General features: G+C 40.4%; 1 protein-coding gene across 1 annotated transcript; it reads left to right on the top strand.

Moving 5' to 3' along the window:
- Window positions 1-26,294: 26,294 nt before the first annotated feature.
- ADA2 (adenosine deaminase 2) lies at window positions 26,295-65,358 on the top strand. The gene is made up of 10 exons (XM_070946952.1): window positions 26,295-26,367; window positions 38,327-38,644; window positions 41,749-41,968; window positions 52,579-52,789; window positions 53,418-53,545; window positions 55,622-55,712; window positions 58,252-58,360; window positions 59,638-59,795; window positions 61,717-61,919; window positions 64,049-65,358. Exons 2-10 carry the CDS (start codon window positions 38,335-38,337, stop codon window positions 64,158-64,160), a joined length of 1,542 nt encoding a protein of 513 aa, XP_070803053.1. The 5' UTR covers window positions 26,295-26,367; window positions 38,327-38,334; the 3' UTR covers window positions 64,161-65,358.
- Window positions 65,359-72,089: the final 6,731 nt, after the last annotated feature.

The following is a 72,089-nucleotide window of genomic DNA, read 5'->3' as shown; positions in this document are numbered from 1 at the left end:
TTATACTGCTGTGTTGTGATCTGGTGCTCAACTCTGCAAATGTGAGAATTAAAAGTTCCATCACTATGTTAAAATATAACATTTTTACCTATATTCAGAGATCTGAATTTCCTCTAAAGCTTGTTTGTTCCTACTGGAGTAAACACTTTACTCCAGGAACTATTTTCTCGAAAGCAATTTACTTGTTTATAGTACCTTCAATGCAGAAAAGTTTGATTCTTTTAAAAAAAATAATTTTGAATTTTTTTTCCTGTTATTGTAGTGTACATCTGAATTTTAAATATGTTTAAGGGGTGTTTTTTTTTAATTGATTGAAAATAATGCTCCAGGGTTTCAATTTGTGCCTTAGTTCTCCAGATAATCAGTGTAAAATTGTGTTAAGTCTTTTGAAAAATCAACATTCCTCTAAATCCAGAAAGGTCAATATTTGACACTGCTGAGAAGACTTTGAACTAGAAAAATGAGTACATGTTTTCTGAAGTAAATCTATGAGATTAATTCAGATTAAAAATTAAAAACACACACAAACAATCCAGAAGAAAGCAGTAAGAAAGTACTTGTCTTTATGTGAAGAAAACTAAATAGATATGTCCATTTAAGTTACCAGGAGCCAAGCTCAACTTGATGAAAACTACTATATTACTGTACAGATCAGAGCTGTGGAGTCGGGAGATAAATGTTCCGACTCCGACTCCGACTCCGACTCCTCAGTTTTTTGTACTTCCGACTCCGACTCCGACTCCGACTCCCCGACTCCGACTCCTCTGTATTAATATGCGAATGTATTTTATACATTCCTTGAAGGAAAGAAAGGCAACATACATGTCATTACCACAGGACTACTGGCTGGGAAGCCAACAGTCTACTGTATTGAACAGTTTAAGCAAAAGACAAACACAATGAAAACAACAGAGTTTTATTAATTTTTTTTATTAATTTAATTAATCAAGTTGCTGGATAGTAGCAGCAGGCATAAACATCAGGAACAGGAACTTTACCAGTTCAAAAATACAAACCACATTATTTGGTTGTTTTAGAACAAAAACAAAGCTTATCTATATGAACCAAAAACAAAATCTGTAAAACCTAGAAATGGTTTATATTAATCTTGAAATGTAGTTATAGGCTTAGCAAATGCAAATCAATTCAATGTAGAGTTCTAAGGAAGAGAATTGCCTCTGCCAGATCCTCTTTCATAGAGGCTTTTAAGTCAGACTTTATTATTTTTAGGGCTGAAAATAATCTTTCGACACTGACTTGGGTGGGTGGCATTGCAGTAACTATTCTGGCCACATCACTAACGATCTCTGGATAAACAAGGATGGCTTCTTCAACAGTAAGTTTTGATGAGCGATCATACTTTTCAACTTCTTTTAGTGCTTTATAAAACTCCTGTTGGAATTTTTTTATTTGGACATTTACTGGTTCTGTAACGCTTATGCGACGTCGCTTTCCTTTAGCAACTTCCATTTTGTCTAAGAAGGAATCAAAGTCTAATTCTTCGTTTGAAGAAGATGATTCTGAGTTACCACTATTGCTTAAAAGAACTCCATCCTCCTGTGGAGGTATTTCAGGTCGTAATCCCTTCATGCGAACTGCTACATCATAGAGGGCCTTTTTCCCAGTAGCAATCTGTTTACTGTTCAATAAAAGTCGGCTCATTGGGTCGACATAAATAGCCGCTAACAAGATTTCATTTTCCAGCAAAAGACTCTCTCTTTTCATCATTGAAGATGCAATGCCCTCAGCTATTAACCCTCCATTTTTGTTCAGGCGATATAACAGGCTCTTCCATTCCAAGAGGAATTTACCCGGGGTTAGATCATCACATTGCAACCTCTTGGTGACAGTGAAGGGGTGAGAAAGAAGGTTCTCCAGCTCTTTTGTTTGTGTCCACTGGCTTGCAGTTAATGCAAGATTTTCATTGTCCATTTCTTCTATGAAGTCTTTAAGTTCAAGCAAACGCTTCACCATTAAATAAGTGCTTCCCCAGCGAGTTGTTTGATCCAAAATGGCTCCTTTTCCTGCACGTCTTTTCAAAATTGCATCTGTTTTTGGGGCCCTGGCTGCAACAGTTACTTGCCGTAATTTGCCAATTAATGTAGCTGCATGGCGATCTTTTAATCCATCTCTTATGGCAAGTTGCAGTGTATGAACAGCACATCGCATATGATGAATAGTAGCAAGCTTCAATGCTTCTTCAACAAAGTTGTCTAAAAAAATGTCAGCATTCTCTTCAGTTTCTAAACTTTCTCTAATACTTGCAGAGCTGTCTTCCTCTAAGTCTAATATCTGTTTGATACCTTCTTCATCTGCCTTCATCTTCTCAATTGTGCTCAACATGTTAGAAGTGTTATCTGTCACAACACATAAAATCTGTTCCTTTTTAATTTCAAAATCTTCTAGAACACCCTCCACTAACTTCTGAAGGTAATCACTGGTGTGATGTGCCTGAGTGTCCTTTACTCCGAGGGTCCGTGTTATTGTTTTGTTATTTTCATCCACAAATCTAACATTAATAGCGAAATAATTGACTCTGTGACGTGTGCATGCATCCATTTTAAGGAAGACAAAACGTCCTTTCATAACTTTCTGTAGTTCTTCCTTTTTACATTTGGCCTCCTCAATTATAAGTTTCCTTATACTTTCTCTTTCCAGAGAAACACCAAGTTTTTTTGCCATTTCTCCATTTAGGCCTAAAAAGGCTGTCTGTGAAAAGAAGGATAGTGGTACACTATTCTTTACTACCATTTCAATAATGTGGTGTTTGAATTTTTCTGGTGTCATCCTTATGGTAACTTTGTCAGATATAAAGAATTTTCTTATTTGTGATTGTTCTCCAGTAGATTTCTGAACGTTTTTTGTCACAGAAGTAGATGCAATGTTTTCATTGCTATCTTTCTCATTCACGGCTTCTAACACTTTGGGATGAAAACGCTGTAAGTGTCTTTTCAAATTTGATGCTCTTGTAGGTGCATTTTTATCAGGCCCACTGAAACTGCTAATTTTTGCATCACATTGTTTTTCACCATCATCATCTTTTCTAATACATTGGCACACGTAATGTTTTCCATCACTTGATAATGCAAAGTGCTCATAAACAGTAGACTTTGTTGTGTTTGTTGTTAGCAGTCTTTTTGCCATTGTTTAGGATGCCTCTTTCCCTAAAATATAAAATATGTTATACTAACTGGCATATAATTAGATTTTTAATATCAACATACACAGTCTTGTAAGTTGTACGTACATGGCTTTATACAAACAAATAAGCTATATATCCCAGCACTAAACCTAGACATGATTTGTCCTATACAATATAAACACTTACAGTTGAATCCAAAAAGCTGTTCCACCAAGTTCTTCTAAGCCAGTGGTTCTCAACCTTCCTAATGCCGCGACCCTTTAATACAGTTCCTCATGTTGTGGTGACCCCCAACCAGGGGTGGGTTCTAAATTTTTTTACTACCGGTTCTGTGGGCGTGGCTTATTTTGTGGGCATGGCTTGGAGGTTATGTGACTGGGTGGGTGTGGCTAGCTGGTCATGTGACCGGGTGGCCATGGCTATGTGTATAGAGGGCTGAAAAAAGTCATTTCTGACAGGTCCTCGCACTTTTGACTGGTCCTCACACTTATGACCATCCTCACATTTATGCCCGTGCAGCATTTTTAACAACCATGTCACTCATTTCACAACTGCTTCTCTTCACCATGGTGACAAGATAGGGCAAAAACGTAAAATGTGAGGACAGTCGTAAGTTCGAGGACTGGTCAAAAGGGAGAGGACCAGTCAGAAATAACTTTTTCAGCCCTCTGAGTAGTCCATATACATAAAAGGATACAGCAATAGAGAGGGATGAAGGAAGGGAAGGGAAATTAGAGTAGGAGTGAGGGTAAGAGAGGGAGGAAGAGAGGAGGAGAAGGAGAAAGGAAGAGGAAGTAGGGAGGAGAAGAAGAGGGTGAGGAAGAGAAAGTAAGAAGGAAAGAAAAGAGAGAGGTGGTAGGTTTGAGGAGAAAGATTGCTGTACAATAAAAAAGATGAAAGGGAAGAAAGCCAACCCCAAACAAATATAAAGATATTAAGATAAAGAATGAATTGTTAAACTTTAAAGAATAAAAGAGAACAAATATGAATAAATAACAATAATTAGAAACACATACAAACATACAATGTATTTTCTTTGAACAGAGTATTTGGCCGGTTCATAAATTTAAACAGTGTTTAGTCATTTCAATTAAATTTACAATTTCTATATTTCCTTTTTGCCATATTTATTCCTCATCTATTTTTGTAAAAAACCAATATTACCCTTCATCCTCATCTCTAATCTTAATCAAATTCAATTTTTCCCTTCTATTCTATATTATACCCCTTCCCATTGTCATCTATTTTTATATCCATCCTCACATTGGTTAATTATGTAATATTACAGTTGTTTAATATGAATTCAACATTTTAATATAAATCAATTAGTTATATAACTACCTTTTTTGTATATTAATCAATATGAACATGAATATTCCAATTATTTCCATGCAATCCAATTTCTTACAAATCAATTAATTATATTTACCAATAATAATAAACCAAATAATTTCCCCCATATATTCCTCCAAACCACAACTTAACCATTTCTGCTTTCAACACAATATACAATTAATAGTATCTCAATTATTACAATTCCCTAGTTAAATAGAGCTTTTTTTCTTTTGTGTTTTAAAATCTCCTTTTTTCCCTAAATTTCCCGTTGTTTGCACCTACCTTTTTTGGTGAGGAAAAAGAAAAGAAATCTGCCTGCCTAATTTTCTAACATGCAAAACCAACAGCCTGCTTTACTTTCTCTTTCGTTTTTCAGTATAGCTAGGGGGGGAAAAATCTGCAGTCTTTCCAAGCAAGCAAAAGAGCACTGAGCAAAACAGGTAGTTGGGCAGAAGCTGCTGCCTTCTCCTTTTTGTGTGCTGATCTGCTGCTGAAGATAGGGCAGTGGGAGGATCCAGGAAGGGGCATTTATTATAAAACATGATTTCCCTAGTAGAATCCCATAGTCATGTTTAAAGTTTAAGCTAACAATCAGAGTTTACAAGTTTTTATAGCCTTAGCTGAATGACAGCAGTTTTTCCAATGGTTTACAGCTTCAGTCTTGAACTATTGACCCTCCATTCCCTTCACTTATGCAAGTGTCTCTAGTCCTGCAAAAAACATATTTACTTAATCCCTTATCAGTGAGAGGCTAGGTTACCCATGGGCGCTGCGTTCCCTGTAACAGCAGAACACAACACTATGGAAAGTATAAGTATTGCCACTCCTAATTGTGCGTTGCGTGCCTTATAGTGAAGCACATGAAAAGCATGCTTCTTCACGGTCACTTAACGTGTTCATTTTGCGGTTACATGAGGCACTGCATGCATTGGTCTTTATTCTTACAGTAGAGAAGTCATTAATTATAACTTTTTGTGAATTGGGACATTTAAACTTGCTTTTTTTAAAATTCCAATCTAAATTTAGTAGGAGTCGGAGTCGGTGCATTGTTTGCCGACTCCGACTCCGACTCCAGGTACCCAAAATTTACTCCGACTCCGACTCCTCGACTCCGACTCCGACTCCGACTCCACAGCACTGGTACAGATTCTTCCATTGGGTTGCTTGACAAATTATACTTTTTTAAAAAAAAAAACACTCAATTTTGCAGTGTTGATATTAGTCTCCATTATCTTTGACAAATTGTGGGAAATGGGCAAAGTACAACATGACTATTGGACAACAAACATCCTACCCAGGGGGAAACAATGACCCTGGGACTACAGGCCAATCAATCCTATATTGATTCCTGGAAGATTCCAGAGCAGTAAAGTAATTAATCAGTATGCACTTGGAGAACAATGAAGTGATTAACAGACATCTGAAGTTGTCAAGCACAAGTTTTGCCAGACTTAATCTTCTCTCCTTTCCTTAGCCGACTATGGATAAGTTGTAGACAAAATGCAAAGCACCTGAGAGAATGCCCCATGACATTCTGATTAGCAAGCCTGTCCGTTACACATGACCTGGATGATATGACTATTAAATAACATCTTAACCGGGCATAACAATTATAGGTGAAGGACGGTGCTCAAGAATTCTTCACCAAATTGGGGAGCTATCCCATGAGATGACACAAAGTTGAGATCTTCCATATTTATGTTAATAATGTAGATGCAGAGGTGGCAAGAGTAGTCACATGTTTGGTAGATGAGATAAAAGTGGATAGAATATCTAATAGCTACAATGATCTTGATGAGTCAAAAATAGACCGCAAATAAAAACAAATAAAAATAAAAGACAAGTGCAGAAGTATTCAGTTAGGAAAGTGAAATAAAATGCATAACTATAACGTGGAGCAGACCTGACTAGGTAACAGTCGTTCTCAGAAGGATTTTAGAATAGTCAACCACAGGTAGTCTTCAACTTACGACCACAATTGAGTCCAAAATTTCTGTTGTTAAGTGAGACATTTGTTAAGTGAGTTTTGCCCCATTTTACGATCTTTGTTGCTACAGTTGTTAAGTAAATAATTGCAGTTGATAAATTAGTAACACGGTTGTTAAGTGAATCTGGCTTCCCCATTGACTTTGCTTATCAGAACGTCGCAAAAGGTGATCACATGACCTTGGGACATAAATATGAACCAGTTGAATTTTGATCACATGATCATGGTGATGCTGGAAAGGTCATAAGTGTGAAAAATCATAAGTAATTTTTTCAGTGTCGGTGTAACTTTGGTCACTAAATAAACTTGTTGTAAGTCAAGGACTACCTGTATTCATATTCTCTTTGTAGTATGGTTTGGCTGCAAAAATGGGCAAAGTTGGTTTTTAAGCTGCATTCAAATGATATTACAAGTTTAAGAAATGGGCTGGAAGTAACAATGAAATTTAACAGAGGCAAATACATCAGATCAAATGCACATTGTGCAAAAATGAACAGTGTGATATGATTGCAGCCTCCCCCCCTCCCCTGTAGCCAAATCTTGTACCATTAAAAATCTAGTTTCCAAAATAAAAATATAATCCACTATATTCTGCCTTGGTTATCTCCTCATCTCTTTGTTCTTTGTATATAATTTTTATTTAATTTTTTTAATATTTCATTAAAAGATTAAAGGATTATGGAAACAGAAAAAGGAAAAGGAAAGAAAAATAAGAACAAAAGAAAAATGAGAGACAACAAAGGTCAAGGGAAAAAAATCTAAAGCTTCTTTGCAGCAGTTACAATTATGGTAATTTCCATTTCCACTTTACCAATATCATGGTTCCTTTCTTCCCTTAACCCCCCCCAAATTGAATAAAACGAATTAGGGATTTATTCATCAATTATTATTGATGAATAAATCCCTAATTCGTTTTATTCAATTTCAGCAAAAAGTTCATAAACAAGTTCCATTTTTTTACAAAAATAACTTTTTTTTTTTAATAAAAGTCATTTTAGCCATTTCTGTAAGCTCCGCCATCTTTACAACCCGTTCCTCCATTAAGGGTACTTCTGTATGCAGGTAACTCTCGACATACAACCACAATTGAGCCTAAAATTTCATTTGTTCAGCAAAAGAGTTGTGAAGTGCGTTTTACCCCAACCTTTCTTGCCACTGTTAGTAAATGAATCACTTCAGCTGAATTAGTAGCATGGTTGTTCAGTAAATGTGGCTTCCCCATTGACTTTGCTCGTCAGAAGGTTGCAAAAGGTAATCACATGACCACGGGACTCTGCAACCATCATAAATACATGCCAGTTGCTAAGTGGCTGAATTTTGATCACATGATCACAGAGATGCTATAACAGTCACAATTGTGAAAAATGATTATAAGATTTTCAGTGCTGTTGGAACTTCAAGGGTCACTAAACTGTTGTAAGTCAAGAACTATCTGTAATACGGTAGCTGTGCTGTGGTTACCATATATAAAACCAATTGTCCATGAGTGTTTTCTAATTGACTTTCCATCTTTTTACTAGTACTTTACTAGTACTTTTTACTAAGTACTAGTAAAAAAAAAAACTGATTTCATCTGAATGTTGACTTTAAAATTTAATCATCATATTTGGGTCTTAAGCACTTTCCAAGTGCTTACCCCCCAACTCCAGTATTGAGTCCTGTTCTGGGCAACCATACTTTAAAGGAAGATTGAGACACATTACAACAATTTCAAAGAAGAGCTATAGCAGGGGTGAAATCCAGCAGGTTCTGGAGAACCAGTAGCAGAAATTTTGAGCAGTTCGGAGAACCGGTAGCGGAAATTTTGAGTAATTCAGAGAACCAGCAAATACCACCTCTGGCTGTCCCCAGAGTTGGGTGGGAATGGAGATTTTACAATATCCTTCCCCCAGGAGTGGAGGGGGAATGGGGATTTTGCAGTATCCTTCCCCTGGAGTGGGGTGGGAATGGAGATTCTGCATATCCTTCCCCTGCCATGCCCATCAAGCCACACGACGCCCACCAAGCCATGCCCACAGAACCAGTAGTAAAAAAATTTGGACTTTACCACTGAGTTATAGGGTATAAAAATCAGAGTATTAAGAAATAAATTTCACAAAGGGAGATGGAAGGAATTGGGCATATTGAAAAGAGGGAGGAGTGAAATATAATTGCATTTTCTAGTACTTGAAAGGATGTCTAAGATCTGTTCTCACATTCTAGAGCAGTGTTTCTCAACCTCAGTAAATTTAAGAACTGTGGACTTCAACTCCCAGAATTCCCCAACCAACATGGAGAACGGCCAATTACAAATTGCCCACTTAAATGTAAGTCTGACTCTTTAATTCTAATTGGCAGGATTGTAGTCCTGCTTTACTTTGAAATATTTTTCTAATAAGATATTTGAAAACTTTATAATTTTATATCCTGGCAAAGATGAAGTTTGTTTGACTAAGCTCCATGAAAAAGTTTTCAATATGTTTTTCATCTGTAAAGTTATTTTTAATGAAATAAGCCTTTCTCCAGGAAGTACTTTTTATTTCAGTACAATGTAGCTCTTTGGAGCACCATTGCAACTTCTTCATACATCTGTTTCTTCCAATTATTGCCTTATAGCAGTGATGGCTAACCTTTTCCGAACTGAGTGCCTAAAGAGTGCACGTAAGCAAACGTGTGTGCGTGCCCAAACCCCCCAAAATGCAATGTGGCGCAGCCCCCTGCATGCGCCCCAATCCACCATGCGCATGAGTGCATGCCCCCCCTCACATGCCCCCCCCCCGGTGTATGCGTGGCAGAGACCCGAAAACCAGCTCAGGGAGGTGCACACGCATGTGCAGCAGAGCTGAACTGGGGCAATGGCTCACGTGCCATCAGAGAGGGCGCTGTGTCCCACCTCTGGCACGCATGCCATAGGTTTGCCATCACGGCCTTATAGCATCAGTGATAATTAAAAAGTAAACAGGTGTTTACTCTGGTGTTAGCAAACTGGGTAACTGAGGTGAGATGCTGATACCATCGGTTTCAAATAATATTGGGGGCATATGCATAATCTGAAACAAAATAAATCCTTAAATTTGCTTGAGTCATATCAATAGTGCTTTTTTCTCCTTCCAAATTTATTTTCTCTGCTTTTGAATCTAGTGAATGTCGGCATATATAACAGGTGAGATTATACCTAATAGAGATTTAGCCTGTCAGAAGAATGCATGTTATATTATCTATTCAGCCTTGCAAATGTCAGAATAATAATAGGGTAGATCCTTCTGAGAGATGGAATGAGATGGTGAATATGAAATGGTCATAATATTTAAAATAAATGATGACATGCTCTAGTAGGAAAGAAGCTACTATCGGCCCTTCTGAAAATGTAAAATGAAAGGGTAATCTAATGGTATTGAAAGGCAGCAAATTTTTTTAAAAAAGAAAATCGCACAATATATAATTACCATGTGGAATTCATTATCCTAAGATATTGCCAAGGCCAAGAGTTTAGTACGTTTGGGGGGGAAAAGCAGACATTTTTATGGCTATTGAGACCATCTGTGGCTACATTAGATGGGATGAGAATCCTTTTTGTTCAAGGGAAATAAAATTTCCCCTCTTTTAAAGCACAGAATAACAATTTACTGATAGTAAGAATTAGAAAGTAACTTCCATTTTCATGCAGATTATTCAGTAATTGTCCATCCGGGTATGTCAAGCACTTTTTAAAAATAATCGTGTGATCCTGGCAGCTGGCCGCAAAGGGATGCTAAATTAGCTGGACCATTGCACTGCCATATGATGTTCCTATTATGGTAAGATATATTTGTGCTGGTCTGGTGATGTGGATAAACAATTTTATTTATTTGCAGCTATTATTCTGCCACTGTTTCTCACTGATTATGTACACGGCATGTGTTTGTGTGTATGTGTGTGTTTTATCCCAGAACAATCCAGCCTGAGACAAGTGATTTCTTGGTCACATGCACACAAAATGACAGGCTGAAGTGATCATGTCCCTATTTCAGGAAACAGTGACTGGCATTCAACCATAGTCTGGATGGCAGTTGCTCTCTTGAGTATTTGTATTTGCCTGTTCTGAATTAAGCCAGCTGTGGCTATAGTAAATGAAGTATATATACACACTGTCCGTTACAATATAGGGAAAAAACTACTGCCTAAGAAAAATAGGGTCAGGAAAGAACCTGAAAGGAAGAAAGAAGAAAACATGGCTTAGGCCCAGGGTATCTGCAGCCTTCCTCCCACCGTCTGGTGCGCTCACACAGAGCAGGCCTTCTCAGGGTGCCATCAGCCAGACAGTGTCGGCTGGCGGCCCCCAGGGGGAGAGCGTTCTCTGTGGGAGCACCGACCCCCTGGAATGGGCTGCCCACCAGCCTCAGGATAGCCCCAGACCTCCTCTCCTCCTGCCGCGAATTGAAGACGTGGCTTTTCCACCAAATGGGCTGAATCCGTAGGGGTGACTTCAAACAATTTTAAATAATTTTTAATTGATTTTAATTTAATTTTTAATTGATTTTAATCTGTTTATGTAATTCTTTGTTTTGTTTTGTAAGCCGCCCTGAGTCCTATGGGAGAAGGGCGGCATATAAATTACATAAATAAAATAAATAAATAAATAAAAACAGGATGGAGGCGAAGAAGAAATTCAAAGATCTCCCTTCTCTCTTACTAATTTTAATTTTATTTCTTTATGTCTGCCTTTATTATTTTTACAAATACATCAAGGTGGCGAACATATACAACATGCCTTCCTCCTCCCATTTTAATATATGTATATATGCAGTCCTTGACTTATGATCATAATGGAGCTTGTCCATCATGGTTTTAAGTTGTGATGATCATAAAATTACAAATATGTGAGAAGTCAAGTCACAGGAAAGTAGAATTAATCTTGCTTACTGGAACAGTAGATATAACAAAGGATATGAATTTAACAGGTTGCTGGAGTTGGGGGTCTTACCAGCCTCTTTAACATTTTAAATCAGTAATTTGTGTATAAAAGTCAACTGAGCCAAAAGTTGAAATTAATTCTAGGATTTATTTACTTGAGCCCCACAGCCTGCTGTAATGGTAATCTCTATGATTACCATAGAAAGGTACTGTAGTTCCATCCTAAAGTAGCTCAGGAGATACTTTCTGTTTTTGTCATCCTTTTAACTTCCTAGATAAGAGATCTTCTTTAGGAAGTTTGCTTCTCATGCATTTAGAATTCAGACTTTAGTCACTTCCCCCATCTCCCTTCCTTTGCCAGACAAGGGATATGATTCCTTGGCAGAGTCTCCCTATCTTTCACATCCATCCAATATTTTAGCTTCTTCCCCAGCTCCATTACCTATGCATTCTCTATGTTACCCCAAATGGGTTTAAAGTAGATGGAAAGGTTCAAAATTGCCCACACTTTCTAGAGAGTTACACTCACAATTAAAGACCAAGACTCTTTTATCTTTCATTAAAACAAATAGCCCATTTTTCCTCTGCAGCAGAGTGCACATAACTGTTTATACGGATGGCTCGTTTTTTGGTATAAGGATAAAGTTAAACCTTAAGACAAATGCATTAGTAAGGAACCACGGAAGTGCAATTTCATAACTGTTTTGTACTGCAAGCAGTTCTAAAGTTGCAAGTGTATTATCTCTGGGGAAAATATAATATTAAACATAAGAGCTTCTGTCATTGAGGTGTTGTGTTAAGTAGCAAATATCAGATAGGAAATGTGTCCCACTGTATCTACCACAAATTGATCTCCAGAGTGAAAAATAGTTCATGTAAGCAGTGGTAACACTATAAATTAAGGGCGAGAAGCTTAGTGGGATTTGGGACTGATTGTGTTTGTCTGATTCATGGTGAAAAGGGATTTAACTCTAGTTCCATAGGGAAGAGTAGTGACTAATCTGTTTAATCATCTGCAGGTTCTTCCTGGAATCAACTTCCTTGTAGAGATGGGACTACAGAACATGATGGCCTTGTTCCCCAACCAAAAAATTTATACTAGTATTGATGTTGCTAGTTTGTGATTGGGGTTTATGAAAAACTCTTTCCGTGTTGCCAAAATTTAAGAATGCATTTGCCTTTCTAATATTCCCATAAAACACTAGACTATCATTCGACTTAAATAAATAAATAGTTGCATAGGATTGAAGCTTTAAGTAGTTGGGCTGGGTGTGTCCTGTTTGGCTTCTGCTTTCTATTTCTGCTTCTATTTAGATATAAATAGATAGATATTTATAGGGGATATAAATTTAATACATACATACCGTGTTTCCCCGAAAATACGACCTACCCCAAAAACAAGCCCTACTGAAGGGGGTTGAGCATGGCCAGCATAGGCGGTGAGCTTGTGCGGGCCAACAGTGTCTGGCTGCAGTCCACGCAGCACAGGTGAGTTGAGTATCTATGCAAGCAGCAGGTGGAAGCAGAGGGGGGGGAAGCAGGTGATCCGGATGCACTGAACGGGTTGCGGGAAAGCCAAGTGGCGGTGGGCTGGAAGGGCGACCAGACACGGGAGGCTTACTTTAGGGCCCAAGAGAAAATAAGACCTGGTTTATTTTTGGGGAAACACAGTACATTTTTCTGTAGAGATTGCATCCCCCAACCTAAAATCCCCAGCCTTACTGTTAGGCATCATGGGAACTACCATGTTTCCCCAAAAATAAGACCCTGTCTTATATTTTTTTGAACCCTGAAATAAGCGCTTGGCCTTATTGCCATGCGCTCAAAAGCCCGATTGGGCTTATTATTAGGGGATGTCTTATTTTGGGGGAAACAGGATATGTGCCATCTCATCTATAGTATCAGACTGGGGAAGGTAAATGAAATTCTGATATCTGATAATTATAAAGCAATGATGTTGATCTCACATAGATCATCCCTCCTTTGGAGTTGATGACAGCAGATGTTTTGAATCTGAAGGGAGAAATTTTATACAAAAATCCATGCTCTTTGGTATTAGCCTTTCAATACATGAAGGTATGGTTTCTGTTATAGTTACCAGATGGAATAAGGCATAAGGATGTAAGTTGAAGTGTCTAAACAATTACCCTTGTAATTTAAAAAAATAATAGCTACTAAATTATGGCCCATGTACTTCTTTCTGCTTTGTAGACTGACCCTTTGAAGATGATACTGACTTCTTACATGAAAAAGCAATATGTCATTATCCCTCCTCTGAAAAAAAACAAATTTTGCCTAAAGGGAGACAATGGGGTGACACGGGATGGAACCTATAAAACATCAGAAGGAACTAATTTCCAAGTCTTTCATTCACTCTTCTTTGGTGTTTACAGTTAATAAAACGTTAGTTCTGCTTACACCTTTACAATTTTCTTCCATATTTTCCCTTGGTACATCCACCCATGTATCTGTTCAACCAATTATATATGCATCTTTCTTTCATTCAAAATTTGAAAGTATGATAGAAAGTGGGAAAGGGTGCTCAGCCCCCCCCCCCCCCCACACACACACATTTCTTTCAGAATTGAATTTTCTCTCAGTGTCATTCTATCCACTTTCGGTATTTTCTCTGGCTCCTTCTGTCTCTATTTTTGATTTCTTTCCTTCTTGTGGTTCTCTATGCCCTGCGATGCTCTACCATCCACTTATTTCTAAAGACAATTTCTCCAAGTTGTTGATATTATTTCTTAGAATAACTGATTACAAGCTGGTTTAGGAGAAGCAGCAAGGAAAGCTTGGGAGAGGCTAAAACAATGGACAGTAGTAAAAACAATAAAGAGTATTTGGGGCAGAGTGAATATTCTTTAGATTCTACTTAGGCTCACTAAATATACACATTTGTAGGATTTTTTTTTTAAAAAAGAGCCAGTTTGGTATAGAAGTTAGAAGCACGAGGCTATGTAGCAGGAGATCTTTATTGTAAAGTCTCTCCGAGAGATTTTGGGCCAGTCGCTTTCTCTTAGTCCTACTAAGAAGGCTGTGGCAAAGCCCTTCTGAAAACTGAAAATGTTATCCAGAAAACTGTAGGGACTTTGCCTAGGCAACTGCCAGGAGGCAGGATGTACTTGAAGGCACACACACAAGAAAAAGGGTATTTGAAACCTCTAGCTATAATAATGTGTTTATATAAAATTATTTCCCACTCTTCTGGGAATATTGTATGAAAACTAGTACAGAATACTATCAATTTAAAACTCAATTGTGTACTTTACTATATACAGAAAGAACATCTGTACAGTAGAAATTGTTGAGTTAAAATTAAAGCATGGGATGAAATTTACGCTCTCTGTGAAGTAAATGTCTACGTAAATTAGGAGCAGAGAATTCCACAATTTAATGCAGTTTGTTATCTCCACGGCCAGTTCTGAAACAGAACAAACTTCACTGCCAGATATAAAATACAGCTGGATGCCTTCTCCCTTTCATCTTGTATGGTAGGCAGAAAGCCTGCTATCTCAAGTTGAGGAATTTTACTTATAAAAAAAATTTGAGACCTCCTGTCTAAACTCTCAGAAAAGAGGTCTTGGAGAAAAAGCCCAAGCTGATTTGAGGCAAGAACAAAGTTCCATCGTAAGTACAACCGGAACAGGAGACTATTTTCCATTTCTATGTGTTGTATTCTAAATGTGAGCTATAAATTGAAAGACATCATCATCTGTGGCAGATGTTTGATGCTGCCTGAGGATGCAGAAAGACTATGGCCTTTACGGCATGCATTAAGCATTCTGTTGCACCTTCTTCTGAGCCTGAAACATCTGGACTGAATTTGACCTAGACCCGTGATGGCGAATCTATGGCACATGTGCCACAGCTGGCATGCAGAGCCCTCTCTGCGGGCATGTGAGCAGTCACCCAAGTTAGCTCCATCGCGCATTCGCGGCATGCCTCCCGCCGGCCAGCTGTTTTTTGAAATACACCGGGGGGGGTGGCGCATGCAGGAGACATTTTTGGGCCCAGGAGGCTGCAGGGAGGCCCACTAGGCCCAAAACAGGGTGTGGGGGTGCAGTGCACCACCCCCACGGCCCATTTTTGGGCCTGGGAGGCCTGCTAGGCCAAAAACGGAGCATGGGGGGGTGCAGCACATCCCCACCACGGCCTATGTTTGGGCCCAGGAGTCTGCAGGGAGGCCTGCTAGGCCCAAAACGTTGGGCGGGGGAGTTGCACACGCATGTGGGGGGGAGCGCATGGGCAGGTGGGCGCATTGCATTATGGGTGCTGGTGCACGCTGTCACACATGCGCAAACGCGCTTCCGGCACACAAGAAAAAGATTAGCTATCACTGACCTAGACAGTACAGCTGTATCTTTTTCATTGGTAGGGAGGGTTCTTCGTTTTTTTCACTCACAGATGGTCTTTCCTTTCATGAATAATAAAGAATCGGATGCATAAATCTCTCACCATCCTCATCCAGCCTTTAAATTCTTCATTCTTCTCATCATGAGTCGCAAAGCTCTTTGTCAGGGCCACATAAAATGTCATGCCAAACAAATTTATATGTCATGACTGGAACCAATGCTTCAGAAAATGTACACATACCTAAAGATATGACCACTTCTGATTTGATTCCTAAAAGATGCTGTGGGACAGTGTGGAGGCACAAGCCAGAACCTGTCTGAAGTTCTTTAAAGCAGCCACCTCTTTTCCTAAGAACATAAGAAAAGCAGCTTCGCAATCTTAGGAAAAGTAGTAGACAGGTTCTATCTTGGTGCCTCCATGTGCTCTGAATTGTTTTGAAATCAAATCTGAAATAGTGACTACGTGCAAACACACACAAGTCCACATTACATTTCTCAGAAGCTATGATAGGTCTGTTAGGACTAAGAAAGTACGAAGTCCAGTTGGTTAAGACAGTATCTAAAAATGGAGCTTTCCCTCCCTACTGAAAAACCAAATTCCATATTTACTCTTATTTATTTTATAATCCAACTATGGTATTTGTTTCGTAGGCTAACCATGATAATCTCAGGAGTTTTCTCTTAAGACCAAAGCAGGGGTGAAATCCAGCAGGTTCTGACAGGTTCTGGAGAACCGGTAGCGGAAATTTTGAGTAGTTCAGAAAGCCGGCAAATACCACCTCTGGCTGGCCCCAGAGTGGGGTGGGAATGGAGATTTTGCAATACCCTTCCTCCAGGAGGAGGGATGGAATGGGGATTTTGCAGTATGTTTCCCCTGGAGTGGGGTGGGAATGGAGATTTTGCAGTATCATTCCCCTGCCACGCCCACCAAGCCACACCATGCCCACCAACCCACGCCCACAGAAACGGTAGTAAAAAAAATTGGATTTCACCACTGGACCAACTACATTGCCAACTTGGACTCAATCTGTTTCACCATGTTCTAACTATACTATGGATACTATTGTATATAGGTTTTGCATGAAGACCATGAGATACTCTAGGACAGGGGTGTCAAACTGGCGGCCTGCAGGTCGGATGCTTCACATGCAGGCCATGCCATCCCGGCTCTGCAAAGGCAAAAAAAGTCATGGTAACGTCACGTGACGCAACCATGTTTGACACCCATGTTCTAGGATTCCCATTTTTCTAACCACATTTCATATTGTGATTGGATCAGTACGTTCAAATGCCTTTCTATAATCAATAAAGCACATTCTGACTTTTTGACATTTTGGGGATTTCTCAGCTATCCAGCATGGATCAGCAATAATGTCCTTATCCTTTTCTAAAGCCAATTTGAACATCTGGTATTTTTTTTTTCCATGTAGGGTTCTAATCTATGTTGGATGAATCTAAGTATTATCTTACTAGCTTTTGAAATTAATAACGTATGATAGTTTGTACACTGTGTGAAGTCTCTTTTTGGCATTGCAATGTAGATTTTACCTCTTTTAAACTGTTGGCCACTCTACTCTTTCTACGACTTACTTACTTACGGGCTTCCTCACCCAGGCATTCATTCACATACAAAATACTACACAACCAGAAGAAGCAGCCACAACAATGCCACTCACAAATACAACAAACCATTCTCATTACCCTTAATTACCAAGCTCAGATAAACATGACTGAGCTTGCCTGCTGCATAAAAAATAAAAAGGGGATTCAAATGAACATCTCTCATGCTGAGTCTATGAAAAGGATAGACCCATTCATGGCTATTTAAGCCCCAGTCCCAAAGGTCCACCTCCCTTGTCAAATAGGTGGAAAATATGCGTGGAATGATTACAATTCACACTCTTAAAAAAGCATTTTCTGCTGTTTAATTGAATTAATCAGGGATACTAGATATAGACTGAAGAAATCCAGATAGTCATTAGATGGCAGCAAAGAGAGACAGAAGAGTGATCTTTTTTCTCCTATCTAATAGTCATCTGGATTTCTTCAATCCATATACAGTTCAGGTAGTCGTCAATTTATGATCACAGTTGGGTCCGGAACTTCTTTTGCTATGCAAAGTAGTCATTAAAAGTGAGATGCACCAAATTTTATAATCTTTTTGCCACAGTTGTTAAACAAATCATACGGTCATTAAATAAATCAAATTTTCCTCATCGATTTTGCTTGTCAGGAGCCAAATTGGGAAAGTTGCAAATGGCAATGCTACAACCATTGTAAACACATGCTGGTTGCCAAGTGCCCAAGTTATGATCAAATCCTTTAAAATGGCCATAGGAATGCTGCATCAGTCATAAAGTGAGGACCGGTTATCAATGACTTTTTTTCAGCACCATCGTAATTTTGAATGGTTGTTAAGCTGAGGGCAACCTGTACCAAACAGTCTGTTCAAACACCTAAGGCTTCCACATCTTAATCCATTCAGGAACAATAAAATAAATCGGATGTGGTGATCTTGGAGATGAAGCGTGACTGATAATATAGTTCTTGTTGTTGTGTACCCCTCCCTATCAGGTTGTCTTAATTAAAATTCAATTTCTTTTATAGGTGCTTTGTAGCCCAGTGTTGTCATCCTCAGCAACTTTACAATGGGTAGGCTTCAACTCCCAGAATTCCCCAACCCGTCTACTAGCTGGGAAATTCTAGAAGCTGATGTCCACTATTATAAAGTTGCTAGGATGACCAATGTCGTTGCAGCCTGCCACAAGCAGATTTGTTTTACCTTTAGAAAAGATCTGAAGGCCTGGCTTGGCTTCCTTCATCTGTGGTTCCCAAAGGAGTTGCTTTCACAACATTTATACCATTGTCTATGTTGTGAAGGTGGTCAACAATGCCCAGGCTGTACCATCATGCCACGTCTATGATCTGAAAGAAAATACGTGCCATCGGGCTTTTTAGCATTTGGCTGGCTTTACTTTATGGCCTTAAAGAGACAAGATGCTGAAAGTTGGCCTTGACAGCTTCAGTCTTGGAATACATTGCTGGCATAGCTGCTAGCGCCGTTATTCCCAAACGGCCTTCTGCATTCCGCCTACATGGGTACAATAATTGCTGACCATAACTAGCTTCTGTAACAGGCTCCTGCTTAGCATATCTTTTATTCTGAAGCCTGGCCCCCAGAAAAGTTGAGGATTTAAGCCTCCCTTTTCTCCGCCTGCTTGTCCATCCCTTATTAATTAACTCTTCTGTCTGCAGGATTTCCCAGCATGCTGGCCTAGCCTCTCCTTTAAGCCAGAGAGACAAAACCAGCTGCTGCCCCAAGGTGGTCTGGTCTCTCTTACAATCTGTGCTGCTTTCTAGCAGTTATTTAGTGCCTCTCTTGGGTTTTGTGCCCAGTCGCCCCCCCCCCCACCCGGCCTTTTTCTCCTTTGTCTCTTTATCTAAAAGGGGGAAGCCACCGAGTAGCCTTCCTCTGTGTGAGGATCTACCGATCCTTGTTGGTCCATCTCGAGATTCACGATGGGGGCAGGGAGAAGAGAGGAGCTAATCAATTCAGAAAATCATTTGGGTGGCAACTTCACACGTGACAGGCTATTTTCTTCTGCTCCACTGATATCCAACGGGCTGAGCAAAGCTCTGGGGAAGAAGGGCCGCTCCTGTGTAACCACAACTGGATCTTTCATCAGCTGGGCTTAGGGAATAACCACTAACTGGAGGGAGGAAGAGCTTTGAGAGGGAATTGGCTCCTGCTATTCCCTCTTTCACATCTGATTAACACTTGCCTAACACTAGGGAACACTTTCCCCGAGATTCTTCTGTTGAGATGTATTGAGAATATGTGAGCCTTGCAGGGCAAACCAGATAAAAAACACAATCAGATGAACTAATTCTACTTAATTATCAACTACGTTTTTAGAATCCTGCAAGCCTGAAAGTACAAGTCTCGCTGTGTCATTTATACTCTGAAAAGTCCCCTCTGAACTTCTTTCTCTGTCTATTATCTAGTTTTGGCTATGCTTTCTTCTCTGACTATTCCCTAGGCCAGGGGTGTCAAATTTGCGGCCCATGGGCCAGATGCGTCACACACTGGCCACGCCCACCCCCGTTTTAGGAAAGGGGGGAGAAGTTGCGATACGTCACCCCAGGAGTTTGACACCCCTGTCCTAGACAGTATTTCTTTACCCCAACTTTCCAGTTTTGGTCACCACAATATAAATAAGCCGTTGGGACTCTGGAAAAGGTGCAGAGATGAGCTGCAAAGGTGATTAGGGGGCTAGAGGTTAAAACACATGAACGGTTGCAGAAACTGGGTGTGCCTAGTCTAGTGAAAAGAAGGACCAGGGGTGATATTATAGCAGTGTTCCAATATTTGAGGGGCTGCCAAAGAAGAGGTAGTCAACCTATTTTCCAAAGCACCTGAAAGAAGGCAAGACAAGAAGCAAGGATGGAAACACTATCAATGATAGATTCAACTTAGAACTAAGGAGAAATGTCCTGACAATGAGAAAAATTAACCAGTAAAACAGCTTGCCTCCAGAAGTTGTGGATGCTCAATCACTGGGAAATTTTTAAGAAGAGATTGGACAGCCTTTTGTCTGACATGGTATAAGGTCTCCTTCTTGAGCAGGGGGTTGGACTACAAGACCTCTGAGGTTCCTTCCATCTCTGTTATTCAAGAGCTTTCTCACATACCATTACATGCCCCACCCACTATTCAGCTGCAAACTGATCTGACCAGTTTCTTTGATGTCACTTAAGGTCCTTTCCATATGCCATTACAGGTGACTCTAGTGGCAAGTCTTGCCACGGGTCTGTATAATACACTAAGGTCGGCCATTGCAACTGGCCATTTCTTGGCTGAGCAGGAACATTGACATCAATTTTCCCTGGTCTAAAGAACAATCCTCAGTCTTCCTATTGGGGTAACACCTCTATTTCTTTATTTCTATGATTTTTGTCCTGCCTTTATTACTTATAAGTAACTCAAGACAGCAAACATACATAATATTTTTTCTTCCTCATCTTTTTCTCCACAATGAACAACCCTGTGAAGTGGGTTGGGCTGAGGGAGAGTGACACTCTGGGTAGGCCAAAGTTACCCAGACAGCTTTCATGTCTAAAATGAGTTTAGAACTCACAGTTTCCTGCTTTCTGGGCCAGCACCTCAACTGCCGTGCCAAACTCTAGAAAACAATTAGAGACAGCTGATTACATATAACCCAACTAAAAGTAATTTCATTATTCTGATGTTGCCCACAGGCCTTTAGATCCAACCCACAGGAAAATCTGTCCCCATACTAAATTAGAAATGGTATCTTTTTGATAAGGTTATTAGATTGAGGAGGGGGGAGGCTTCGTAATGAATTCTAATTCCAAATGGCAATTCTAAGCAGAAAACCAGCTCACATTAATGTGAATTTAGATTTTTTTTCCCCTGGGCCTAAATACTACATCAAGGATGAATTTTAGGGCTCTTCTCTTATACCTCCACCACCTACCCCCACCTCTGCCCATCACCATAATCCCTGCAGGCCAATTTGCCTGAATGGTAGGGCACATGATTTGAAGGATGGGAGGGGATGACAGCTTGGAAAGGATTTCTTCTTACAAATTCCCCAAGGGCAGGAAAGAAATGCCCATTCAGCCTCTTTTGAGGTGACTTCCTCAGTGTGGACTCTCAGGCAGAATATTCTCAAATAATTATCTGGTATCATCTTGTATCTGTTATAATTCAAACAAAGGGAAGACCGAAAAATGCTGGATTTCTCTCTTTTTTTTTTCCCTAGGTAAAGGATTAAAAAGAGTAAAGACTGTAATGTTGAGCCTACTTATTTGAGAATAAGCTTCACAAAAATCCAGGATAACAGCTATTATTATCAATAATGGGCTAAATAAGAATAAATAAAATTTTGAACAAGTCCAATAGGAAAATCAACGTGGCTGCATGGTCTTTAACAACAGATCTTTGATGTAAAACTCTAGATGATCACTAAATGGCAGCACACATACAGAAACTCCCTAACTCTTTGCCACCATCTGGTGATTGTTCTCAGTTTGCAGTCCAGTTTTAATAAGCCCTAGTTAGTAACAATGCAGCTTTGTTTCTTCTTAGAAATAGATCAGTCATTTCATTCTGTGAAACCAAGTCATCTTGTGTTTATTTGGGTTTGGCATCCATGAACAACTAGCAGTCAGAAGATATGATGAAAGCTTCTTAATTTCACAACGCATGGACAGATTCGACCATCATTTTAACTGGGAAACTGAGCATCTTAGATCATGCCAAGTCCAAAAAAATACCAAAGAATTCCTAGAAGCCTGGCACTCAGACAGATCAGCCAACAACAGGCACATAAAGATAAATGATATCTAGATACCACTCAAAAGAGACACTCAAAAAACCAAAAAGGAAACAAAAAGACTAAAATGTCTTCCCACTAGCCATCAGCACCCATATGAGCAGAGATTAATAGTAAGATAAAACTAGACCAACAATCAAGAACTAAACAATGGTTGGTAGTTCCAGTCAAGGAACTACCAATGTAAACAAACTAACAGCAAACAATCTAATCAACCTAATCCCATCAACCTGACAAGGCAAGCCACTAGTATATAAAACAAGAACAAACATACTCCTTTGTAGCACTGATGATGTTACCTACTTTGGTAATGAAACATCTGCAAGAAAACCACAAGTGTGAGAGCACCAAAGACCCCACAGTTACCTCGGTTTGGAAGTGACTTTGAAAATTTAATTCCTGTTAAAGCAACTAAAAGCAATTGAATGTTTCACTGCTTGCAGCTCATGGGAACAAGCCGTCTTGTCACATTTGGAGAGGCTGGTGCATCACATTAATTGCTCCCTTTGGAGACCAGAAGCCCATATCAATGCAAGGTCATCATTTGGCTGACTGACAGGGAAGTGTCAAGTTTATGTGGGCTAATCCCTTTTAGCCTTCTGCAGATGAGACGATGAATGTGCCATTTCAAAGATGTTGCCGAGTGCAAAAGCCATTTGCTTCCATGAAACTCCTTTTCAGAATTACTTGAACGATCCGCCCCACACATAAAAATAAAAATGCACTCTGAAAACGGGCCACAGGAAGAAAGGGCAGGCCAGTGCTATGCGCTTCCACAATTAGCTTTATTTTTTCAAACTTTCTTGGGAATTGTTAGGCATGCATGCCTATACACAGATAGTTCTTGACTTACAACCACAATTGAGCCCAAAATTTATGTTGCTAAGTGAGGCATTTGTTAAGCGAGTTTTGCACCATTTTACGACCTTGCTTGCCACAGTTGTTAAGTGAATCATTGCAGTTGTTAAGTTATAATGATATTGTTTCCTGATTGCTTATTTGTACCCTATGACTATCATTAAGTGTTGTACCTTATGATTCTTGATGAATGTATCTTTTCTTTTATGTACACTGAGAGCATATGCACCAAGACAAATTCCTTGTGTGTCCAATCACACTTGGCCAATTAAAAAAAATTCTGTTCTATTCTATTAATAACATGGTTGTTGAGTGAATCTTGCTTCCCCATAAAAGGTCACCTGACTCTGGACACTGCAACCATCATAAATATGAGTCAGTTGTCAAGCATCTGAATTTTGATCACATGACCATGGGGATGCTGCAACAGTCATAAGTGTGAACAATGGTTGTAAGTCACTTTTTTTCAGCGCCTTTGTAACTTTGAACAGTTACTAAATGAACTGTTGTAAATCAAGAACTACCTGTGTATTCTCAGTTCTACCTAAAGTATAATTCCTGTTATTTTATCCCATTCATATAGAAACTAGTAAATGTTCGTAGTGTAAAATGCTGTTATATCCAGAGAACATGGATTTTTAGGTTGAATTTAACTCTCATTCTATTCTATTAGCTTCTCTCAGAGATTATTTTCATGAACAGAAGTCTATTTGCTGTAGGATTCCTGAACACATTGGGATCAAGGATAATTAATCTGCTGAATCAGACTTCTGGACTTTTCGTCTGGCCCTTAAAACTTACTTTTTTCAGTTAGCCGGTCTGGCTTGATTCTATGTTGGTTTTAAAGTTTGATACTGATTTTAATTGAAATGTTTTAAATTATGGGGCAAATTTCATTTAATTATTTTTTAAATTATTTTAACTTTTGTGTACAAATGTTTTTATTTTGGCTGTTCACTGCCCTGAGTCCGAAAGGAGAAGGGCGGTATATAAATCTAATAAAAGATAGAGATAAAGAAGACTGCCAGAGTGGCAGTTTGTCCAGCTATTTTACATTCAGAAATCTTTCTAGTGGCCTTATCTTCTCCGCCACCAATGCTCATTTGATGACATAACAGTGCAATCCCTAAGAACACAGAATATTATTATTTTTCATCCTTTAAAAACAGCAAATGGGAAGCTGTTCCTATTAAATGTATTTTACACAAATAAACCAGAATGGAATGAGTATTGATTCTTTTGAACCTTGGTGTTGAAGAAGACCCCTGGGAATTCTGTGGACTGCTAAAAAAACAAACAAATGGACCGTTGAATGAATCTACTCACTCATGGCACAAATGACCAGACTATCCTACTTTGGGTCAAGGTTCTCTGGAGAAAGTTCTAATTCTGGGAAAGGTAGAAGGAAAAGAGAAGGAGACAACCATCAGCAAGATGGATGGACTGAATTACAGCGCCAATCGCTGCATCATTAGAAGATCTAAAGGACCTTCTAATGGACCTTCAGGCTAGGAAGTGATGCTCATGGAGAAAATCTTTATCTATATGGTTGCTAGCAGTCAAACAGCAATTGATGGCATATAATCAATAAAATAAACATGATGAAAAGAAAGTTCCACTGATCACGTGCACAAATCTGGAAGCATAAATATGGAGGGGAGGAGCATGTCATTTATTTATTTAAAACATTTATATAGCCACACATCTTATCACAAACTGAGTAACTCCCAATAAAACAAAAATAAGATAAAAATAACATTAAAAGTCATAAAACTAAACACATAAAAATAAACAAAACTGGTACCGAAACAAGCTTTATGGCATTATTTGTGTAATTATATCATGGCTCTGTGATGCAATTGTGTTTTTGTCTCCGTAGAGTCTCTGTTTGGGGAACACTATATTAAAACGAAAAAATTATCTGGTGCTTTAATACTTTTATAGTTGCCTTGAATAAAGAGCCCTGGTAGCGCAGCAGACTAAAGCACTGTTATTAACATCAGCTGCCTGCAATTACTACAAGTTCAAATCTCACCAGGCTCAAGGTTGACTCAGCCTTCCATCCTTTCTAAGGTAGGTAAAATGAGGACCCAGATTGTGGGGGCAATAAGCTGACTTTGTATAAATATACAAAAGTATGAAGGCTATTGCTTAACGCATTGTAAGCCGCCCTGAGTCTTCGGAGAAGGGCGGCATATAAATCAAATTTTAAAGAAAAGTAACTTTACTTAAAACCACTTCCTCTTTTTGTAGATGCTTATGAATAATCCAACTGATTTATTTCAAAAAATTACGATTTATATTGATATTGTTTCCTGGTTGCTTATTTGTTCCCTATGACTATCATTAAGTGTTGTACCTTATGATTCTTGATGAACATATCTTTTCTTTTATGTACACTGAGAGCATATGCACCAAGACAAATTCCTTGTGTGTCCAATCAATAAAAATTCTATTCTATTCTATTCTATTCTATTCTATTCTATTCTATTCTATTCTATTCTATTGATTGATTTGTAAAGCATATATAAGATAACAGGTAAAAGTATAAACATAATTTGAATACATGAAAAGTGTAAGAGTGAAAAGGAATATTAGGACAGGGACGGTAGCACGCTGGTGCACTTATGCATGCCCCTACACACCTCTTAGGAATGGGATGAGGTCAACAGTAGACAGTCTAAGGTTAAAGTTTTGGGGGTTTGGGGAAGAAACCACAGAGTCAGGTAGTGCATTCCAGGCATTGACCACTCTGTTGCTGAAGTCATATTTTCTGCAATCGAGTTTGGAGCGGTTTACCTTGAGTTTGTATCTATTATTTGCTTGTGTGTTGTTGTGGTTGAAGCCAAAGTAGTCATTGACAGGTAGGACATTGTGGCAGATAATTTTATGTACTACGCTTAGATCAGAATTGAAATGTTTCTCCCATTTTTATCCATCTTTGGTTCTGCACTTTTGAATGGAGGTCAAAGGCACGAAATCCCATCGGGGTCCAAAGTGATTTATTGCCTGAGTTTGCAAATCAGGCTTATGTTTGCTAACACAGAGTCGGCTAATTTGAAGCTGAATAAGTAGCCCATGCGATTAGTTCAACGTCCTGTGTGAAAACTTATGCCGGATTCAGTCAATAACCCTCTGTTGCTAACAGGTTAATAGTCTGTCAATAGAAAGATCCTGCACTGCCACTGTGAACAGAAACAAATTGCTTACTGCTGGACCAGATTCTCATGGCAGTTCTTGCAGTTAGAAATAAGGAAACTGCAGCAGGAGAAAAAGATTGGTAGGGGAACATTTGGAGAAATGCAGCTGATCTGTAGAGGAGGCGGGGTTGGAAGTGGGAGCAGGTGGAAGTTGTTTACAGTATTTGCTCTGCTGTTAAGGGTGGCCCAACAGACTGAAAAAAGCAGCTGGCTGCAGGAGGAAGAAGATCCAGAGGCTTTCTCAGGCAGTATTTTTCAGGTTTGTAACCATAGTACAACCAGGCAACTGGAGAACACAGTCTTCACTTGGGGAATAATCCTGAAAAAACCCAGGGTGTGTTTGGGGAGGGGAGGGGGCTTTTGCCTCTGGTGGGGCTTACCAAGTATCTGAGGTGTCTTTTGCAAGATCCAGTACATAAATACATTCTTGGGCAACAAGCTTTGTCGGAGGAGGCAAAGATCCAACGCTTAACGTTCACACATGCTTTGTTAATTGTAATCCCGATTAGGATTGGTAGGGTTTTTTGTGGAGTTTTAGTTTTGTTTTTTGTTTTTTTGGTTTAAGATGTTATGATGAGTCAGCTGTTCAGCCTATTTATAATTTGGGGGGATTTTGAGAGACTAAGATCAATAGGCAGTTAATTTATAACCTTGCGTGATGAATACGGTGTGCCCAGAGGTGGGATTCAAATAATTTAACAATTGGTTTATTATTTATTATTATTTATTAGTTCAATTTATATGCCGTCCTTCTCCGAAGACTCAGGGCGGCTTAAAATGCACTTATAGCAATAGCCTTCATTCTTTTGTATATACCTGCTTATTAGGGCTTTTGGCCCCCCATAAGCGGTGTTTTTACAAAGTCAGCTTATTGCCCCCACAATCCGGGTCCTCAATTTACCTACCTTGGAAGGATGGAAGGCTGAGTCAACCTTGAGCCTGGTGAGATTTGAACTCACACTAATTGCAGGCAGCTGGCAGCTAAGTGCTACATAACAGCACTTAGTCCGCTGCACCACCAAGGTTCTCTGCCCTAATTATTTCTTCCAATAACCAGTTCACCAAACTGCTCAGAAAGTTAACAAGCGGTTTTCCCGAAGTGGTGCGAACAGGTTAAATCCCACCACTGGGTGTGCCCGTATTTTACATGGGGTCAAAATGCACAGGCATGCCCCAGCAGAAGCTTGGATAATTGTTTGCAGGTGGAACATAAATCCCTGCTTATGCAAAGAGGCAGATCGCACCATTTTATGGATAGCAATGATCTTCCAAGCTTGAGATTCTCTAAATCAAATTTTGTTATCAGTCCATTTAAGTAACTTGGTCACAGTGGTAGGTTTCCAATTTTTTTACTACCGGTTCTGTGGGTGTGGCTGGGGAAGGATACTGTAAAATCTCCATTCCCTCCCCACTCCAGGGGAAGGATACTGTAAAATTTCCATTCCCTCCCCACTCCAGGGGAAGGTTACTGCAAAATCCCCATTTCTTCCCGATCGGCTGGGACGCGGGAGGCAGAGAATAGATGGGGGTGGGGCCAGTCAGACTTTTTACTACCGGTTCTCCGAACTACTCAAAATGTCCCCTACTGGTTCTCCAGAACTGGTCAGAACTTGCTGAAACCCACCTCTGATGCAAACCCCATGCAGTGAAGACCAAGGTACCATTTTTGTATCATAAAGCAATGTGGGTGATATTTTTAAACTTAGGCCACCAATACCTGTCTCCTTTTAATTTTAATTTAAGTGTTCGATTTACATTTGTAAGGGGCCAGTCTATGATCAAAAATTATCTCGGGTAACCATAAGATTTTGGAAGAACCTTGAGTGTACTCACATAATTCACTGAACTACTAGCAAATAGCCACATATTAGCCTTGCATATTGTGTGAACCCAGCCTGTGTAGTCAATTTGTTGTGCAACATACTAACTTGGAAAGTTGGCTAAGCTGAGCAAGATATGGTTAACCATGGATGCATTGTGTGAATATTGACACTGGTTGATACTGGGAAAAACTTGTTTTTTCTTCTACTTTGTGTCCCCAATCCGATCCTCCCTCTCTTATTCCCATGTCTACTTTTAATTTGAAAAATGTTGGTCACATCCTGCTTATCAAACTTCTATAGCCAGTTAACATAGTATATAAAGCAGGATTACTATGTAGATTTGACAAATTTATTCAAAAGGCTGTTAGATTATTCTTCCCAGTACTGTTTCAATTGCAGATATTTGTACTGTGGTTTGTTTTTCTTTTTAGGCAAACAGAACATTCACCTATGCCAGGGGTCTGCAGCCTTAAATACTCAAAGAGCCATTTGGACCCATTTCCCACAGAAAAGAAAACACAGGGAGCCACAAAACCTGGATGGGTGTGGCCAACTTGACGTCACTCACTTCCACCAGTCACATGACCCTCTAGCCACACCTACCCAGCCAGTCATTAGGGCAGAGGACCGGTTGTTAAAAAACACCAGGAAACACAAAATCCTTTTGACAGATTTCTCTTTCTCTCTCCCTCCTATCCCCCTGCCCACCCTGTGTCTCTCTATCTCTCTTACCCTCTCTGTATCTCTCTGTCTCTGCCCGCCTCTTCTCCATTCCCTGCCATCACCCTTACCTTCTCAGCCCAGGTGAGGAGTGACTGGGAGGGGAGGGCAAGGGGCAGGGGCAGGGCCAGCCAGTGATGGGATCACCCGACAGGGAGCCACAGCAGAGGGCCCAAAGAACCACATGTGGCTCCAGAGCCGCAGGTTACTGACACCTGACCTATGCCCAAATTCATGAATGGCAACAGGCAAGAGATTTTAACAGCGCTCAAGAATATGTTGTGAAATACAAATAGATTTCCTTGTTCACCATGCATAATCCTACCCAGCAGTATAGTTTAGTGAAAAGCCAAGGGCAGATTGCCCAAATTTTTAAGAGATTCAGGATGGATTAGTAAACTTTTGTTTATTTACATAGAGGATGTTGGTTTGCTTTAGAACTTACTGTAAAAAGATAGGTCGCCAAGAATGACCTATCTGATATGATTCTAATTAAAATTACCATTTTTTTTTTCACTTCCTAAATGGCGCTTTTACATTTTTGGTTTCTGTTTTCGGGGGTTTTGTTTAATTTTTTTTGGTTTACTGTAGGGATTCATATTTTCATACTTAGCTCACTACCCTAAACTGGTAATCGGAGGAGCAGATTTAACTCAAAAGAGAGTAACTTTAAATTCATGAAATTAGCATGACCAGCTTATGATTATGACCATGAGACTGATATAGAGATAAATATAAGATGGGGATAAGAGATTGAATTTGATTTTCCAGACTTGCCCATTCAGTTTCAAAAAGGCAGATTATAGTTTTCTAGAGTCTCATTTATCTGATGGCCTTGTGAAGTTATCTCACTGGGAACTGCATTGAATGACTGCCTAAAGAGTTTGGTTAGCATTTGCCTTTTTTTTTTTTCTGATCTGCAGTCTAACTTGTCCTGATCTGAAAAATGTTTTCATGTCCTGGTGAAAGCACTGGAGAAATTGCTAAGAAAATAATCAAGGAAAATGATCTGGTGGGTGAAATTAGTTCCCATTTGAAGGCTGATTAAACTACAAAGTTAGTTTATAATTGTGTCTTCAGCCAGACCAAGAAAACCATGGTTTGTTGTAGATTCTTACAAAGCCCCAAGTTTTATCAGGAAAATGGAAAGAATAATCATTCCATTAATACAGGTCTCCAAATTGATGCTATCCAGATATATTGCAACTCCCATAATCCCCAGACAATAGGGGCATTTTGGCTGTGGGCGATTGGAGTTGTATTACTACATATCTTGGAGGCACCTGGTTAAGAAACATTACTCCATTGAAGTGTTTCTCAACTTAGGGAAGTTGAAGATGTGTGGACTTCAGCTTCAAAAATTCCTCAGCCAAATGTGTGGACTTTACCTCTCAGAATTCCCCAGTCAGCCCTGGGAATTCTAGGAGTTGAAGTCCACATATATTTTCAAGTTCCCAAGGTTGAGAAACCATGCTTTAGTGTGCACAGGTAGCCCTTGACGTACAACAGTTCATTTAGTGACCATTCAGAGTTATAACAGCTATGAAAAAGAGTAACTTACAGGGTGGATAAAAATCAATGATTTTTTTAAAAAAATCAAAAAAATCAGATTTTTTTTTTATTTAAATCGGATTTTTTTTATTTAAATTGGGTTTTTTTATTTTTATCAAATTTATTTTAATAAAAAAAACTTTTGGGGTAAAAATCTATCGTAAGATAGTTTTCTATTTAAGATACATAAATAATTTAGTTTATTCAGCATGAAATGGAGCTTAGTTATGTAGCAGGAGGCTGTATATTCTGCAACACTGGGACTATCGGTGAGTCAACAATGGGTCAAAGGAGTAGCGGAGATGACAGTTGCTCTTTAAAAATTATGATTTAAATCGAGTTGATTTAAATCAAGCCTTTTTACTAGTGATTTAAATCATGATTTAAATCGTGATTTAAATCAAATCCACCCTGGTAACTTATGACCCTATTTCACAGTTACGACCTTTGCAACTTCCCCATCATCATCTGATCAAATTTCAGATGCTTGGCAACTGGTTCATACTTAGGACTCTTGCTGTGTTCCAAGGTCATGTGATCACCTTTTGTGACCTTCTGACAAGCAAAGTCAATAGGGGAAGCCAGATTCACTTTAACAATCAGGTTACTAACTTGTCAACTGCAGTGGTAAGGAAGGTCATAAAATGGGGCAAAACTCACTTAACAAATGTCTCACTTAACAACAAACATTGGGCCCAATGGTGGTCGTAAGTCAAGGACTACCTGTATATGCTCGGTTTATAGGTTTAGTGAGGTATGTTGGCATGTAATTTGTATCCATATTTTTTTACCCCAAATGCTCACAAATTACTACTGCCAAGAGAAAAAAATTCTCCTGTTTCTCTTTCCACTGAGTATCCATTTCCTTTCATGTGCTACTGGTGGCCAGTGGTGGGCAGGTAAGATATAAGTCCCACAATGCAGAGAGCAGCAGAGAATGGGGATTGCAAAGTGATTGTTGGCTTTGATTGAAATGCAAAGTGGTTGGGTAGAGGGGCTTGGGCGGCGGGGGGGGGGGGGGAGAACTGTTCACTCTGCCTTCTCCAAGCCTGGCTGCTTTAGGGTATAAACCCCTCATCTGAAAGAGGCTTTTGTGCCCAGTCCCCTGGCCCCCTTGTGTTGCATGCCAGCAGGTAGCAATTGTTAAGATCAACAGAGCAGAGTCAGAGTGGAAGGAGGCAAAAATGACTTCTGTTGTCATACAGAACAAGAATCTTCAGAGGTCTTGTCTATGGCAACTGGGCAGAAACTACAATTGGCTTTCCCAGCTTCAAAAGGGACTTTTCTGCTCATTGTTAGCTCCTTTTTGGAGGAGTTAAGATGCCTGTATCAGCAGAGAAGGAGGAATGCAGAATAAGAAAAGGAAATAGGCTTATCTAGTCCTTTTTGCTATCCTTCCTGCCATGGCTTTGATCTTATCTCTCTGATCTGTTTGGATTCTTAGGTTAAGACTTCTAGTTCCCTCTCTTTGGTACTCATAATTTCTGCATAGGTGAACATATAATTATGACCTCATAATTATTTAGGATAGAATAGAATAGAATAGAATTTTTTATTGGCCAAGTGTGATTGGACACACAAGGAATTTGTCTTGGTGCATATGCTCTCAGTGTACATAAAAGAAAAGATACGTTCATCAAGAATCATAAGGTACAACACTTAATGATAGTCATAGGGTACAAATAAGCAATCAGGAAACAATATCGATATAAATTGTAAGGATACAACCAACAAAATTACAATCATACAGTCGTAAGTGGAAGGAGATGGGTGGTGGGAACAATGAGAAGATTAATAGTAGTGCAGACTTAGTAACTAGTTTGACAGTGTTGAGGGAATTATTTGTTTAGCAGAGTGATGGCATTCGGGAAAAAAATGTTCTTGTGTCTAGTTGTTCTGGTGTGCAGTGCTCTATAGCGTCGTTTTGAAGGTAGGAGTTGAAACAGTTAATGTCCAGGATACAAGGGGTCTGTAAATATTTTCACAGCCCTCTTTTTGACTTGTGCAGTATACAGGCCCTCAATGGAAGGCAGGTTGGTAACAACTGTTTTTTTCTGCAGTTCTAATTATCCTCTGAAGTCTGTGTCTGTCTTGTTGGGTTGCAGAGCAAACCAGACAGTTATAGAAACCATGCAGATGAAGCCAGCCCTTCCCCCTTTAAGAAAACCAAGAAGCACCAGCTGAAAGAAAAACACAGAGCAGTCCTGCTAACAGAGGGGACAATAGAAATACTTAAGTAGAGCCATTAAGATAAGGGGAATCAGGCTAAAAATAATTCACCTGGAACTCCCCTTTTCCTCTTTCCTGGCAAATTAACCCTCAGGATAGGAAAGACAAAGCCCCAGGAATAGGATTAAACCATTAGATGGACATTTCTTCCAACAAAATGGTCACTAAATGTACTGTTGTAAGTCGAGGACTACCTGTACTTCTTTTCTGGAATTTCATTTCCCAGCACTTATAATAGAACATAGAATCATAGGGCTGGAAGGGATCTCGGAGATCTTCTATTCCAACCCCCTGACCTGGTCAAATGGTTGTCCAGCCTATTCTTAAAAATCTCCAGTGACTGAGCACCCACAGTTCCAAAAGCCAGGCTGTTTCATTGATTAATTGTTCTCACTGTCAGAAAATGTCTCGTCCTGGGTTGGATCTGTTTTTAACAAGCTTCCACCCATTACTTCTTGTCCTGCCCTCTGGTGCTTTGGAAAATAAGTCAGCCCCACTCTTCTCTATGACAGCCCGTCAAAACAGTTATCATGTCCACCCTAATCCTTCTCTTCAATAGGCTAGACATACCTAGCTCCTCAAATGTTCATTATACTATTATACATTATACAATACAGATGTTGAGACCTTGGAAAAAATTCAGAGAAGAGCAACTAAGATGATCAAAGGCCTGGAGACTATAAATATGAAGAACGGATGCAGGATTTGGGTTTGGCTAGTCTAAAGAAAAGAAGAATTAGGGGCAACATGATAGCAGTATTCCAGTATTTGAGGGGCTGCCACAAAGAAGAGGGGGCTCAGATTATTCTACAAAGCTCCAGAGGGCAGGACAAGAAACAGTGGCTGGAAACTAACCAAAGAGAGAAGAAACCTGGAATTAAGGAGAAACTTCCTAACAGTGAGGACAATTAACCAGTGGAATAGTTTGCCTTCAGAAATTGTGGGCGCTCCATCACTGGAGGTTTTTTAGAAGAAACTAGACCGCCACTTATCTGAAATAATAAAGGTTCTCCTGCTTGAGCAGGCGGCTAGACAAGGAGGTTGCTCCAAGGTCACTTCCAGGTCTATTCCTATTCCCGTTCCGTTCCGTTCTGTTCTATTCTGCCTCCATACCCTTTATCATCTTCTCTAAACAATTTCAAGGAAACACTGAGATTCGGGTTAATGTCAGCATTCCAGAAAAACCTCTGTTCCAATTAAAAACTCTGAGGCAAGCATTTTCTCAAAGTTCCATTTACTGGCACATCTTGGGAAAACCCGAATCTGAGAGTTCCGGGTTTTCCCTCAGTAAATCAAAAAACCCCAAAACCATCCCCTCACTCCTCAGTCGATCACATGCTCCAATCACCATCTGTTCCATCTCGAGACAGCACTCCAACCACTCCTCCTCCAGATGCAGTGCTTGTCCTGACCTTGACCGACGGGAAGAATGCTATTTTGTCTAAATACAAAACTCTCAAATAAATCCCCCCTCCTACTTTCCCACACATGAGAAGGTGGCAGCTTGGAAGCTTCCGGCCTAATATGGTTTCCCAAGCTGACATCAGCATCATGGTGATTAGAGCTGTACGCAGTATTTCAGGTATGGACTCATTAGTGTAGTTATTTATTTATTTAGCGTATGGCTGGTCACACACAGCATTAAAACACTTCATTTTTACAGGTTAAAAACAATTAAAACAATAAAAAAGCAGTAAGAAAACCTAAAAGGAAAACAGAAATAACATTTCAAAGTTTAATGTCGAGTTTGGAGATCCAGTCAGTAGCTGCCGTTGTTATGCAGAGGAAGTCCCTAGAATCTCCTCGATATCTTCTGTTAGGGCATTCCCTCACTATGTGCTGGATAGTCTGTTGAGGGGCCCCGCAATCACATTGTGCTGAAGGTGTCTTTCCCCATTTATACAGGGAGTCAGCACACACCCCATGAGTTGTTCTAATTCTATTATATGTCACCCATATGTGTCGGAGTAGGCTAAATCCTGGAGGTATACTACTAGGACTGATGTGCTCAGAGACATCTATTCCACGCCTCCATCCACTTTTGTGTGGTGTTCTGATGATCGGCCATCAACTTATGCGCTGTCAAGATTGGTGGATTTCTTGACTTTAATCGGCATCTTAAGAGATCAGGAATGTATCCATGTATGGGTAGAGAGGAATTTAACAGGATCTTACTATACTCCCGAATGAGAGCTTCTTGTCGTCGTAAGTGCGGGGGGAGTATGTGACTAAGAACTGGTAACCAGTAACTAGGTGTAGATTTTATGCACCCAGTAATTAGCCTCATCGTATGGTTAAGTTGAACATCAATAAGACCTGTATGTGAGCTGTTTATCCATACAGGTGCACAGTATTCCGCTGCAGAGTAGCAAAGCCCGACGGCTGCACATCGGAGAGTTGGGGCTGAAGCTCCCCAAGTTGTTCCGCATAGTTTTTGTAGGATGTTATATCTGCTGTTAACCTTGGCAGCCATATTCTGGATATGTTTCTTAAAGGACAGGGTCCTGTCTAAGGTGACCCCCAGGTATTTTGGTGTTGCCTTGTATGGGAGCAGTTTGTTATTTAGGTATACATTGAGTTCTCTTTTTGCCAATTTGTTGTTGAGTGAAAACATGATGTAACTGTTTTACTTACACTTGGGATTAACCTCCATTGGTGGAAGTATGTGCTCAAAGTTGTAAGGTCGGCTGTAAGTACACCTTCTGTAGCTTCGATGTCCTTGTTGCTAAATGTCCTTGTGGGAGGCAAAGTTACTTGCGTCCGTGGCAATCCTTAAGTCACACGTGCCTCCTGGGTGGTGCTAAATGAGTAACAGACGGACTGGTAGCCAGACATCCGCTAGGATCTCCTGGCTTCACACACAACCCCACGGTCCTTTTAAGGACCTTTTAAGTTCCAAAAAACTAGCAGAAACAGCAGAAATTAGTGTGGTATGAAGTGGTATTATCACATCTTGATGCTATCCTTCTATGGATGCAGCCTAGGCATACATGGACTTTTTTGGCAGCTGTAGCACATGGCTGGCTCATGCTTAACTGGTGATCTGGTAGGACACCTAGCTCTCTTTCGCATACAATTACTAATGTTGAGTCAGGTACTGCTTATTCTGTACTCTACATTATTTTTTCCGGCCTAAGTACAGGACCTTCCTTTCCTCATCACTGAACTGCATCTTGTTAGATACAGGGCCTAATGCTCAAGTCTTATCAAAATCCTTTTGAATCTTGAGTCTATCTTTAAAAAAGTTAGCAGTTCCCCCCTCTGCTTGGTGTCATCTGCAAATTTGTTGAGTTCCCCTTAAAACTATATTTTTTTCTTCTACTAGACTTTTTGTGTCTGAGATGATTGGACAATAATTGTGTAGGCATCACTGCTTCCTGTTGTCTGATGCCTATGATACCTCTTGTAAGAAATGTACAAAGAAAAGAAACAAAGAAAAGGCCACACTTGGAATATTGCATTCAGTTTTGGTCGCCACGATGTAAAAAAGATGTTGAGATTCTAGAAAGAGTGCAGAGAAGACCAACAAAGATGATTAGGGGACTGGAGGCTAAAACATATGAAGAACGGTTGCAGGAACTGGGAGGTCTAGTTTGATGAAGAGAAGGACTAGGGGAGACATGATAGCAGTGTTCCTATATCTCAGGGGTTGCCACAAAGAAGAGGGAGTCAAATTCTCCAAAGCACCTGAGGGTAGAACAAGAAGCCATGCGTGGAAACTAATCAAGGAGAGAAGCAATTTAGAACTAAGGAGAAATTTCCTGACAGTTAGAACAATTAATAAGTGAAACAACTTGCCTGCAGAAATTGTGAATGCCCCCCCAACACTGGAAGTTTTTAAGAAGATGTTGGATAACCATTTGTCTGAAGTGATGTAGGGTTTCCTGCCTACACAGGGTGTTGGACTAGAAGACTTCCAAAGTCCCTTCCAACTCTGTTATTCTATTCTATTCTATTCTATTCTATTCTATTCTATTCTATTCTATTCTATTCTATTCTATTCTATTCTATTCTATTCTATTCTATTCTATTCTAAATGTGATTGTCCTCTACTCCACTCATCTTATTGTTTCCCCCATTAAGGGCTTGCATCAGCCTTTCCTACTTTCTTAAATATAATAAATCAATAAACATGCATCTGAAGATAGGTAGTCCTTGACTTACAACAGTTCATTTAGCGATCATTTGAAGTTTCAACGGCACTGAAAAAAAGAGATTTATGTCCATTTTACATGCTTACGACCGACACAGCATCCCCATGGTCACATGATTTACATTGGATGCTTGACAACTGCTTCATGTGATGGTTGCAGTGTCCCAGGTTCATGTGATCACCTTCTGACAAGCAAAGTCAATGGGGAAGCCAGATTCACTTAACAACCATGTTACTAACTTAACAATGGCAATGATTCGCTTAACAAATCTGGCAAGAAAAGTCGTAAAATGGGACGTAAAAATTCACTTAACAAATTTCTGACTTAGCGACATAAAGTTTGGGCTCTATTGTTGTTGTAAGTCGAGGACTACCTATGAGCAGCCTATTCAACACAGTCCATTCAAAATGTTATTTTTACTTCCATATCCTTTATAAAACTGAACTGTTAGATGTCCATTGCATCAAGACTCCTTGTGCTGAATTGAGTCCAAGGACGTAAAGCACTAATGCTAACGTAGTTGAGAGGCAGAGAGGCGATGATCTATAAAAGCATAGGTGATCCAGTTCTGTGTATGTATAAGGTAAAGATAAAGGTTCCCCTCGCACATATATGTGCTAGTCATTTCTGATTCTAGGGGGCAGTGCTCATCTCTTCAAAGCCGAAGAGCCAGCGCTGTCTGAAGACGTCTCCGTGGTCATGTGGCTGGCATGACAAAACACCAAAGGCATACGGAATGCTGTTACCTTCCCATCAAAGGTGGTCCCTATTTTTCTACTTGCATTTTTTATATGCTTTCAAATTGCTAGGTTGGTAGAAGCTGGGACAAGTAACGGGAGCTCACCCCGTTACGCGGCACTAGGGATTCGAACTGCTAAACTGTTGACCTTTCAGTCAACATGTATACTTCTAAATAAATCATAGTGAATAATACTAATTTTTGCTTAAGTGAGCATGACAATTGTAGTTTTTCTGTAATTCATTACCATTTTCATGGCTTCCTCCTTTATTTAAAGAGTGACGAGGAATTCTATGGTCTGACTGAAACAATAAAGGCATTGCAACTGCTAGTATATCTACTACTTCATTCTATGTTGGAGGATTAGTTTTCATACATAGCCAGACTACCTATATGTTCCTGAGAAGCTCTGGCTTTTGGCTTGTGAAAGAGCTTTTGCCAAGCCCAAGGAAGGAAAAAAATTACCCGTAAGTAAATTGTGAGGGTGTCTCCCAAGTGAGTTTTTAAGGACCTTTTGTTAGGAAGGGGCATTATTGTAGGCTGGAAAATCTCTTGGAGAAATTCTTAAACCCTTAAATTAAGATTTGAATCTCTAAAACTTAAGTCCTTTAGTTTCAAGCAGAGAACATGTTTTTGAAAACAGGTTTCTCTCTGACTTTTCCAGTTGTTTTCTACCGTGTTTCCCTGAAAATAAGACCTCCTCCAAAAATAAGACCTCCCCCCCAAAATAAGCCCTCCCCGAAAATATTTAACTGCAAGCGCAGCCTGTCCCAGCCATTTCCTCTGGTTAAGGTTAGGGAGACAGAGCTGGAAATCAGGTAAGATGGCAAGAGGAGCCCCGTCTTGTCCACACGCCCCAAAATAAGACCTCCCCAAAAATAAGGCCAAGTGGAGTTCAAAAAAATGTAAAACAGGGTCTTATTTACAGGGAAACACAGTATACTTAAGAAAATTTAGATTTTTTTTTTTTTAAAAATTTGCATTTGTGTCCATGTTTTCTAGGTGTAGCAATGAAAGTGCTTGTTCAGAGTTTCGGAGGTTGGCTGATCCTCTTTTTCAGTTGTGTTTCCTTATGTGTAACCCTCCCAACCACTAGACGGGAGAAGCTACTTCAGAAGGAGGACCTCCGCCGTACAGGTGGCAACCTTATCCTAAGTCGGCAGGAAGAAACTTTCAACCGCAAGCTCATGCAACTGAAAGAAACAGAAATAAATAAAGCTATTGAAACTGAGGTATTTCCACCGGCTATGCATTTCTTCAAGGCTAAAGATATCATTGAAAAAAGTGCTGTGTTTGGCATCTTGAAAAAAATGCCCAAAGGTAAATCATTCCTGATTTCCTCAACATCTCCATGAATATCATGCTAAGTAGATAATTTGGTTGGTTAGATTGTTGATCGTGGACTAAAATAAACTCTACAAAGTAAAGGAATGGCGACTGTTACAGAAAATCCGCTTCTTTCCAACTATAAAGCTTTTGCTTAAAAAAAAGTCTTATCAAAATTAGTCGCAGAGTTTTAGTTTTTGTTTTAGAATTTTAGGTAAAATGATTTTCCAAGCTTGTTTGAGTGTTCCAGTTAAGGAACAAACCACGGACTCAAATGCTGAATGCTTTCTTTCGATATTTACATGATGTTAGTTTATTATGCAAAACAAAAAATAGAGAACTAATCTACTTCTCTGTGCCTAATTATATTCATTAGTGATAACGGCATAGTGATAAGTGACAATATTTGACAGTTACAGATTTCCTTTCCCCCCCCCCTTTGTTTTTTGAACTGCCCACCATTTACAGCAATGAAGACTATTTATTTATTTATTTGGTGAATGGCATACATCAGGCCTGTCAAACTGGCGGCCTGCGGGCCGGATGCGTCACGCGCAGACCACGCCCACCCCAGCTCCACAAAGGCAAAAAACATCACGATATGTCATGTGACGCAATCGAATTTGACACCGTGTGGCATATATGGATTAGCAATATAAATAATATTCCCACATCTTTTCCTGGGCTTGTAATTGACCCCTTTTACTGCTTCTTTTGCTTTCATTCTTTATCAGTTCATAGGAATTAAATACTGTTACTTTTTGATGGCTGACTGTAGCTGATCTGCATCTTTAGAAGGCTTATGAGGAGCTTGCTTCCAACAAGTTAAGGGAACCAGGTTCACTTAACAACTGCAACAGGGTGGGTTCTACTTACCTTTACTACTGGTTCACAGTGGGGCCATGTGCGCGCTCTTCTGCGCATGCGCAGAAACGTTCTGATGACATCGGGGTCGGTGGGTGGAGCCTCCCGCTGATTTTACTACCGGGTCTATAGAACTGGTCCGAACCGGGGGCAACCCACCACTGAACTCCAGTGATTTGCTTAACAACTGTAGCAAAAAAGGGTCACAAAATGGGGGCAAAACTCCTTTCACAACTGCCTCCCTTAGCAATGAAAATTTTGGGCTTAATTCTATTCGTAAATCAAGGACTACTTATAATAGCTTCCAAGGCTGGTCTTTGGGTCACCTTCTCCATGCACACAACTGGCTGCTCTAGCTCTCTTTTCTCTCTTCCACTGATACCTACTCTCTGGGACTTCAGCATTTCTCTTACATCTCCCTGTAATACAGGTAAGGGTCTTTGCTGAATTAAAATCCCAGGGGACAGTCCATAAGGATGGAACACAATGAATAAGGAAGTCTTTTCACTCCATGGCTTGGCCTTTCTATACAGCAGGATTTTATAAAGTTGGTTATCAGATGACGTATGCCTAAGATCCTCAAACATTTGGAAGAAATATTAATCCCAAATGATAAACCAATTAAAGAAAGATCCTGAGTCATTTTAGCATCTAAACTGGAACATTCTCTGTTAAACCAGACAATTTCCCCATTACTAGTTATTTCATTTAGACATCGGATTTGTTTAAGAACTATACTGTATATCAGGGGGCGGGCAACTATGGCAACTTTATGACTTGTGGACTTCAACTCCCAGAATTCCTGAGACAGCCTTGCTAGGAATTTTGAGAATTGAAATCCACAGGTTGCAACCTTGCCATCGTTGCCCACCCCTGCTACATATTCTCTGGGTGATTCACCGAACAAGTTCTAATTCACACCTTTGCTCCTGACAAACTGGCTTGAGAATTCTGGGAGTCAAAGTCCATATATCTTAAAGTTGCTAAGGTGGAGTCCAGAAATGCTATTTTGAAATAATGTTTATTTAATGGAATGGGCACACAGCCATCCATTTACCAAGATATTCTGTTTGGGAACAATAGTCTCAACAATAATTTTCTGCTCTGCTTTTCCTCATGCATGATCGTACTGATAAATCTGATACTGTGCAGATTTTGCATAGGAAGTATTTGCGTTATGACCACTGACCACTATTTTGTTTAAAATATTTACTTGGCTTTACTTTTTGTTAGTTGTAGAATCACTAAACGTAAGATTCTGAGATAACTTTGCAGATCAAATAGTCCAACTTCTAGCCCAATGTAGTGATCTACTAATACAGCATCTCAATAGATGCTATCCAATTCCCAAAGCATTCAATTTCATTCAAAAATTTTACCCTGAAAAAATACCCAGGTTTGAGTTACCAGAACTTATGATAGTTCATGGTAGTTTAAAAAAAGTGATTATCTTGCATTCTTGTCTCACGTTTGGAACATGATTGCTTTCATATACATTTTATCCAAGCCTTTCATGAAATCTGTCTTCAGTAAATTTGTAGTGAGATCACAACATATAAAGAAACAAAGCAGGAAAATAAGTCTTAAAGACAATAGCAATAGCAATAGCACTTAGATTTATATACCGCTTCACAGTGCTTTTACAGTCCTCTCTAAGCGGTTTAAACATTGTCCCCAACAATCTGGGTCCTCATTTTACCCACTTCGGAAGGATGGAAGGCTGAGTCAACCTTGAGCTGGGTGAGATTCGATCTGCCAAATTTCAGGCAGCTGTCAGTCAGCAGAAGTAGTCTGCAGTACTGCACTCTAACCACTGCACCACCACAGCGCAACACCATGAAAGCTGTTCCCGCACCATCATTTGTTCACTGCCTACAGTTAGATATGCAAATATTGCTAATTTTAAATAAATACAACCTTTGTTTGCTAAAGATGAAATCTTTTGGACAATGGTGCAATCTAAGCATTGTAGCCTTTGCACAGTGTTACTGGCTAGGGTTTGTGTTCGCCATTTCAATCTAGACTTGTACAGGGCCAATTTATCTTTAAGCAGTATTCCTCTTCCTAGCTTTTTACTGTTTGAGACAATTCATCTAGTCACTTAATAGGCTACCTCACCCACACTGGTCAGATCGCTATATTGCACTGAGTATAGATAGCTTCTTTGTCTTGACAAAGCAATTCAATCCATCGTCTTGTTTTTCTTTGTCCACTTGCTTCTTCCTTGCCAACAGGTGGCCTTTTACATGTTCACGACTATGCTATCCTGAGTGCTGAGTGGCTGGTATACATTGCGACTTACTTGCCTAACTGTTACATCTGCTTCTGCCCGAGGGGGACTGTTCAATTCAAGTTTTCAAAGTCTCCTCCTACAAAAGTGTCTCCTTGCTCCAAGTGGACTTTACTCAAGAACTACCGCAAGTACCTGAGGGATATGTGTGGATTTGATAAGAGGTGGGTGAAAATATTTCAGATTGATTACAAGCATATTTACACTATTATGTTGCTTCTTCCTTCCCCAAGTTGCCTCTTCCAGATGTGCTGGGACTACAACTCCCTGAATGTGTAGCTAGTATGCGTCAATCTGAAATACAACAGATTGAAGAAAGCTGGTTTGGAGCACTATCTGCATAATTTTAAAGATGGAATACTTGTTCTGTATGTTTATTCCATCAGGGCCTCTTCTTTTAATCTAGAAGCCATCATAGTTGCTTCAGTGGAGCAAACATTATGTTGAAGTTGTTTTAACCATAATACTTAACTTCTGTACAATATGTTCCCTAATTACTCAGGGTGCCTTACCTGATCTTTACTATGACCCTACAATAAAAAAAATGTGGAGTTGAGTTGGCTGATAAGACCATATGTTAATCATCCATCTAAAACTTCTTAGTGAATTAATGAGTGAAGACAGAGAATTTGCACTTTTTTGTAAATATGTATTCTTGCACCTCAAGCATGTACTTTACATGCAGAAGATTACAGGTTCAGATCTTGGTATCTCCATTATACCTATCTAAAACTCTGGGTAGTCATTGCCATTCAGGATCAATATTATTGGACTAGGTGAATTACTGTTCTGACTCACGATAGTGGTTTAGATGTATTAGTTCTTTATTTTTTCAATATAAGGAGTATTGTTCATAAAAGAGCTTCATTCAGGGCATGGAAGTAGATCTGTTTCAAAATTCAACCAGCATTCAAGTGATACCAATAGAGGAATCAAAGTCAAGGCTGCTGGGACAGATATGTTGTTTTAATTGCAGATACTAGAAAACGTAATAATGAAGAAGCAACCAAGCCCTTCATAATGTCTTATGTTTATTTACTATGTGAAAATGGATTTTTGGCTGTCTGTTTCTCAACCTTGGTTGTGGAGGGCATCTGCATCATGTTTTGGAGATTGTCCTACCATGCCAGCTTCAGCCCTCACTCCAAGACCTACATGGTTATTGAATATTCTGGATTCTGCATTACTGTAGTCAAATTTCATTTCCAGTTCTGTGGCCAGATTGAATCATCTTATTTTAAGAATGATTCCTAAAAACTAAAGATTGATGGAACTGTGTATGTTTTAAACATGGAAAAAGTGATAATCTCATTTCTGGCTGTGATACAGATCAAAGCTAATTTTGTCCCCATCCCATGTAAAAACACAAAATGATACAGTAAGTTACAGAATGGGAGATTTTAGTTAGAAGCAATATCTACAGTTTATATGTAGTAAGCACGGATAGGCTGAGGAGTTATTGCTTGATGGGTTAAGGAGCAGAAATATAAGTAGGAAGTAATCCAAGGACCTGCTGCAAATGAAAGTCTTTCACGTTTTTGCCTATTGAATCTCAGTTACTTGATTTATGAACAGGGTGGACAACATATGTCTTCCAGAAGACATGTGACCTTTGAGTTTCCTTATTGCACTTTCTATAATTTACAGAGATTGGACCATTTAATTTGATCGCAAACTGCTAATTCGCAAATATACATTTTCCGTCTCTTCTCAAAAGGATTTAGTTAATGTATTTAAGCCTTTAATTAAGCTTAATTAAAAATTAAACCTAAAAAAAAGAGAGACCCGGCCACTGTTACATCAAATATGCAACATGCATTTTGCATGAAAGTTGGAGCTGAGAAAATGGTTTCCCCACCCCTCCCCAGAATCTGCTGACTACGGTTAAGTATTTCACATTAGTTCAAATCAAGCAAGAATACCCAATTTATTCAGTCCTGCGAAAGTCAATTTACATTCATACATACATACCCATCATGCAGTTCCCTTGTTTGGATAAGCAACTTAATCCAAAACGCAGGGAAGGAATAATAAATAGTAAGCAAAGGGAATGAAAGGCATGAAATAAGGAAAAGGATAAGTGGTAAACTTCAATCCAATATATTCGATCATGAATTCCCCCTCTCCATATTTTTTTATCTTTGTAACTCATCCCATCCTCGATTTCATGCTGTACTTCGAAACATTGCCTTTTATTTTTCAAGGTTCTCTCATTTTGAAGATCTCACCAACTCCATCCAGACATGATTCTGTTTCTCCTTCCTCTCAACCCATACATTCTTCCTTCATGTATTTGTTTTGCAATTCAGTTTCTCATTCATTTTTACTGTATGGCCAAGCCATATCAACACACTCCTTTCACACTGATTTGTGTTCAGTCTACATTCGTTCTTCAGCCATTCATTCTTGACCCTATCTCTTTTTGTTTTATCCCACACCCTTCTTAAGTACCCCATTCCTGCTGCATTCAGTTTTTATGCTTCTCCTGGTATTTTCAGCGGTCGTGCTCATATACCCAGCCAGTTTTGCTTCTACTGAGAAACAGGAATTCCTCACAGCGAGGCCGTATATCACCTACTCACTTTCTGCCAGCATTTGACTGTCTTTAAATTTCTCCATCCATTTTCCTACCCATAGTAAACATTCTGTGAACCCATCAGATCTGTTTGGTTCATTTTATCTCAGAGACACTTTCTCTTTTCTCAAGAGTGGAGAACTTCTGCAAGGACGACATTTTGCTGAGATTAAAATGTTAATGGCAATACAGGTAGTCCTCGATTTATGGCCACAGCCCAAAGGTTCTGTTAAGTGGAACAGTTGTTAAGTGAATTTTGCCAACGTTATGACCTTTCTTGTTAAGAAAGTTGTTAAGTGTATCACTGCGGTGGTTGAGTTAGTATTTATTTATTTTATTATTTATTAGTTCGATTTATATGCCGCCCTTCTCCGGAGACTCAGGGCGGCTTACAATGCATTAAGCAATAGCCTTCATACTTTTGTATATACCTGCTTAGTAGGGCTTTCGGCCCCCCCTAAGCGGTGTTCTTTTTTATACAAAGTCAGCTTATTGCCCCCACAATCCGGGTCCTCATTTTACCTACCTCGAAAGGATGGAAGGCTGAGTCAACCTTGAGCCTGGTTAGATTTGAACTTGCAGTAATTGCAGGCAGCTGGCAACTAAGTGCTACTTTAACAGCACTTAGTCCACTGCGCCACCAAGGCTCTTATAACATGGTTGTTAAGTGAATCTGGCTTTCCCTTTGACTTTGTCAGAAGTTTGCAAAAGGGGATCACATGACCCCGGGACATTCCAACGGTCGTAAATATGAGTCCTTTTCCTAGCATCTGAATTTTGATGAAGTGACCATGGGGATGCTGCAACGGTTGTAAGTGTGAAAAATGGTCATAAGTTAACTTTTTCCAATGCTACTGTAATTTTGAACAGTCACTAAATGAACTGTCATAGGTCGAGGACTACCTGTACTATCATACTGAACACATATATCGGTCTTTAAAATGTAATTCTACGCTATTTTAGTAGGGTTTAGGTACCGGTATAATATGACTCATTTTGAATAAATATTATCAAGTTGCCCAAAATTGTGTTTATTTTTTTAATTAAAAAAACCTGTAGTTTAAAATTCTCTCTGATTTTTTGTTTTGTTTTGTTTGCCAAATCTTTGTGATATCTCCCTGCTGAGCTGAAGGAGATCTGTCTTTTAAAACTATCCTTCTTGGCCATTCCTTGTATCTTATCCTTCAGATAACTTTGTAAAAGATGCCTCTCTGCCCTTCATCCATTCCTGGTTTCTAGGGTGATGTTTGCTATGTCCACTACATAAGCAGCTCTTCTCAGAACAGCCCTGAAATGGCAGTTACTACCACATATAAACTAGTAGAAAATGCTGCTGTGTGTGCTATGGTTCATTTCCTTCCTATTATGTTGCATTGTTTACGGAGTAGTTTCTTGCATTGCCCAATCTTTTGTCTGCTAATGTAACGAAAGACCCCCATTGTCATGCACAAGAGGGCAGAGTTAAGGTTGCTGTGGAAACCTTAACTTTGAGTTCCTTGACTGGTGGACACAGAAAGAAAGAAAGAAAGAAAGAAAGAAAGAAAGAAAGAAAGAAAGAAAGAAAGAAAGAAAGAAAGAAAGAAAGAAAGAAAGAAAGAAAAAGAAAAAACACCCTGAGCAAATCAGGGCTATTGGATTTTTAGCTTCCTTCCCCACTCTTTTAATCTAGTCCTCCCATCCCACTTAGTAAGGGAATGAAACATTACCTGCAGTTAAAAGCATAGGGAGGACTTCTTGGGCAGGGAAACAGCAGCTGACCCTTTAAATGTGTGGCAAAGAGAATCCATTTTGTGTTGTCCCATCCTGTCTGTTTGATCAGACCCATTGCTACCTCAGGTTATGATAATTGACAGTGCTATTTCTTGTAAGTTGTAGGAGCACAAATATTATTACGATTAATAATAATGACGGACATGATGGGGGAATTCAATCTAAGTCTTGCTTGCTTGTGAAAAATGTATATTTTTCACCGATCAGGCTCTGATTAGGAAAGGCACCAAGCACAAGCTACTTATAGGAGCTGGTCACAGTTGTCATAGTGAAGGAATGTGGTGTAGGCCCTGGGTGAAACCCTAGTTTATTGTGAAGGGCTTGGATGGAGCGACAGCATGAGCAAAACTTGATTTGCATATTTCTCCTTCATATAATGAGCATATTTGCATGTTATTCACTTGCGGGGGGGGGAGTGATAATAAGTCAAAAGGCACTAGATGGACATTTCTTATGATGAAATAAACTGAAATTACTCATTCCAAAGAAAATGCAAGAGTACTGATGAAAATTGAACACTGAAATCTATATCAAAACATTTTAGAGACCCTAGAACAAATATTTATGAGTGTAGAAATTGTTCAGTATTCAAATTCATTTTCGGTAATAGAATCTTATGTTTGTTTGTTTGTTTGTTTGTTTGTTTGTTTATTATTTATTTATTTATTTATTTATTTATTTATTTATTTATTTATTTATTTATTATATTTCTATACCATCTTTCTCCCATAGGACTCAAGGCGGTGTACAGTCAAGAAAAATATAGATACACAAACATCATAAAATTGCTAATTAAAATTATTATTATAACATAGTTTGGCCCAATTAAATAGAACCTAAAATTAGATAACATTTTAAAAACATTCACATGTTCATATGTTTAGCCCCGTCTGTTGGAACATCAGGGTTTTGAGGGCACAGCGGAAAGCATGGAGATCAGGGATATTTCGTATCTCAGGGGGCAGTTCATTCCAAAGGGTTGGAGCCCTCACAGAGAAGGCCCTCCCCCTGGGAGTCGCCAGTCGGCATAATTTGACTGACAGTACCCTGAGTAGTCCCTCCCTGTGAGAACGAACTGGTCGGTGGGAGGCTATTGGTGGCAAAAGAAGTTTAGAAGGGATGTTAGAGGTCATCCAGTCCAGTTGCCTACTCAGTGAACGATCCAATCCAGCATTTCCAACACCCCGTCTAGCCTCTACCTGAAGACATGCAAATGAACTCACCACTTCATGTGGCAGCCCTTTGGGCTTACAACCAGAGGTGAAATCCAGCAGGTTCTGACAGGTTCTGGAGAACCGGTAGCGGAAATTTTGAGTAGTTTGGAGAACCGGCAAATGTGACCTCTGGCTGGCCTCAGAGTGGGGTAGAAATGGAGATTTTGCAATATCCTTCTCCCAGGATGGGGAGGGAATAGTGATTTTGCAGTATCCTTCCCCTGGAGTGGGGAGGGAATGGAGATTATGCAGTATCCTTCCCCTGCCACATCCACCAAGCCACACCCACCAAGCCACACCACGCCCACAGAACCGGTAGTAACAAAATTTGGATTTCACCACTGTTTACAACTAATATAGTCAAAGATGTTCCTATTGTCCAAATTTGGCAATAAGATTGCTAAATATCAAGATATCAACTGAAATGAAATGTGGTATATTTAATGGCACAACCAAGTTAGTTGAAGAGTTAGTAGGTCCATGTGCACATTGACCTTCCATATATTTTTGTGACATGATCTGTTTTTTATGAATCTAGCCTATATTTCTAGTTTATGCGAACTAGATATATAACTTGTGTCATTATGTGAATCCAAAATGTAGAGTAGCCCAATAGCCTGGTTTTACTGAATGTTTCCCGGGGCAGCTTTCAGAAAGCAGCTTTCCTCCCATTCCTTCTGCTCAGTTTCCTAAAAAGAAGGAAGTTCTCCTCCCAACCCCCAGAGTCAGCAGACATTAGTGCTATCTGCATTTTTACACCCTGAGGCTAATCTCATGAGATGCTAATTCTTGCAAAAGAAGAATTAACCAAGTGAGGGAGAAGCAGTCCCTGGATTAAGTAGTTGGTGCCTTCTTCATAATGTCTTCTAAGGCAGGGGTCTCCAATCTTGGCAACTTTACCATTTGTGGACTTCAACTCCCAGAATTCTGGGAGTTGAAGTCTACAAGTCGTAAAGTTGCCAAGGTTGGAGACCCCTGTTCTAAGGCTTCCCAGGTGAAGGGCAGAAATGCTGGATCTGGGATACCCATCAGAGGTGGACTTCCTGCTGATCTGGTACCAGTAGGATCCTCCAGGGGTGGGTTCTAAATTTTTTTACTACCGGTTCTGTGGGTGTGGCTTGGAGGTCATGTGACTAGGTGAGCGTGACTAGCTGGTCAGAGTCATTTCTGGAAGGTCCTTGCACTTACGACCAGTCCTCGCACTTACGACCCAACTCATTTGTTTGCTTTTAACACTGATCAGCTGTAGGACGGCCCTTTGAAGCCCCGCGGCAAGAGTTTAAACAGTTTTTTTCCCTCTAGTCATCAGCTGGGACTCAGGAGGCAGCAATAGATTGGGGATGGGACCAAATAAAAGGTAAGAATAACGTGGGTGGGTGGAGGGGTGGGAGGGCGGAGGGGGGAACCGGTTCGGTGACGTCATATTGTCACCACTACCGGCTCGGTCGAACCAGACCGAACCGGGAGGAACCCACCACCGGGATCTTCAGCATTTCAGCTGCTGCAGCATGGCCCATGAATCTGGCCAGTTGTTTATTCTGGGGTTCCACTTTTAATTGCACAATTCTCAGTTTTAGCACATCTTGTTTGCTAAACTTTGCTCTGAACATGCTGTCTTCTCTCTTCTCTATAATTGTAATAACAATATGATTGTTAGCAGTAATAACAAATCAGCATCCCAGTTTATTTGTTTGCAAAACAATCATCTTTTCTTTGGATTCTCATGTTCTTCTTTGGATCCGAGATACGGTTATGGCAACTGATCCACATGGAAAGGATTCCTTCCCATGTTCAGCATGAGAGCGTTTACGATCCTTGAAGACAGCTACTATACATAACTGTATTTTTTCCCTCTCCAGATTAAGCACAGCCCAAGGTTTCCAATCTTTCCTTACAATCTTTTCTTACCAGGCCACTGCTCTTCATGGGTGTGCTCCTTTGGACAAAGTCCAGTGCCCAGAACTAGACACAATGTTCTAGATACTGTACATTCTAGAATAAGCAAATGGAATGGAACAATGATTTGTCATGATCTTGACCTTGTATTTAACACTGACATATTGTTAGCTCATATTCAACTTGTGCTCCATCAAAACACCTTTCTCAAAAACCACGTTGCTCAGCTCGGTGCCCTACATCCCATAATCATGCTTTTCCTACTTAGATGAAGGAACTTTTCTGCCCATTATTCCAGCTTGTCAAGAACTTCCTGAAACTTGAAGTTATTCCCATCTATCTTATTCCACTTTAACAAATTTAATCCTGTCCTGTTTATCTTTTTCAAGATCATATTTTCTCTCCCCACATGAAAGTCATTAATAAATAAACTGAACAGCACAGAGCCTAGGTAATGTTAAGCTGACACAATGGATACCACTGAGTGCTTTGAAAATCTAATTCTTGTACACAGAGCTACCTTCAAAATGCCTCAAAAGAGAATATTAAGGACTGTATGGTAGCTCAGTGGCTAAGACGCTGAACTTGTTGATTGAAAGGTCGGCAGCTCAGCGGTTCAAATCCCTAGTGCCATGTAACAGGGTGAGCTCCCGTTACTTCTCTCAACTTCTGCCAACCTAGCAGTTCGAAAGCATGTAAAAAATGCAAGTAGAAAAATTGGGACCACCTTTGGTGGAAAGGTATCAGCGTTCGTGCACCTTTGGTGTTTAGTCATGCCAGCTACATGACCACGGAGACGTCTTCGGACAGCGCTGGCTCTTCGACTTTGAAACGGAGATGAGCACCGCCCCCCTAGAGTCGGGAACGACTAGCACATATGTGCGAGGGGAACTTTTATCTTTACCTTACATCAGTGGTGGGTTTCAAAATTTTTTACTACTGGTCCTGTGGGCGTGGCATGGCGGGCGTGGCATGGCTTGGTGGGCGTGGCTTGGTGGGCATGGCAGGGGAAGGATACTGTAAAATCTCTATTCCCACCCCACTCCAGGGGAAGTTTATTGCAAAATCCCCATTTCCTCCCAATCAGCTGGGACTTGGGAGGCAGAGAATAGATGGGGGCAGGGCCAGTCAGAATTTTTACTACAGGTTCTCCGAACTACTCAAAATTTCCACTACCGGTTCTCGAGAACTGGTCAGAACCTGCTGAAACCCACCTTTGCCTTATATCAGTGGTGGGATTCAAAAATGTTTCACTACCGGTCAGGGTTGAAATGCTCTCGGTTCGGACCGGATTGCCCGATCTGGTAGCAATGGCGACGGGTGTTTTGGTAGCAAAAATCCCTGCACCCACCCCCCACACCATGCTCAGCTGAGTCGCACAATCATCGGAGGTTTTTTTTTTTTTTTTACTTTTAAAAGCATTTTTTCTACAAATGCTTCTTCTGATGAAAAAATGCTTTTAAAAGTAAAAAAAAAAAAGCCTCTGATGAGCGTGCGGCTCAGCTGGGATCCTCAGAGGCTTTTCAAAGCATTTTTTTCTGCAATCTCTTGGTTGAAGAGGTGGTAAAAAAAATGCTTTGAAAAGTTTCTGACGATCCCAGCTGAGTTGCCTAATCGGCAGAGAGGCTTTTCAAAGCATTTTTTTAAAAAGCCTCTCTGACGATCCTAGCTGAGTTGCCTGATCGCCAGAGATTTTTCAAAGCATTAAAAAAAATGCTTTGAAAAGTTTTTTTAAAAAAAAAGTTGGCCACGCCCACCCAGTCACATTACCCCCCCCAAGCCACGCCCACAGAACCTGTAGTAACACATTTTACATTTCACCCCTGCTACCGGTTCTATGGGCATGGCTTGATGGGTGTGGCGTGGCTTGGCGGGCATGGCAGGGGAAGGATACTATAAAATTTCCATTCCCTCTCCACTCCAGGGGAAAATTACTGCAAAATCCCCATTTCCTCTGGATCAGCTGGGACTTGGGAGGCAGAGAATAGATGGGGGCGGGGCCAGTCAGAGGTGGTATTTACCGGTTCTCTGAACTACTCAAAATTTCCGCTACCGGTTCTCCAGAACTGGTCAGGACCTGCTGAAACCCACCTCTACCTTATATAGCTTCCCAGTTTTTTTTTCTTTTAATTAATAAGGATCACAATAGCTGCAGCACTAGTTAATGCTTGAATGAGAGATTACCAGGAAATACCAGAGCTATAAACTGCACTGGGAAGTAAAAAAAAGTCATATCCCCTTTTTGCATCTTTGCACCTGTTTTGTGGCTAGTTCGGTTTTGGTTTAGCATATTCTGGTTCTTGGCCATGGTTTATGGATCATAGCAAATCTAGTAATCGTGATTAATTCACTAAAAAAAGTTAAGTAACCTGAAATAGCGGGATGAATGAATTTATTATTCAGATCAAATAGGCATAAGACTGACTCCTAGCCGTAACACCTGAAGCAAACATACTAAATGTGCACTGGAACTTATGGCAGGGAAGGAAAAGAGCAGTTAAGAAATATAAAAACATAAACAAAGAATAAAGAATACACATGCTTAGTAATTCTGGGTAAGAGAACTAAAAGAGTTATATTGAGAAATGGAAATTTGTTATTACTCCAAACTTCAAGGAATGGTTGTTGAAAAGGTGTCATTTATTTCTTTGGAAAATTATTTTCAGATCATTTATTTGATTATTTTCTACCATCAAAAGATGCAGATGTACGTGCTACTATGGCAAAGCCAGAGATGTAATATTTTACAATAATATTTTCTATTGAACATATTATGTAACATGTTCATTAGTAAATCAATGACTATTGATAAGTATAATATTTAAGACTTTTTTTTCTTCATTTTACTTTTCCTTATCAGTATATATTTTAATTTGTTTGCGGTTGTCTTTATTTGTTTCTTCTAGGCTTGAAGTTTATTACTTGTGTCTGCATAAAATAAATATATATATATATTTTTTAAAGTGATTGTGCAAGAAACTGATCTTCGGAGTATCTAAAAGGTTACTTGCAGGGGTGAAATTCACTTACCTTCCCTATCGGTTCACATATGTGTGAATGTCGTCTGCGCATGCGCAATGGCTGAAAATCATTGCAAAAAAGGGACGTCATGATGTCCGCGTGGGTGGGCGGGGCTTTGCGTAGTCGGCCCTACCGTATCATACAATCCAGTAGGAACCGGCTGAATTTCACCCCTGGTTACTTGATCTTGAGCTTGTGTCCAAGAACAAGAGATTTTGTGATGATTCTTCAAGTCAGAAGTCAAGCTTCTTGTGCGCATTGTTAAACTGCCACTATGCCTTTCTTTCTCCCTCTCCAGTTTACTGAGGAATCTAACACTAGTAACAGATACTCCAGAGGAGACCTACCAAACTCAAGCTATCATCTGGCAGAAATTTGAAAATATCTTTAACACCGCTTCTGGCCTTATTAATTATGCACCTGTGTTTAAATCCTATTTGTATCAAGCGCTGATGGAGCTCTATGAAGATAATGTGCAGTATGTTGAAATCAGAGTTATCCTGCCACCGGTAATATATACATATCTCCTTCTTCTCCTCCTCTTCCCCCGTCTCTTCTACATCTCCTGCTTTTCTTCCTGTCCCCCTTTCCTTCTCCTCTTCCTTCCTCTTTCCCTTTCCCTCCCCTATCCCCTTCCCCTTCCTCCTCCTCCTTTGATCTTTGGGAGGGGGGGAGAGATAGATAGATAGATAGATAGATAGATAGATAGATAGATAGATAGATAGATAGATAGATGGATGGATGGATGGATGGATGGAGGGAGGGAGGGAGGGAGGGAGGGATGTTACATCACATATGTGACTTCTACCACCCTTCTTGGAGAAGGGGAAATCTATTTTTATATCATGTACAATGAATCCTATCTAGTGCTTTTATTTCCAGGTGGCAGTAGATAACGGGTTTTGTCCTATACTGGGACTCATTGGACGTATATAACCAGATCTTATTCTGTGGTTTGAATAAGAATAAGAGTCACCAGTAGCTACATAAATCCAGTGAGTCCAGATTTACCATGAAATTAGTTGTATACTGCCTCCTGGTGATCTATGTTAGCAAATGGTTACGTATGGTATATATGGTTTTCCTATAAGAGCTTTTTTCACATGGTTTAAACTTTTGTTCTTGTTTTGCCCACAGATATATGAGCTGGATGGAACTGTTCATGATAAATTTTGGGCTGTGGCAGCTTTTGAAGAAGTGACTAAGAGATTTGTAAAAAGTCATCCTGATTTTGTGGGTGTAAAACTTATATATACGACCCTCCGGTAAGGGATGTCTAGGTAGCTTTGCAACTGGGGCAGGTCCATACGTTTGAATTTAAGTAACTAATATTAACGAGCAAGGTGGAAGAGCACAATTATACTGGCACTGAAAGGCCTGAAGGACCAGGCTGGGATTAGATCTTTTTGGAAAAAAACATCTGTGTGGCTGACTCCAACTTGATGGCACATAATCAATCAATCAATCTTAATTTTTTAAAAATTAAACTACCTTTGGGTAATGACTAAAAATCCCATCATACTCTTTATAGCTATCAATCCAATGAGTATCTAGAGATATGTTTCTTCCTGATGCCCACTAGGACTGTGAATCCATAAATCCTGAATTACAGACCAACACCCACATCATAGTAGCCAGTGACAAGGGAAATGGGCAACATTAGGGGTATCACAGCTTCCCTGTCGTACCATAGCTCTTTTCTGGATGAATTGTTAAGGCCTACCAGTCTCCTGCCTTCCTTTCCTCCAACTTACTTCTTATTTCCTTAGAATAGAAACCAGATCAATGGATACGAAAGAGCTAAGTGTGATAGAATTTGTGGGTTTGTTGGAGAGTGTTAAAGCAGGGGTGAAATTCAGCAGGTTCTGACAGGTTCTGGAGAACCAGTAGCGGAAATTTTGAGTAGTTCAGAGAACCGGTAGTGGAAATTTTGAGTAGTTCGGAGAACCGGCAAATGTCACCTCTGGCTGGCCCCAGAGTGGGGTGGGAATGGGGATTTTGCAATATCCTTCCCCTGCCACGCCCACCAAGCCATGCCCACCAAGTCACACCCACAGAACCGGTAGTAAAAAATTTTGAATTTCACCACTGTGTTAAAGGGAAGGAGCTTGAAAGCGCATGGGCATCAGACTAAGATAGAATTAAACCTTACCACCTAGGAGGTTGGGGTGTAGCGAGTCCTGAATATTCAGAAGGGTGAACCTAAAATACGTTATAATGGAAGTGAGGAATAACTTGGCTTATTCCAAGCCAATCCTAATTGAGTTTGGCATCACAATGAGCATGTAGAAGAATTTCCGGTGTAAAGTATGTGTTTGATACTATGAAAAGAATCCCTTTTGGCATGTTTCTCCAATTTGGTATCCTCAAAGTTATTTGTGAGATTTATAGTCTAACAGAGGGGTGTTAAACTCGATTTCATTGAGGGCCACATCAGGGTGGTGTTTGACCACGGGGGCGAGGGTGGGCATGGTCAGCTCAACGTCACTTGTGTCGGGGGCGCCTGTGGAGGCCCGAGTGCTCTGCCACCAAAACCAGGCTCCTGAGCTTCGTTTTCGGCCACGACGGCTTCTTGCAGCCCTCTGCCAGCAAAAACAGAGCTTGGAGTAGGGGTAGCGTTTTTGCTGACAGAGGCATCGCAGGCCGGTCCTTCGCTGTTTCCAGGGCGGCCCTGCAGGCCACGTCTAAGATTCCCCTGACCTAACACAGGGCAGGGGCACCAACATTGATTGACAAGGCTGATGTGAGTTTAGTATTTTGTTCCAAACTTTTCATTGTAAAGGGAGCCTGATTAAATATACAGTCACATCTTAGGTTGTAAGGGAGCTAATTCCTGTCTGAGGAATTCTGGAAGTTGAAGTTTACAAGTCTTAAAGTTGCCAGGTTTGGAGACCCCTTAAGTTAGACCACTCCTGGGGTGAACGCATTAGTATACAAGTATTGCCTGCAGATGGGATTATCTCTGAGTATATACCCTATAGACCAGAGGTCTTCAAACTTGGCAGCTTTAAGACTTGTGGACTTCAACTCCCAGAATTCCTCAGCCAGCAAATTCTGTAAGGTCTAGTGCATAGCTGGCTGGAGAATTCTGGGAGTTGAAGTCCACAAGTCTTAAAGCTGCCAAGTTTGAAGACCTCTGCTATAGACGTAACTAAATAAATAAAAAGCCCTTGTCTCATGACTTTTTTCTCCCTGTTGTCGGTGAACTGGTTTGGTATTTATTCTGTTTTTCAGGCATCATATGTGTTTAGCCCAATATTTGCTCAGCACATTTTAATCAAAGCAATAGTATCTGCAACCATTTTTCCCCCCTGATATTTTCTCCTGCTTTTGCCTTGCAGAAAGCAAAAACTTGCCCAGATCAAAGAAGCCATTCTTACAGCCATGGACCTCAGAGCTAAGTTCCCAAGTACTATAGCAGGGTTTGATCTGGTAATTCCTGATATTCCTCGTGGGTTTTACGTTTTACTTCAGAAGGACTACAAGAGGATGAAATAATGGGGAGCTAAAGTATTTAAGCGGCATCACACGACTACCTTAGCCCTGCAATGAAGCCCAGACCAGAAGCTCAGTCAGGAAATCCACTTCTTCTTTATTGTTAGATTACATTAACAGAACCTTGCAAGACTGAAAGTGTTTCTCCCATTCTTCCATTTTACATGTAATCCTTGATTTACAACCACTTGTTTAGTGACTATTTGAAGTTACAACCGCACTGACCCATTTTTCACACTTACGGCTTTTGCAGCCTCTCTGTGGTCACGTGATCAAAATTCAGGTGCTTGGCAACTGGCATGTATTTATGACAGTTGCACTATCCCAGGGTCATGTAATCACAATTCATGACCTTCCCAGCTGGCTTCCCAACAGGCAAAATCAATGAGGGCAGCCAGATTCACTTTTTTTTTTTTTTTTAATTTATATGCCGCCCTTCTCCGGAGACTCAGGGCAGCTTACAATGCGCTAAGCAATAGCCTTCATATTTTTGTATATTTTATACAAAGTCAGCTTATTGCCCCCACAAACCGGGTCCTCATTTTACCTACCTTAGAAAGGATGGAAGGCTGAGTCAACCTTGAGCCTGGTGAGAATTGAACTCGCAGTAATTGCAGGCAGGAATTGAACTCGCAGGAATTGCAGGAAGCTAAATACTACCTTTAACAGTAGCATTAGTCTGCTGCGCCACTCAGGCTCCTACTTAACTGAAGTGATTTGCTTAATAACTGTGGCAAAAAGATCATAAAACGGGACAAAACCTACTTAACAATTGCCATGCTTAGCAACAAAAATTTTGGCCTCGGTTGTCATCATACGTTGAGGATGACCTGTACTCTCTGGAACAGGTCTCCTACCTTGGCAACTTTAAGACTTGTGGACTTCAACCCCCAGAGTTCCTCAGCCAGCTTTGCTGAGGAACTCTGGGAGTTGAAGTCCACAAGTCTTAAAGTTGCCAAGGTTGGAGACCCCTGCTCTGGAAAACCAGGGAGGATCCCTAATTTCCAGTGCCAATTGTTTGCAGCTGATGCCATAGTACAGGTAGTCCTTGATTTACAACAGTTCATTTAGTGACCATTCGAAGTTACAACAGCACTGAAAAAAAGTGACTTATGACCGTTTTTCACACAACTGTTGCAGCATCCCCGTGATTTACATTTGGATGCTTGACAACATATTTATGACGGTTTGCAGCGTCCCAAGGTCATGTGATCATCTTTTCTGACATGCAAAGTCAATGTGGAACCCAGATCCACTTAACAACCATATTTAACAACTGCAGTGATTCACTTAACAAATGTATTTATTTATTTATTTATTTATTTATTTATGTAATTTATATGCCGCCCTTCTCCCAAAGGACTCAGGGCGGCTTACAAGAAGAAACAAAAAAATTACATACACATCAAAGTCAATTTAAAATTAGTTAAAATTAATTAAAAATTTAATTAAAATTATTAAAAATCACCCCTACGGATTCAGCCCATTTGGTGAAAAAGCCATGTCTTCAATTCGCGGTGGAAGGAGAGGAGGTCAGGGGCTGTCCTGAGGCCGGTGAGCAGCCCATTCCAGAGGGTCGGCGCTCCCACAGAGAATGCTCTCCCCCTGGGGGCCGCCAGCCGACACTGAGGAGGCCCGCTCTGTGTCAGCGCACCGGACGATGGGAGGATGGCAGGACATGATCCTGCAGGTACCCCAGGCCTAAGCCATGTAGGGCTTTATAGGTGAGCACCAGCACCTTGAAACGAACCCGAAGAACCACCGGTAGCCAGTGCAGCTCGCGCAGGAGACGTGTCACACAGGAGTACCGAGAAGTCCCCGTAACAACCCGTGTGGCCGCATTCTGGACTAACTGTAGCCTTTGAGTGCATCCCAAGGGCAGCCCCATGTAGAGGGCGTTACAGTAGTCCAACTGAGACGTAACAAGGGTGTGAGTGACCATAGCAAGGGCATCCCGATCTAGGAAAGGGCGCAACTGGCACACCAGGTGTACCTGGGCGAAGGCCCCCCTGGTCACGGCCGTCAAATGATCTTCTAAAGATAGCCGTGAATGTGGCAAGAAAAGTTGTAGAACGGGGGAAAACTCACTTGACACATTTCTCACTTAGCAACATAAATTCTGGGCTCGTTTGTGATCATAATAGCAATAGCACTTAGACCTATATATACCACTTAACAGTGCTTGACAGCCCTCTCTAAATGGTTCACAGAGGCAGCCTGTTGCCCCCAACAATCATTTTACCTACCTCAGAAGGATGGAAGGCTGAGTCAACCATGAGCCGGTGAGGATCGAACTGCCAAATTGCTGGCAGTCAGCAGGAGTAGTCTGCAGGATTGTATTCTAACGAGTGGGCCACCACTGCTCATTATAAGTCTGTATTAATAGAGTAGATCTGTTTGTTTTTTTAATGATAGTTATTGATACATTAATAATATCCAAGTACTGAATGCTGATCCAGAGCAATGCTCTTTTCAGGTTGGTTGGGAAGATGCTGGAAAGTCTCTCTCGGAGCTGAAAGAAGCTTTAAATTTGCCCAAAACTAAAGGAATTAAGTTGCCATATTTCTTTCATGCTGGTGAGACAGGTAAGCACAAATACATCACAGTGTACCTTTGAAGTGCAATAAATAACTAGGAAATGAATTTTGCAAACTTCTTTGTAATTACCTCTGAAGCAGGGGGGAAATCCAGCAGGTTCTGACAGGTTCTGGAGAACCGGTAGCGGAAATTTTGAGTAGTTCAGAGAACCGGCAAATACCACCTCTGGCTGGTCCCAGAGTGGGGTGGGAATGGAGATTTTTCAATATCCTTCTCCCAGGATGGGGAGGGAATGGGGATTTTGCAGTATCCTTCCCCTGGAGCGGGGTGGGAATGGAGATTTTGCAGTATCCTTTCCCTACCATGCCCACCAAGCCACGCCCACAGAACCGGTAGGGAAAATTTTTGAATTTCACCCCTGCTCTGAGGTGAATCTTTTGAACACAGCAGAAGGTGATTTTAAGTAAATATACATCAATATATGACACTGGTCCAAACCTGTGGTCCATGGATACCTGGGGGGGCCAAGATGTTGTCACAAGGGGTCCGTGAAGGTTTGAAGAAATGTTATGTTTTAAATCTTGGGAATCCAGGGCCATGGTCCATGGCCACAAAAGATATTTAAAAGGGATCCATGGTGAACTCATTAATGCTAAGGATCAGATTGTTGTTCCCACAAATTTTTGCACACTTTGCTCTCCAAAATACAGAAGGATATAAGAAAGCCAGGGTGACAAAGAAGACAGGACAAGTATAGGGATCTTAAAAGGTTTATCTTGGAAAAATAAAAATGGAGATTGAGGAACATCCTGTATGTTAGGATTAAAAATTAGATCTGATGGAAGAAAACTATAGGGAAAACATGGAGTTAACCCTGGTTGGCAACCTTACTTAGCAGACTATATATGTGCAATTAGCCCATTACAGCAGTCCTCAATTTATGACCTTAACCCAGCCTGGAATTTTCAGAGTAAGTCATGATGGTCATAAATTGAGACTTGACTTGAATTTATGCCTTTTTTTAGTCATTAAGCAAATGCTTAATGTTTGGTAACTTGGAGCATATGACTTCAGTTGAGTTTCATGAGGAGTCTTACTCCAAGGAGAAAATAGGTATATGATACCATTGTGATTTAGTTTGAGTCCTTGAGGCGCTAAAAAACGTGAGAATTCTTCATGCTCTTTTGCAGAGGATGCCACAAGGCTTTTCCACATTGCGTTAGCATTTCTTCTTTCAGAATAAAATTTTGAGAGAGTTCTACCATGATGGCCATCCTTTTGTAAAGTTATATAACAACTCTTCCCCCCCCCCTTTATTACTCAGACTGGGAAGGCACTTCGATAGACCAAAATTTGTTCGATGCTGTGCTAATGAACACCAACCGGATTGGTCACGGATTTGCCCTTGCCAAGCACTCGGAAGCTAGGAGGTGGGCCGTGAAGGAGAATATTGCTATAGAAGTCTGTCCTATTTCTAATCAGGTATTGTTCAAGAAAAAGTGTTTGCTCTAGAATATTCTGGGATAGGAAGAAATGGGGAGATTACTTCATGGGTTCTTTCCAATCCTTTGACAGATCTCATAGGTTTCCATAGAAAATGAAAAATGCTAGGTTTTATTCGGAAATATTCCTGTCAGCCCAGAAAAAAAGGAAAGATAAAAGATGGAGCTTGAGGAACATTCTAGATGTTAGGATTAAGTTACTTAGCAGACAATCCATGTACAAATAGATCGATTCAGGCAGTCCTCGACTTAGGACCTTAATGGAGCCTCGGAATTTTCATTGTTAAGTCATGATGGCCATAAGCAGGGGTGAAATCTAGTTACCTTCCTTACTGGTTCGGAAGTGCACGTGCGGACCTTCTGCGCATGCGCAAAACCACCTGCCAGGAAGTAATGACACCCGGGCGGGTGGGTGTAGCTTTGCTCCGCCATAGCTACCAGATCGCCGAACCAACCGTGACGATCACTACTGGATCGCCCGATCTGGTCTGAACCAGGAGCATTTCACCCCTGGCCATAAGTCAAGGCACCTGTGTGACCAGACCCAAATTTGTGACTTTTTTTGTGCCAGTCATTAAACCAGAATAAAAGAATATAAAGAATAAAAGGCCAGAAACCAGCAAAAATGTTGTAAATAGTGGTCACATGACTGCAGGAACACTAGATGAGCTGGTTGCCAAGCACCTGAAGTGCCAAGTCATGTGACCGCAAGGAGTTTGTGCAGCCACCTGAACTGGGTTGTAAGTAACCTTTGGGAGGATCCGTCATAACTTCAAACAGTTGCTAAGTGAGTACACCAACAAGGGTATTAACAGACACAGGATTGTAGGCTAAAAGGAGCAGTTAACATTAATAAGGATATTATATGCTTAGGTAGAAACATCTATATGGTGGAATATAGAAATGGGAAGAAAAAAAATGCTCGTCTTCCTATAACAAGGAGGCTAAAGATTAGCGCACCAGTTTTTCAATCGTGAAAGATCAGATTAGAGTTAGAAACAAAATACCACTTTTTCCATGCTGTCTTTGTTCACAATGCTCCTAGCACTCAGTGGGATAAAAGTCACTGGGGGGCAGCTGGATTTGCTTAACAACCATATGATTCATTTAACAACTGCAGTGATTTGCCAAACCACCATGGCAAAAAAGGTCATAAAATTGGACGTGACTCACTTAACAATTGCTGGGGGCAGCTGGATTTGCTTAACAACCATATGATTCATTTAACAACTGCAGTGATTTGCCAAACCACCATGGCAAAAAAGGTCATAAAATTGGACGTGACTCACTTAACAATTGCCTTGCTTAGCAACAGAAATTCTGGTCCCAGTTGTCATAAATCAAGGACTACCTGTAAAGGAAAGGACAACTGAGAAGAAGAGGGGGGAAAAAAGAATCTGAGAAAATAAAAAAGTCCAGAAGGTGTAAAATATCTATCCAAGATATGTTGATTCACTTACAGTTGATTCCTGAGTACTGGTTAAATTTCTGGAGAGATGTTTACTGCTCTCTTACTACTGGTTGAATAACCTCAACCATTTATAAAAGTAAGTATTTTTGTTGCCGACCGTATCCAAATAATAGCTCTTTTGTGCAGAGACAAGCCCTCCAGTAGTGGGGTTCACTTACCTTCGCTACCGGTTCAGAACTGTGAGTGCCCAGTTTACCCTAACCCAAACCTTCTGTGCATGCGCAGAGCGTCCGTGATGATGTCCGGGTGGGTGGGCAGAGCCTCCCACTGCCACCGTTACCGATTGGTAGAAACCCACCTTGTGACAGTGATTTTGTGTAGATCTAGATAAGTTCTCAGAATTCTGAATGTTCCCTTGTACCAATAGCCTCACAACCAAATGCAGGCTTCAATAAAATAACTCTTGGATAACGTCGTCTTCTTCTTTAAGGTCCTGAAGCTAGTATCAGATCTGAGAAACCATCCTGCTGCTTTTCTGTTGTCAGAAGGTCAACAGATAGTGGTTGCCTCTGATGATCCATCCATCTTTGGATCAAAGGGATTATCCTACGATTTCTACGAGATGTTTATGGGCATAGGAGGGTTGAGTGCCAATCTGAAAACTCTGAAGCAACTGGTGCTAAACTCTTTCAGGTAAGTGCATGTCTTTTGTATGCTGACATTTATGGACAAAAAACCCAACCCCATCATCTATCTACAAAGATATATCCAAACAGGGCAATAAATAGGGACAACTTTTACAGCCAGCTGGACTTTTCATATATATCAGCACCCTAGTTTATATCAGCATTGAATTTAGAGTCAACAAAATTTGGATAGGAAGCCCAAATATGAAACTATACCTATCTTGCCATAATAGGGTGGTGTTTTTTTTTTGCATTAAAAAAATGAAAATACACAGTTTGCTGGCCGAAAACATTTAGGTACTTAGGATGGAGCTAGATGGAGTCTTCTTCACAACTTCAAACACTATAAAGAAACTCTACAGACACTACAAATTCTCCCCCCTTTTTTTGTTTATTGTGCCCATCACCATCACTGACCCTCCAAAGCCAATACTTAGGTAAAGATTTAGAATGAATGGGGCATTGCTTTCTGCTCCTCCTAGATTCTATTTACCTAAAGGTTGTGTGAATCCTCAACATGCCGACCTTTTGTCTTGAAGGCAAGGGATTTTTTTAACCTTTTGGGGCCTCCATCTGGCACTCATCTGTTCAGCAAAAACAATAGAATAGATGGACTCAGCAAGGGCATCTAAAGGATCTTGGATCAATTCCTGAAGCCTGCTGGACATTAGCCTCAAGCCCAGCATCAGAACAAATGTACGTGCCCTAGGATAATGTTGCAGGATCCAATCTGGGCCGGTTTCCAGGACCAGAGGTTTTGTTGTGACCCAGGCCCAAGTAAGTAGTAGGAAAATCAGTGAAAAAACAAACAAACTTTATTCGAACAACTGAGAATTACTTCATTCCCAGCGTCGTTCAACTAAATTAAAGCAAATTCCTCCCAACACAAATTCCTCAGTCCTATCGCAAATCTTGGTCCAATTAGGCAAACTGCCAAAGGCCTTTCTTGGCAAACGTTCAGAAGTCACAGATACAAAAATAAATACAGGATATAGACGAAGAAGAAGACGAAGCTACCAATGTTGTTTTCCGGCAAAGCCCAAACGCCATTGCTAGTCTGTTTTAAGCCTTGTGGGAGGGGCCAGTCATCTCTTGGCCCTACTCCCGAGTTGTCCTCTTTGTCTGAGCTGCTCTTGCCTTCTGGCAGCTTTTCTCATGCGTGCATTAGGAACAGACTCCTCCTGTTCCTCTGCCTCACTCCTATCAGTCTCTGGAGGCTCTGGAGTCAGCACCTCACTCCCCGATGGCCCTGGCCCCATCTCTGCCTCTGATGCAGAGCCCTCATCCGGGCCTTCCCCAGCCTCCAGGACTAGCCCATGTTCTTCCTCCACCTTTGTCTGACTCCGCTGCCAGCTCCGCAGGCTGCTGGCGGACTACAACAGGTTTAATCTTCCAAGCTTTTAGACTTGTTCTGGAGCCCATCCTCAAGGCACATTTCTCTAGCAGACACTAGACACTGCATTAGAGAGACATTCCATGAGGATGGGCTCCAGCATGAGTCCAAAAGCTCGCAAGACTAAACCCTTCGGTCCCACTGACCGACCCAGCTTGGATCCTGCACCAGCATCAGAAATCTGATCCAGCCTTATAGACAGTAGTACAACAATGACTCAAACTTTTCATTCTTTTACTCTGAGCTTGAGGCTGGGGGCATAACAGCTACTATATTAAGAACTTTTGCTGCGTTATAATCCACACTCTTTAGTCAGGGACAAAATATTGGCATTTGTTGTACCATGATTTATCCCTGTCCTGCTTCTTTATCTTTTTTCCCCAGTTCTAAAAGACACCTCACTGTCCGTCCGTCCCCCAAAAAAAGAATTATGGGTAATGGATTCTAGCAGATTTGAGGGGAGAAATCTACTTTAAGTGGTACAGTTAAGGATAGCTTCAGCTTTCCTCATTCATATGAATGGGCAGAAAAAAGATGTTTTCACCATTAAGTGCAAATGAGAATTGGCTTTAATGTGCTTCATTGGAAAGCCTGCCGTATGCTGTTTATTCAGTATCTTCTATTTGAATACAAATGTGTTGAGTTTTAAGATTATGACTTCTGGGGCCGGGGTGGGGCGGGAGGCTGCCTGCATTTGGTTCTTCGAGGGTATCTTGCTATCTTTGAATCTTTTCCCTTCGTAGATACAGTGGTATGAATCATAATGAGAAGAAAAAGGCCATGGCCATTTGGCAAAAAAGGTGGGACCAGTTCATAGCCAATTCTACAGCTTTGTTCGAGAAGGTTGCTGGGTAAAAAGCCACAGTAGAGCTTCTGTACAAAATCTTGCTTCTCCCAGGTAATTTGATCAGATCATTGCTCATTTAACCATCTGGCAAAAAAATAATTGAAATCAGAATATACTCCATAAAGATGGAATTTATTGTGCTGAGATTGAATAGAAGACGTGTTCCTTTCCCCACGAACAACAGAAAGTTCTCTAATTTTTAGTTATATTGGTAAATGTTGTATAATTGTTGTGAGTAAACAGGAGGCAGGAGTATTAAGTACAGGTCGTCCTCAACTTATAACCATTCCTTTAGTGACCATTCAAAGTTACAACAGCCCTGAAAATTGTGGCTTAACAACCAGGCCTCACACAACCAACAGAATATCTCCACAGTCACATGATCATAACTTGGTTGCTTGGCATCCAGTATGTATTTACAGTGGTTGCAGCTGGTCCTGGGGCTCATGTGATCGCTATTTGGGACTTTCCCAGGTGGCTACTGGCAAACAAAGTCAATGGGAAAAAGCAGGATCCGCTTAAAGACTGCATGAGTCACTTAACAACCATGGCAAAAAGGTTGTATAATTGGGCATGACTCGCTTCAATACCACCATGCTTAACAACAGGCGTTCTGGTCTCAATTGTGGTTGTAAATCAAGGACTAGAGTACCTGTACAGTACTTTTACAATCTTGAATTGACCAATTATTTACCTTTTTAAAATTATGAATATTGATTTTTATTATATGAGCTCTATATTACTCAGAGTGGTTCATGGTGGGAACCACCCATAATCCCAGTAAAATGAATAAAAGAATGAAGGAATGATCAATCGCCTATAGATATTTAACACAGATTAATACACTTGGCTCTAATTGTAACAATTGCACCTTACTACTTTTGTTTATCAAACATGTATCATATGAACTATCAGAAGAGAAATGATTACCTGCATTTTGGGGCTAGAAAAAATGCAGAAATACAATTAAATGCTTACACGTATGCTTCATTTTAAAAAAGCCAATGTTTAAAAAATATGCAGCCTAGTTTGACAGCATAGAAAAGGTAAGAACCTTGTTGACTTTCAGACGATCAGTGATGTTTGCAGTTTAATTTAGATATATCTGAATGATCACACATTTCTCCCAACAATTATACAGGTGTAATATTTATTGAATGTATCTATTTCACTTTATACGTAACCCAGCTGGTTTTCAAAAGTTTAATGGAGTGCAGTATAGTAATATTAGACATACTATTGTCTAACAATATTTCTATCAGGACACAATACCATCAAGATAAAGAAAAACCTTGGTATATTGACCAAGTCAATCAATGAGAATAGTAGCTATTAGAAACTTAGAGTTGAATATGAACTATATTTGTTTTTTTTTTCCTTTAGCAGCAATACAATTTTTTAAAAAATATTTTCTTTATTGATTGCCAAATTCAGGATTTATATATATGTTTGATGACTATGAGAAGACTTGATCTATAATTAATATCCTCTTCAATTCATCATTTGAATTCTGTTTAACTAATCAGATTTGATTTCACTATAAGTACATAAATAAAGCACACTTTTTTTCTGGAGGAAAAATATTGGTAAAATAGTAATAGCAGAATGTTAGAGGCATTATTTTTTGTATGTATCAGAGATCAATGCTATTCATGTGGTGTCTGTTTATACTTTATATTATATTATATTATATATATATTAAATCTTCCTTTGTTAAAATGCTGATAATCAATTGTGAATACATTAATCATGTAATGGAGCATGTATGAATCTTACTCTAATAAATACTTCTACCATATACTGTGCTGAAATTAATTTTCTCCATGCAAGCAATAAAACTGGATTTTCAGAACAAACTGAATCATAAACTAATGCTGTTTTCTGGATTTGCATAAGATAAATGTATGCAAAAACCAGGAATTTACAATTTAGGTTAATTAATATGCTGTGCAAATCCATCCATTATATCTTGGAACAAAACGGGATCTTTGCTATTATAAACATTAAGCCATGATTTGTACAATGATGATTTATTAAACAGATCACCTTTGATTAGATTAATAGAACATTAATCAATAAACATGATTTCACCTACCCCAATGCTTTAGATTTTGCCAAGAACAGCCAAAAACCATGGTGGCACAGATAGAATAAAACCCCTCCAATGTTCTCTAAGACCAAGATTTTAGTACTAAAATTTTAGTACTAATTCAAATAATGTAATCTCGGCTGGATTACTGCAATGCCCTCTACATCTGGCTGCCCTTGGGATGCACCCGGAGGCTCCAACTGGTCCAGAATGTGGCCGCGTGGGTAGTTATGGGTGCTTTCCGTTACTCCCATATAACACCTTTGTTGCACGAGCTGCACTGGTTGCCGGTGGTCCTCCGGATCCGCTTCAAGGTGCTGGTGCTCACCTATAAAGCCCTTCATGGCATGGGCCCGGGGTACTTGCAGGACTACCTCCTACTGGCCTCCCTCCGCCCAGTGCGCTCACATAGGACTGCCCTCCTCCGGGTCCCATCGGCCAGACAGTGTTGGCTAGCGGCCCCCAGGATGAGGGCGTTCTCTGTGGTCACACCGACCCTCTGGAATGGTTTACTCACTGGGCTCCGGATGGCCCCCAACCTCCGCACCTTCCACGCCAATCTAAATTCCCTGATCTGCTGTGCATTTTAATTTGGGGGATTTGGGTTTTTTTAAATTCGATTTTAACATTTTAATTCTATTTATTGTTGGGTTGTTTTATTCTGTGAGCCTCCCCGAGTCCCTCGGGAGAAGGGCGGTATATAAATATGACAATAAATAAAATAAAATAAAACAAATAAATGTAATTACAAGTTTTTGCTTCTTTAATTTATTATTACAAAATTACACCTGTGAATCATGCTTCTGTTGGAAGAAATATCCATCTGGTTCCGTTCCAAGCTGGGAGAAAGACACTGGAAACATGGAGGCTGATTGGAAAGAGGGTTTATTGATGAAGCAGAACCACATGGGTTTATGGTTCTGGGCACCTGACAAAATGGAGTTGAGTGTGGGGGTTTTTTTATACCTTTTGGGCTTTGCACTTGAGCTTCCTGTTCCTGTGCAAGAACATATATTCTATTGGCTGTTGTCATTTCATTTTCATTTCATTTCATTTTATTAAATTTGTATACCGCCCTACTCCCGAAGGACTCAGGGCAGTGAACAGGCACGAAATAAAACACATAAATACAAAAGTTAAGACATGATTAAAACCCAATTAAATAATTTTTGCCCGAGACAATTTAAAACTCTCAATAATTTAAAACGAATTAAAATTTGAGTTTAAAAATTTAAAAGAAGGGGAAAAAATTAGGTCAGGCTGGCCTGCTGGAATAAGAGTGTCTTCAAAGCACGGCGGAAAGTGCGCAGATCCGGGATCCTCCGTATCTCCGGGGGGAGCTCGTTCCAGATAGTAGGTGCCCCCACAGAGAAGGCCCTCCCCCTAGGGGCCGCCAGTCGACATTGTTTGGCTAACGGCACCTGGAGGAGCCCCTCTCTATGAGAGCGTACCGGCCGGTGGGAGGCTGTTTGTGGTAGTAGGCGGTCCCGTAAGTAGCCAGGTCCTAAGCCATGAAGTGCTCTAAAGGTGGTAACCAAAACCTTGAAGTGCACCCGGAAGACCACCGGGAGCCAGTGCAGCTCGCGCAGGAGAGGTGTCACACAGGAGTGCCATGTTGCTCCCATAACCACCCGCGCGGCCGCACTCTGCGCCAGTTGGAGCCTCCGGGTGCTCCTCAAGGGGAGCCCCACGTAGAGAACGTTACAGTAGATTGTCAGATTCCTATGGAGTCATGTACAGGTTATGTAGGGGTCATAGCTCTATAGGCAAAAGAGGAAATACAAAACGTAGGTTTTTGTCTGAGTTCCCAGGTTTGGTTGAAGTTTGGACTGCTCTGGGGGTGATCAGTGAAGCAGCTTGTGTTCTTAGGGTGTTGGGCGATTCCTATTGTGGCTTAATAGCTTTCACCCTGCTTTGGATCTTACCATTCTGCCTTTGTTCAGACTTTGCTGCAGGGAGTTTCAAAATATCCTGTCTTGAATAGATTACCAAATCTGCATTTCTAAAAGCTGCCTCCTCAGTTTCTGCTTGGGGGCAGGGAGATTGGGGCTGTTTCTGAATAGTCTGGGTCAATCTTTTTTAATGGGCACAAAATATCTGCTGGGGCTATTAAGAAAGACAGTCTGCTTCCTGCCTCTAAAAAAAACATGTTTCTTCATTTCTCATTTAGGGAAATCTAATATTCTGCCTTTTTTTAAAATATTCCTCAAAATATTTCATTCTTCTAGGAGGGGTAGGCACTGACTTTCTACATTTCAATCTGAAAATTTAATGTGTCAGAATCAGAATACATTTTTGATGAGGCATCCCTGAAAACAACAATCCAGTATGCATCATAGTGATAACTGTGATGTGCAGTGATTATTACACGTATAATCCCCCTTTCAAAACATTGTTCATTACAACCAATCACAGTCTAGTATGCAAATAAACTGGATAGGTCAGGAAAAAGGAACAACTATTTCATGTCTCAAGGTAGCATGGAAGAGAAAACTGAATTAGATCAAAAGGTAAGTTGGAATCATAGTTTCACTATAAGTAAGGGAAGGACTTGGAATTGTAGGCAAAAAAATGGCTGAAAATTAGAATGAGTCAATTAGATAAACCATAGTAAGATACTTTTCAGGAGGCTTTTTAGATCTTATCAGCTTTTAGTCCCAACCTCCGTGCTGTTCTATGCCCCCCAATTTCCTTCAACTGCAACTGATGAAAATTGCAGATACAATAATTTCGTATTTTGATGGATGTTACAAAAGTCTTACATTATGGTCTAATAGTTCATAATCAATATACGCTCATGTTCCTTAGGACAAGAAATATTGATTATTGGTACTGCCAGATTTTTCAAAACTTTATCTTGGATAAGGGAAAAACCATTTTGCTAAGAAAACCATTGGCTGATCTAATCTGCCAAACTAAACCTCCAACCTGCTAGCAGAATGTAAGCTTCCTGATTTATAGGTCCCCAGAATCATGTATATCTATGAGGATCCTCCAGTTTGTTATTGTGGATATTGACATCTGCTGCTGATTTACACCACAGTTGGTAAAAATGAGATCCCAGAACAGTTTGCTATTCCTGGAACAGCAAAGGTTGTTCAAAAATTGCCTTCAAGTTGTAGTCTTCAAATTGAGAGAAGATAAACAGTTGTACAGGTAATCCTCAATTTACGTCCATTATGTTCAGCGACTCTTTGAAGTAACAGAGATGCTGAACGAAGGGACTCATGATCTGTCCTCAAAGTTTTGGGCGTTGCAGTGCCTTCATGATCAAAATTTGGGCCCTTGGCAGCCCACCCTCACAATGGTGAGGCACTTCAACTCTCCCTACCCACTTATTTTCCCTGCCCCCTTGCACTCCATGGCTCCTGTTAACCTAGCTTACTTTCGTAGTCTTCTTGCTTCATTGCTGACTGAACATGCTGGCCTGGCCTTTGAGAGGCCGTTGCTGGCTGCATGAGTCTTTTTTCCTCAGGTGCACAGTGGTTTCCTTGTGAGACCTGAAGAAATGGCCTTACGTGGCCAGCAATTGTTTCACCAACAGCCAAGTTGGGCCAGTCTTAGCAGCAGTGGGAGCAAGGACACAGCAAAGGTCAGTTGGGGTGGTGGCGTGTAAAGCAGTAGGGATCTCAAAAGTGAGGAGGGCTGGGGTGATTGGGGCTTCCTGTAATGTCAGCTTCACATGGCACTCCTGGGAGCTCGTTTCCAGGGCGTCTGGAGCTTCCTGGGGTGGCTGCTTGCTTTGTGTTGCTGGTCTAGGGCTGGGCTTCGCTTTGTGAAGGGCTTTGATGGGGCAGAGCTTTCTGCTGTGATGCAGCTCATGGGTTTGTTGGAGCCCTACAACAGCAACATGCAAGAAGTCCAAACAACAATGTGGCAAATAAATCCACAGACACAAGGTTCTGGGGCTGCTTGTCACCCCACAAGGCAGGATACAATGTGGCCAAAAGGCAGAGATGGAGGAGAGATAGGGTGGGTGGATGAGAGTTGGAGAGGAGGCAGTCCCTTACCCTGAGGCTTGGGCCTATGAGGAACCAAGCCTGAAATGACTTAGAATGGGGTCGGTACTTGTTTAATGACCCACGATTGTTAGTTAATGATAGCAATGGGGAGTGGCACTGTTGGTAAGTAATGCAGTCACATGATATCACACTTTACAACTGTCTTGTTAGCGACAAATTCCGGCCCCAGTTGTGGTCGTAAGTCAAGGATTACCTGTACACCAGGGGTGGGTACTACTTACCTTTACTACCAGTTCGCAACGGGATCGCACGCATGATCCCATTGACGACATCCGGGGCGATGGGCGGGGCCTTCCGCGAGTTTTACTACCAGTTCTTGCGAACCGGTCCGAACTGGGGGCAACCCACCACTGCTGTATACCTGAAGAGAGAAACGTCACAAACACTAAGAGTGGCCCCCAATCTGAAAAATAAAGTGTGAATCCCACTTTGCCTATATGTTCTTATAGATAGGAACAAAAACAAATAGCTATTCCTTCATTCTGCTTTATTGGGAATCTACTCTATAGATGTAAAAATAACAATTGTTTGAAATTACCTCCTGGCCCAGTGTGCCCTTTAGATTTTGGTAGCGATATTTTGTGTTCTCTCCTAATCTTGTCTCCTCAAGATGCTTTAGTTTCGCGCTTTCTTGCTCTTCCTGCCTCTTCAAGATGCTTTATTCCTAATTTTAGAGCCCAGCAGGGGGAATGGTTATATTGTCACAGGCCCTGCAGTGTTTAGCCAACCATATTGTGTTAACCCACTCTACCGCGAGAGTAGAGATCGCTTGACTGCATATCTCCTTGACTATGTTTTCAAAATTGATACCTTGCCTCACAGGGGCAGCTTATTTTGATAATAAATAAATGCAGTCTCCTTTCCCCAGTATTATAAGTAGGCTCTTCTGGGGCCTGATTTCAGGGTGAATATGATTTGTGTGAGCTCCTTCAAATGAAATCCTTCTGTAGGGAATGATGTCCCTTTGCTGAATGGCTCTGACCTCCATTACTAAGGAAATTGAACTCTATACTAGCACGTGAAGAAATGGGAATGAAATTGGTCTGACCCTGAAAGTACAAAAGGGTTTATTTATTCCCTGGAACATCAAAGAAATCCTTCCAGAATGATATTCTGAGATAACCCAAGGAGTGTTACCTCATGCCATTTCCATTTTTAAAAAATATTGATATGATCCATAGGCAGTAAATGCTTGAGGTACTATGTGCTGAACAGACTGGTTTTATAGGAAGGAAATATGCACCTGGAACTCTTATCTCAAAAATTGATTAATTCATTAAATTTGTATAGTTTGAAGGCCTGGAATTATGGAAATATTGATAAAAGATTTCCTTTCCTGCTACTGCATTTAAACATTTGGCAAAAAAAGAAGGGGGAATTGGAAAACACATGGAATAAAATACAGTAAATAGAAAAATCCATGTCATTAAAAAAATAGAATACTGAAAAAAACCTAAGTTTATTCTGTAAACTATTGTTTCTCAAACTTGGCAATTTTAACAGAATTCTGAGAATTAAAGTCCACACACTGCTCTATATTTTTTTCTTCTTCATTTATAACATTAAAACTGGCAGTGCTTCTGATAGGAAATTATTTTATGGAGTTTCTATAACTTTTATAAACACCATTCAGTTAAACATTTTAATTCAATATGTGTGTCAGGCCCAGTTACACACTTACAACTACCTTGGATTTAAAAGGCGCAATTATAGTGCAAGCATGTATATGCTAAATACCATTAATTTCAGCAGTGTTTATTATGCCACACACACAGAGTGAAGCCTGCTGAATTCAGAAGGATTTTTATCTGAGTGCAGAATGGTGC

The sequence above is a fragment of the Pituophis catenifer genome, unplaced genomic scaffold (assembly GCF_029215685.1).
Source record: "Pituophis catenifer annectens isolate HBS135680 unplaced genomic scaffold, rPitCat1.0.hap2 SCAF_7, whole genome shotgun sequence".
NCBI lineage: Eukaryota > Metazoa > Chordata > Lepidosauria > Squamata > Colubridae > Pituophis > Pituophis catenifer.
The sequence above is the reverse complement of the archived record's forward strand: the minus strand, read 5'-3'. Positions and strand labels throughout refer to the sequence as shown.

Coding starts and splice junctions, on each gene's coding strand:
- ADA2 (XM_070946952.1), top strand. CDS start 38,335: ATGAAAGTGCTTGTTCAGAGTTTCGGAGGTTGGCTGATCCTCTTTTTC. Junction 59,796..61,716: donor TCTGTCCTATTTCTAATCAG/GTATTGTTCAAG, acceptor TTCTTCTTTAAG/GTCCTGAAGCTAGTATCAGA. Junction 61,920..64,048: donor CTGGTGCTAAACTCTTTCAG/GTAAGTGCATGT, acceptor TTCCCTTCGTAG/ATACAGTGGTATGAATCATA.